Here is a 65,697-nt window from a genome sequence, read left to right as displayed (position 1 = left end):
CTGTGTGAAGGCAAAGGACATTAAGAAGTAACCACTGCTATCTGGGTGAAAAAAGAGAAACAAGGAAAAGAAGCAGGAACAGCACCCTGGCATGTCTGTGCCTTATGACAAGCACAAATTTTGTCCAGAAGATGTTTTAAATCCAAATCTTAATCCTTAATTTTCCAGTGGGAGATCAGTAAAAACTTATGTTTATTCTGCACGTTCTGTGAATGTAAAAATCAGACCAGACATATAAAATTAAGAGGAAAAAAACAAAACAAAACAAAAATTCAGCATTTTCCCCACAATGCTCAACTGGCCTGTTATTTCTATCAATTTACTAATGGAAATTGAAATATTTTACTGCAGATATATTTACTGCCAATGGTGTTTGACAACCTGAGAGTAATAAAATATAAGTACAGAAATGGCAAAGAATATATGTTTAAATTGGGATGCTCTCCTTTGAGTAGAAAATCAAAACTAGTCAATTCAAATGTAATGCTCTTTTGAAATCCTCTTTTAAGTGACTGATTTCTCTGACTTTCATTCCCACTACAGGGGATGAGGAGAGTAAACTCACTACATGTATAGCTTTAGTTTGGTGCAGTGTCACAAGAATTCCCATTGATTACAATAAAACAGTTACTCCAAGTTCACTCCTTGTGTAATCTGCCCCACCTCTTTTTTGCATGGTTGATTGGAATGAGGTGGTCAACGAGCTCAAGAGCAACTCATCCATAGGTAGAACTTGGAAATCAGGCTTTATCTGTCAAGAAGAAACTCAAATTCTATACCAGATGTTAACAGCCCAACCTTAAAAAGAAGGTCTTATACAAGAACACCTGTAGTTGAGGTTCTATAAATTGATCTCTGCCTTTGCTAAGTGCTGATGTATGTCACCAGAGTGACTGTGATCAGTGCTGCATAAAATCTTCTTTTTCCTCGAAATAGTTTATTTTGCTTAATTCTTAATACATGCTTATATTCTTATAACAAGATTTTTCAAAATCTTTAGTGCGAACCCAAGGATTTTTAAAGATAAAGTATCTTCCTAATTTATTGTATTAAGATATCATAAAATAAAAATTTCTTTTTTTTAAGTTTTTTTAATTCTTTTAGTCACATGTGCATACATTGTGTCATTTCTCCCCCCTGCCCCTCTCCCCCACCCTGTCTCCCCTTCCCCCTCAGTTCCAGGCAGGTCCTGTTCTACCTTTATCACTAGTTTTGTTGAAGAAAAGAGACAAGCCTAATAAGGAAGACAAAGCATTTTTGCTAGTTGAGTTAAGGATAGCTATACAGAAATGTTCCTAGCATTGCTTTTGTGTACATGTGTTATGACCCATGTTGATTTATCTCTAACTGATCTTTACCCTGGTTACTGATCCCCTTCTCATGATAACCTCTGTTGCTTTAAGGTTTCTGTATTAGTTCCTCTGGAGTGGTACATCAAATGCTATAATGTTTTGGGTTTTCTACCTATTCTATATCACCCAAATGTGCTCTCCCCTTGTCATGTGATCCAAGTCCAACCTCATTGCTGCATTTACCTTAGATCTAAAGTCTGCATATGAGGGAGAACATATGATTTTTGGTCTTTTGAGCTTGGCTGACCTAAAATTTTCTTTAAGTTACATATTAAGATATTGAGTTGACTATTTAAAGTAAAAATGTGATATCAAGTTGAAAGTTAATATCCTGACTCTAGAATTATGTTAGATTTTTGTCTCTAGAATTATGTCTTTTCCTATAATACATTTCCTGTAATACATTTCAAATAAAGTGTTTGTATAAATAAATACTAATTTCTGTATTCCTTGTATTTATTTTATGTTTAATATATTATTTTTAAGTAGAAACTATCACCAGTCTCTTCCACAATTTCTTCATGGCATTTTTCATGTCCTTATTCCTGAAAGTGTAAATCATAGGATTAAGCAAAGGAGTTAGGATGGTGTAAAGTATTGCCACTATTTTGTCAAAAGAGAAAGCAGATGGAGGTCTTGCATATATAAATATGCATGGGACAAAAAAACAAAACCACAACAGCAATGTGTGATCCACAGGTGGAGAGAGCTTTCCTTTGCCCTTCAGAACTGTGGGTTCTAAGAGAGAACAAGATGACAGCATAGGAGACAAGCAATAAGGAAAATATTATAATGCAAATAGATCCACTGTTAGCAACAATCAAAAGGCCAAAGATGTGAGTGTCTGTGCAAGCAAGCTTCAGTAATGGATACAAGTCACATATAAAATGATCAATGATATTGGGGCCACAAAAGGGCAGCTGGAAGGTGAAAAGAATTTGTATGATGGAATGCAAGAAACCTCCTGTGCAGGCTACCCCCATCAGAGTGCCACACAGTCTCCAAGGCATGATGGAAGAGTAGTGCAAGGGCTTGCAAATGGCCACATAACGGTCATAGGCCATGGCTGTGAGGATAATCAACTCCATACCAGCAAGGAAGTGTTCGGCAAAGGGCTGCATCATGCAGCCTTCAAAGGAAATGGTCTTCCTCTCATAGAGTGAGTCCACAATCATCTTTGGTGAGATGACAGAGGAGAAGCATGCATCCAGGAAGGACAGGAATGCCAAGAAAAAGTACATGGGGGAACCCAGCAGTGAAGGACTGTAGACGATGGTCAGCACAATTAACATGTTGCCCCCAACAGTTGCAATGTAGACAATAAAAAATAAAACAAATACTATTTTTTGAACTTTTGGATTTTGTGAAAGTCCCAGGAGAATAAACTCAGTAACAAAACTCTGATTTTGCATGATTCCCAAGGAATAGTTGAAGATAAATCACTGCTCATTTAAATCTGTAATTACAAAAAAACTTCTTTGATTCAGACTACTTAATAATGTCATTTTCATCAAAAATTGCTGCATCATCATGCAATCTTTTTGAGTTATGTTATTATCATTGAGAATACAAAATTAGGAATATGTTCAAGGCAATAGATGGAGAACAGGCAAAAACGAGAGGAAGATAAATTATTGACAATATCAAAAAGCCAGAGTTTTAATATGGGGAAAGGACTGAATCTTTAAGTAGTAGAGAAAATAAATAGTATTTATTTGAAAAGCAGCTTTTTATCATTTTGTAGTGGTTCCTAAAGTGAATTATCCAAAAGCATTCTGAAACCAAAACCAAGTTATGAAGAAAAGGATATTTTTCATTGATCATGCCTGACTCAAACTCATATACAAACAGAAGAATAACGTGCTCTTTGTTTGAAAATCACAACTCCTCATTGAATATTTCTTTTAAACTTTGAAATTAAGTACTGAAATGAAATAATTCATTCTCTATAAGAAAGAAAGATCTATGGAAAAGTGCCTAACTCTATACTAGGTGCATAAGCAAATATAAAATATTGAGGTTTTGCTTTTAATTCATCATTTAAAATGTGACATAACTTAATAAATAATACCTGTAGTCACAATGACTAAATGCAATAATGTAAAGAATGCAATTCTTAGGACCCACTGCCTAGAATATTATTGATTATTGATGCCCTCAGACCCACCTGCTTCCACTCCTGTTTCAGGTAGACTCATTGTACACAGAACACCAAGTTGAGAGGGAGGTTAAAAGGAAGACAAAGACATATTAGTCTAACAAACTCTTCTTTTCTCACCATTTTATCACAGCCAGTGTAAGAGGAATACCATTTGTTGATTTAAATTCTCATTAGCATCAAACAAATCATTAACTTCTCTTTTCAAATAAAGGAACTTTCAAAATTCATGTGAAACATCAATATTTAAGTAATAAACCATGTGCTCATGTTTTACAATTATTTGGATTGTGATTTTAAATCTTCTAAAAGGTGGTTTTAATAAAGCACTGTGTTATTCTAGATTGACTCCTACTACACTAAAATATAATATTGGAAAATTTACTTCAATGGAAATAAAATCAATTGGTTAGTTAATAGCAAAATCTATGTGTTTGCTTCATCATCTTGACAAATGAACCCACGCCAGTATAATGCAATATTAAGGAAAACAAGGTGAGAAATATATTGTAGCACTCTATAATCTTATTTCTGATAATGTATAGTTAGTTCAAATCAAACATTAGTTAGAAAGAATGAATCTGTTCGGTTTCTGCTATCTAAAATCTAGCAATTCATACTACATTGCTTCATAACTACGTGCCTGTGAAAAAAACACTACCCATATTTCAAGCTTCCTTAGACATGAGCAACAAATTGGTAATTATTGACATATTCCAAGATATAAATCAAAAGGAAGATGTTAATACTGAGGTAATTATTACTTTAAGCAGTTTGTATATGCAAAAAAGTCAGGAAAAATTGATCAGTTATAAGATTAAAATGTCATTTTAAAATTATGCTGAAAGTGCAAGAAATTGGTCCATTCTTATAATACTTTTGGAAAATATATTAGTAAAAATACCAGAATCAGAAACATGCTTATATATTTTTTTATACTATTAAATCCAACCCTAATAATGATTTATAAAATATTGACAAATGTTAAAATTTCACATTGGGATATGATGCCATATGAATAACACTAAAACTTTCTAGACATTTAAAATATTTGTTAATGGCGATCTCTACATAAATAAGAATATCATAACTTACTATGGCATGATTTGTTAAACAAAACACTAATATGTAATAATACATAAGGTATTAATACATGCCTTTGATTAGTGTGATGGTGGGGAAATAGGAAATACCATATTTTATATCAATACATTTGTAAGTGGTTCTGCAAGACTTATGTTTATTGTGTTCATACATCAGAGCTCTTGATACAACCTCATGAGTGAAACCCTTACCCCTGGATTAACAACTTCTAATGCACACTAATGCAACAAACCATGAAAATAATTAATTCTACATCTAAAAAAATCTAGTAGAGATCATTTCAAATATTCCCAACTCAAAGAAATGATAACCATGTGAGATAATAATCTTGATCTGTTCATCATTATACAGTGTATGCACTTCTTAAACTATCATATCGTAGCATGCAATAAGTTCAATTACTATTTATCAACCAAAATTGACAATGAGGAAAGGGTGTAGGAGGATGCATGTAGTGGGAATTTTGAGTATTCCTTAATGGAAATGGAAAAATGAGACATGTTGAAACTATACTAGGAATGGGGGAAGAGGGTGTAAAGGACAATGATGGAGAGGTTCAATTAAAAAATGATATGCTGTAAGAACTTCAGTAAATGTCACAATGCAATCCCAGCAAACAGTAATATGATAACAATTAAATAATAAATACATGAATAAAACAGACAATGATAAAGTTGATTATCCTCAATGAAAAAGTTGTAGATGTTTTTAGGAATATTTTGTATTCATTGGTTGAAAGCCTGAATAAATTATAAAATTTATTCCTCAACACGCATGAAAAGATGAACTGGCTTAATTTTGTTGAATATAAAAAGCAGAAATTAGGTATTATTTAATTAGGCTTTAAGTAATAAGTGATCCATACCACTCACAAAAATAAAATAACTAGCATTATTTTATAACAATCACTACTGACTCCAAACTTAATTATAACTTGCTGAATCATTTCAGATATAGTATTTTATTCACTTTCACATCACCTGACCATAGTAATATGATAATTCTTATTAAATATTATGAATCTCAGAGCAAAAATTTTTTATAAATAGCCCAGGTGCACACAGTTATACTTAGACCCATATCTTGCATTAAACTTCATAGCATTGCCAAAACACACACACAACATCACAATTTAAAATCCTCTCTAAAATGCATGAAAAATGTGTTAGTGAATTACAACTCTCACCACATACCAGTTCCTTGAACAATATGGTCCTGGCTGTCTTGTATTATCTGTGGAGAAAAGTCATTCAGTGTTTTGCAAAATGTGAAGGTTATTTCTAACTCTTCCATCTACATCTAAGAGAGATAGGAACAGATTCTCTGGCAATAAAGGTGGAGAAGGTTCCCATTGTTTTCAAACACTGTGTTTAACATGAGCTCATGAATAAGTGACAAATTAAGAAGAAAGACTTTCTCACATGATTTCAAACTAGAATTTAAAGATATTTCATTTACAGTTCATGAACCTGAAAAATTGATTTTTACTTCTCCTGAGGTTTTGTAAAATATATGTCCATGTGATTTTCCAAGACAATTTTTCTTGGTTTCATTTGCTCAAGTGTTTCCAAAACTTCTGTGTCCCCAGACAATTAGAAGTTTCCTTTTTCTATTTGTCTTTTAATGTCACTTGGGTTAATTAAAGATGCTTTCTCTTCTCAGCATTTTCAGCAATCAAGTGTTCTGTATAAGGAATGTGATGCAGAATTCCAGCAAAATACATGAGCACTTACTAAATATAAGACTTGCATTTTATAACAAATAATGCATTCATCAATCCTTATTGAAAATATGTATTTTATGTAATTAGGGTAGCAAGGACTGCTAATTAAAGAACATTATCTAATATAAAATATACAAGGAGGTATATATTAACTCAAACATTATGTTGTTTCCTCAGAAGTTGATCTTGAGAATCCATAACTTTAACACTAAAAACAACCTTTATAGAAAGTAAAAGAAATTTTCTCTTAACACATTTTTTTGTAAAATATAATATAGCACATCTGTTTTTATAAAGAGAACGTACCATTAAGACTGTTGCTTCAGGGAAAAATTGGAAGTTGCTGGCCAGGCCCTTTCAGACAAGGCCCATACCAAACAATTTGTTCCTTTATATAGTTTTTAAACATTTCATCCTACCTGTTTTTATGCCTACCCCATGGTAGTACATAATTTTAGTGATACATGAGAAAGTTAAGCCCCCAAAAGACTATTGTTCTTATAGTCTATAAAAATGAGTCAGAGTCAATGTGTCATTCTAGAATATAACCAATATTTCATAATTTCCCACTGACTTAAAATGCAGTTACCTCATTTGTAAAATAACAAAGCTTATTATAAGTGTCTGGAGGGGGATGCCTCCATTTCTGGGCAATTTCTTCTCTTCTGTAGAATTTGTTTTTACTCAGCATACAGCAAAATTTAAATGAATCACTGTTTTAAGAGATGTCCTGTTATCAATAAGTCTAGTCCTCCATCTTTGTTGTTACATTATTTTTATTACCAAAGCTGGTATTGATATACAGGCAAAAATCTGTAACCTTTTTAGAATTGGCTTGTCGATTTCTGGGAAAATTGTTTTGTTTTTTGCTATGGTGGGAAGGGAGAGAAATTAATAATGCATAAAAAAATTATTGCCTATGAAAATAAAAAATCAGTACCTCCCCTTGGGTATAAAGAACCAGGAAAATTTTTATGGGAGTCCATTTATACAATCAGGTGTGTATGTGCATGTGTATGTCTGTATATGCCATTTGACTAGTGTGTTACAAAATTCTTGAGCCAGTAGCAAGTGTACGGATTTACTGAGGAATATTTAGAACTGTGTACAGAGAGGACATAATGATTACTAATTTACTGTCCAATCAGAGTACCTGAAGGGTTTTTCTTACTATCCAGGCATTCCTCCACTCTATCAGGCCTGGGAATTATACCTTATTGTTCTTTGTATAGACTGCTCATGTTGAAATTTTCCCTCTGCAGTTCCCTAGTACCACTTCATTACTACATTTTACATAATTTTTCATGATGCTGCATAATTGATGAAATTATTCATGTATAGTAGCTTCCTATGAATCTCCCTTTAACAATGATCAAAGACATAAATCTGATGACTGGAATATGTAGAAGTGCAAAAACTATTTCTTTTGTAGTCATGTCAAAATGATTATATCAAATGTTTTAACATATATATAGAACTGTACATCTTCTGACTATGTCTTCCCTTGAATTTGTTAGGCCATAATCACTGCACCGCTGAAATGTGTAGTTCTGGCAATTTCCACATCCCTGCCCTCCACCTACTCCTACAAGTAATAGACAGTTAGGAGTGTACAATGAAGAATATAAAATTGTGTAATGCAATGAACTATAAATTTAATTAAAGGACAATAAGTTCCCATCCATGTTCTTAGAGATGCACAGAAAATAAGGATTTGATCATCCTAAGAAAGCAGTGAATAATTTAAAACCATACTGCCAAGTTTCAAAACTCTCCCTACTACAAAATCTGTTGAAATTAATATGTAAAATATGAATAATTAAAAACAACTTTGTAGGGTTTCTGTGAAGACTCAACAATTCAAAATGTATAAAGTACATAGAAGATGGGCTATGCATTATGTCCAATTGCTGTGTTTACTTTCATTATGATTATAAAGACAAGTTTTCCAAGTTCTGCTATGATTCAAAAATAGTAATTCCCACTGTTTCTCAGTCCCAGTATAGCTGTATAACTGTGTTAAAATATGAAGTTCTTTTTGTAAGTGGTTGAAATTATGTAGGCACTGAGGCTCCTACTAATTTTCCATGGAGATCAGAATCTCAGCATGACATTTCCAAATCCTTAAAGAATTTAATAAATGAAATAAATAAAACTTGAAAATATGGAGCCAATGATGAAAAGAGAAATAAGATAACTCTTTTGTTGTGAGTAAATTTGAGGTCATTTTGGAAGAGAGAAATAAAAATCACTTTTAGTGGAAATGAGAAGGAAGATGCTTTCACTGGCAAATAAGAAAATCAATAATGAAAAGACAAGTTAACCAGAATTGAAAGTCTTAGTAGAAAAGCTTAGAAAAGTAAGTTATCATCCTAGCTACATGTTATGAAAGCCAGGTTATAAAGCTTTTACTGGCAAAGATCCCTCTCCTTTCACCTTTTGTATTCTCTCTCTCTTTTTTGTCTCTTATCTGTAACTTTAAAGGAAACTGGACACCTTATATACTCATTTATAAATACAAAGAAATAACACCCCAGTGGAAAACACAATAGTTAGGACCCTAACCATAGCCATCCAAGCCTCTACACTGTGCCAACATTTTGCTTCATAAATGCACCTAGAAAGTCTCATTCCCTGAGTGCTCTGTATCTCCCAATGGCTGATAACTTTTCCTTTGCTATTACCTTTTGCTGTTTCTCCACTGACCATTTTATCTGAGACTTAGCAACAAGTATAACTATCATCTCTTCAGCAAAAGCTTTCATAGATTATCCAGATAATATTCCTACTAAAAACACCTCCCACTCTGACAATGTGTCCATGTGGTTTTATTTACTAAAATATGTATCTCTTAATTCATATTCATCATCATATTTCATTCATTTGATTTCATCATTCCTTTGAAGGCAATTTTTTTTCTTCTGGTACACTTTAAGATAAACTAGGAAATAGGAAATAGCAAAGGGAAGGAAGAACAAATTTAATATAATTTAACCTGTCATACTCCATAGAAAACCCTCTTTATCATTAGACACCACTGTGACATTTGAAGCATCATAATCCACCTGTTGGGCTGGAACCAGCATAAACCATAAAAGCATAGGCAGGTAATGAAGTAACGAACTAGCATGCTTAAATCAAACCCTGATCATCAAATGGATGAAATATTCAGGGTGTATTAGAGTGAGTAGCATTTTATGTGCATATCTGAACAACTATTAGTGAGGAAGATATAGAAATTTCAGAGAATTCCATTTTGACCAACACAAAATTAAGGAAGGATAATAAGGAGATGTAATAAAAAAAATTCCACAGAACGAGGATGAGCAAAAATCCACAGTATGCATAATGAGTTTACTTGGAAAGAGATAACACCCAGAGATTTTGAGGAAAAAAAATGTGATTTTGTCAGACTTCTGATGTAATAAAATGTAGTTCCTGAATTGTTTAAGTTGGAAACCAGCTCTGTATTGTATTCTTTCAGATAAAAAGCGAAATATTTTAATTCCCTCTTCTTACATTGACAATAAGTTTCTGAAAATTCTTTGAACATTTATTGCAATTACTACAGGCCAAATAGTATTATGACAACAGTTACACTGCCTGAAAACTGAATACATTGGGATTCGCTTCACTTTATCTGGTCAAAATCAACATAGAACACAAACTGGAAAGTTAAGCAATAGTTGTTGGGAGAATTCTGCAAGATTCTATTCATTAAACTAGTAGGAATGAAAATGGTAGATGACTTTTTGTGTGTATTTTTTCTACCGCTGTGTATTATGATTTCTTTCAACTTGTATGCCAATACTAGATTCTACAATGAAACATTTGAAATGAAAATCATTGAAATGTGTTTGAATTAAAGTGTATGATGGGATAGATACATTCAGTGTGGGTTACTACAATGTGGTCAGAATAGCTTTATTATCAATATTGGATTCACAACTTCTTGAAGTGATTAAGTCAGCAATACCAGATCCTCATTTCTTATGCTGTATCTTAGGGATAAAGGAACTATTTGACAATTAGAACCTCTGTTTGATGGGAAAGGATAGTAAGAATCAATCTCTGCTATGTTAATTTGGACAGCTAATGGTGAAGCAAGGAAAAGGAACAGGAAAAGCACCTGAGTGTTTCTATGCCTTTTTTAGACACCCAGTCCTAGGAAATGCATACATTTTGTCTTTATAACACTTATGCCCAATATTAATACCTAATGTATGAATGCCTTCTGCATGTTCTTCTACTTTGGGGCTGGCAAAATTAAAGAGAGACAGAAAAGAACACTTAGTGCTTTTATGCATAATGTTCAATTGGCATTTCGGTAATGTTGGTTACCAACATTTTAGTAGTCCTAGGTTACTAGGAGAAATTGAAATATTTTACAATTAATAAATTTGCTACAGATGTCACTTGACAACATAAGCATGATAAAACATGACTATACAAATGACAAAATATATGTCCAAATTTGAATTATATCTTTATTAATAATTATATGAACATAATTATTTGCAATAAGATATAAAGTCAAGAAAATTTTTAAAAAACAAGTAAATAGAAATGTAACACTCTTTGGAAGACTACCTTTAACTAGCTTGTAAATCAGGGTATTGTTCCCTCTAGGAAATGGGGAAGTAAGTTCAATAGATCTGCATCTTTGGATTGGTATTGCTAGTACTATGATGTCTGAGAGTACATTTTGATTGAGCAGAAAAGAAGACATGCCCATTGGTGACTCTCTATGGAATTACCCTCACTCTTATGCCCTATCTGTTTGTCATACTTTGTCAAGAAACCTCAAGAAGTAACTCCTAATTCTATATCAGATATAAATAAACTATCTCAGACTTTATAAACATGATTAAGTCTTCCTGTCTTATTAGAGTCACTGAGATGAGTGTCAAATAGAAAATTTTCACTGTAATACTTTGAAAAAGCTTCTCTTGCTAATTTTTATGCATATTTATATTTAAGAAAATGATTTTAAAAAGCATAGTGTAAGTGTCAAGCTTTATAAAAGCTAAAATATCTTTCCATATTGTATCAGAATTATGACAAGACATGAATTCATCTTGTTTTAATTTACAAATGAAAAAACTGAATCATCAAAGCAGAGGGAATGTGTGATCTCAAATTGAAGCAAAACTTCCAAAATCTCCACATTCATATTTTATCTACAAAATTATTTCATATCTTACATTCATCAATATCCCACAAATGTTTGCCTTACAAAATTGACTTCTTTCTTCTTATAACTACATTTCTGTAAGTGTGAAGTTTTACTTTATATCAGAAACCACTACCAATCTCTTCAATATTTTCCTCAGGGCATTTTTCATGTTTTTTTTCCAGAAAGTATAAACAAAAGGATTGAGCAAGGGAGCGAGGATGGTATAAAATATTGCCACCATTTTGTCAAAGGAGAAGGCTAAAGAAGACCATGCATATATAAAAATGCATGGGACAAACAACAAAACCACAACAGTAATGTGGGGTCCACATGTGGAGAGAGGTTTTAGCTGCCCTTCAGAACTGTGGTTTCTCAAAGAGAAAAGGATGACACCATAGGAGACAAGCAAAAAGGGAAAGGTTATAATGCAGATAAACCCACTATTAGTGAACACCAATAAGCCAAAGATGTGAGTGTCAGTGCACACGAACTTCAGTAATGGGTACAAATCACACATGAAATGATCAATGGCATTTGGGCCACAAAACAGCAGCTGGAAAGTGAAGAGAATTTGTATAATGGAATGCAAGAAGCCCAATATTCAGGCTACCCCAATCAGAGTGCCACACAGCCTCCAATTCATGATGGAAGAATAGTGCAAAGGCCTGCAAATGGCCACATAATTGTTATAAGCCATGGCCATGAGAACAATCATTTCTACCCCACCAAAGACGTGTTCTGCAAAACTTTACATCATGCATCCTTCAAAGGAGATGGTCTTCTCAGAGAGGGAGTTCAAAATCATCTTTGTTATGATGACAGAAGAGAAGCAGGCATCAAGAAAGGACAGAAAAACCAAGAAGAAACACATGGGGGAACCCAACAGTGTAGGACTGCATATCATGGTCACTATGATGAGTATGTTTCCTCTGATTGTGGCAATGTAGACAAACAAAAATAAAACAAATACTATTTTCTCAACTTTTGTATTCTGTGAAAATCCCACTAGGATGAACTAAGTAACAAAGCTCTGGTTTTTCATGATTTCCTAGGAATTGATGAAAATAAAACAGTGATGATACAAGTTGGCAATTATAAAAAAATTGCATTGATTCAGATCAGTTTATAACATCATAGTCTTCAATTATTTGGTGCATATTTCTACAATGATATCTCAGTTATTTCATTACCACTAAGAACACAATTTGAGAAATTTATTGAATGCAGCAGTTGAAAATCTGGCAGAAATAAGGGAGTATATTATTAGTGAATAACTATATGAATCATCTAGTCAGATTTTCAAGTTGGGGAAAGGAGAGCATCCACATGTGAAGGAGAGGAAACACAGCTCTTAATCCAGTGGTCAACTTCATTCATTGCCTAGAGGCTTCCAATTGAATTATTGTGAAGCATTTTCAAACCAAAAATAACTTAAAGGAAAAGGACTATAATTTATTAATAATGCCTTGCATATAATAGAGGGGCTAGGAGACAACCTTTATTCAGAGACAATCTCATCTGCAAACAGAAAAGAAAAACATGCATTTAAAGATGTGAGAAATCATGGTAAGTCTTCAAATATTTCTTTAAAATTTTGAAATGTCTTAACACTGTTAATGGATTAACTCATTCTTTGTAAAAAAGAAAAATCTGAAGAAAGTCGCCTAACTTTATACCAATGCCTAAGTGTGTTGGAGGTGTTGGCATTTCACTTTTAGCTCATCATTTTAAAATGTGATCAGAACTTCAGAGACAATGCACATTCTCATGATAACAAAGTACAATAATGCAAATAATGAAATGCCATGGATCCACTGCCTAGGATTCAGTCTGTGTTGGGTGTTATTATCAAGACCTGGTGGAAAGTTAACAAAGAACAGTGTTAATTTCAAGGAAACAAATGATGCTCCATGGGAGTTTACCACAGAAGCTCTGACTTCCATATCCATCTTCTCTCACTAGATCCACAGGGAAAGGAGTAGAGATTTTTATTTCACCACAATAAATTCAGAATATATGGTGTCTTCCTATAATCTCCATCCATCTAAAAATGGCAGTTCCACCTTATTCCTTTTATCATGTGTGAATGAGACATCTTGATAAGACAGAACAAATTTTGTTCAGTCACAGACCCAATTGCCCATGTATGCAAATTGTCAACAATGCATAAGTAAGGAAGAGAAACAGAGGTTGAATATAATACAGTCTTGAGATGTTATTATTTGCCAATTATTTATATAATGTGAACTTGTTTAAGCAAATAAAATTCTTAAACATATATAGATTTAAAATGCATGACATTGTAAAAGAGATGTTCATAAATAACTTACCTGGTCATCTTCAAGGATTGCTATGAGGGTCAAATTTGAAAATGTAAAACTGTTACTCATAGGCCTGACGTGGAAGTGCCTTCCTATAATTCTAGTTTCTCAGGAAGCAGAGATCAAGAGGATTAGAGTTCAAAACTAACCCAGCCTAATGTTATAGAGACACCCCATCTCAACAAACAAGCCAGCATGGCAGCTCATATCTGTGCTGTATGAGAGGCATACGTCAGAGCTTTTCAGAAAAATATGGAAGAATAATTGAATAAAAATAAGCTGATTTCAAGATTCCCTCTTAGAGGTAACCAACACAATTTTAAATGTTGAAAATAATAACATATCATTATGCATTTTAATATCTGTCCTTCTGCTCACTTTAAAACAGCCATTTCCATTGTGCTCTCAGGTTCCTTCCTAACACTTGTCAGTGCTGTGAACCCCATATCTACTCACATGTTACTCCAAGGAAAAAAGAAAATCAGAAGAAACAAACCTTAGGAGGTCATTGGATCAGATAGCAATCTTATTCTATAAAGAAGATCAGTGTACAGATTAGCAGTGATAAATTTAGAGTAGAGCCAAAGCAGGAAGGACAAAATACTTATATGCACAAGGACAAGTGCGCTAGACTCATGCAGACCTGGACTCAAATCCAGGCTCTTCTACTCATTCTATGGAACAGATCAGGTTATTTAACGTTCTTTAAATGTTATGGAAGTTTCACTCGTATATATGGGTATAATAGGAAGATTTTTGGTGAGAATCTTTTTGATGCAGTCAGGCCATACATGTAAAAGCACAAGTGCAGTCGGAAGCCCAGGAGAGATGAGTGGTGAGCACAAGCACTACATGCTTGGCCAGACCAGAAATGACATTTATACTACTAATTTCTGCATTACAAGGTCTAAGGCTGGTAAGTCCTTTCCTTTCTTCCCTTATTGGCAAATGGAAACAATTTTATTGGATTAGTTGCAGTATAGAAATGGCGTTTATGTCGCATAACACTTTTAAGTTTTCTTAGTAATCCAAGGATACATCATTGCTGCACTTGGACCTGCCTTGAGGCCATTACTGTTTCAGACAGTCTCATTGTACAAAGAAAACCAAATTGAATTGTGGGTTAAAAATAAGATAAATCACTTAGTCTAATAATTAAGTTACTGATAACTTCCCACTTTCTTTATCCAAGGTGCTCTATAATTTTTTAACTAAAAAACTCATTCTATAAAAACAAATCAATACCTTTTCAAATAACATAATTCCCATAATTACAGGCAAAATATCAAGAAAGGCAAGTATTAATGTACTCATGTTTTATGATTATACAGTTTATGATTTTAAATCATCTAAAAGGTAATTTTCCTGAAGGCATTTTGCTGTTCTGTATTGACAGCAAACAGTATATAAAACAGTAATGCAAAAATTACTTAAATATAAAAATACTTAAATAACAATAAATTCTGGTGTTTAGTTAATAGTACTGTACTTGTGTTTGTGGGTACCTGAGAAAGGTACCCATGGTAATTTAAGACAAAATATTAAGGACACAGTAGATGATTAATATACTGGATCACTCTAAACTATACTATTTCTGGTAGTCTATAATTAGCACATAGGAAACGTTAATTACAAACAATAAAATTGCTCACTTTCAGTTAACTGAAAACTAGCAATCTCTACATTTCAGAGTACTTCCTATGTATCTTTGAGCAAGCCACCATATTTCAAGTTTTCTTACCTATGAGAAATAAATAGGTAGTTATTATCAACAAGTCTAACAAAGTGCAACTCAAAATGATGATGTAAATACTGATCTGAGCATTATTTAAGCTCTGTCTACATGCAAAAATTCATGTAAAGAATGGAATCAGTTAACAAAATATGTACTTTTAAAAGTATGCTTAAAATCTCATACCCATTCTAAAATTTCAGTGCAATTGGTTCAGTCATACAATATTCTTTATAACAGCTACTACTTACTTCAAGCTTACCTATACCTTGTCAAATATGCATTCACACTTATAACTTATTCATTTCTATATCACCTGACCTTGGTAATATGATAAATCTTATTAAAGGTAAGGAATCTCTCGGCTAGAAATGTTATAAAATTAGCCTAAGCACACACAGTTTTTCTTAGACCACATCTTGCATTAAACTTGGTAGTATCACCACAACACCCACATTTACAAGAACTCCATCACAATTTGAGATCCTCTCTGAAAGGCAAAAGAATATGAGTTTGTGAGTTATAATTCTCATCACATACTGGTTCCTTGAATAATATTATAATGGCCATCTTATATTATCTGTGGAGAAAAGTCAAGTCAGTGTTATGCAAAATGTGAAAGCTATTTCCAACTCTTTCATTTACATCTAAGAGAGACAGAATAGATTCTCTGGCAATAAAGGTGGAGAGGGTTCCCACTGTTTCCAAATATTGTCTTGAAGATGAGATCAAGAATACAAGAAAAGTTAAGAAGGAAGAGTTTCCCACTTGATTTCCAACTGAAATTTAAAGACATTTCTTTGGGAGGTCATGAACTTGTAAAAGTGATTTTCACTTCTCCTGAGGGTGTGGAAAAACTCTGTTAGCATAATTTTCCAAGACAATTTTGTGTGGTTTCACTTGTTCAAGTGTTTCAAAACTTTTGTGTCCCCAAATGGAAGTTTCTTTTTCTTTTTGTCTCTTTAAAAAGAAATCACTTACATTAATTAAAGGTGCTTTTATTTCTCATCACGGTCATGAATAGAATATTGTGTATAAGGGATGGGATAAAGAACTGTGTACTTACTAAACATAAGAGCTGAATTTTATGACAAGTAATTCATTCATCAATTCATAATGAAATTATGTATTTTAGGTAACTAGGGTAGCAAGGAGACTGCTTATTAAAGAAAAGCATTTAATATAAAAATATAACTAGAGATACATGTTAACCCATAACTTTTTTTATTATTGTTGTGCTGGGAAGGGTACATTGTAGCATTTACAAAGGTTCTCAGAACATATCTTATGTTGTTCCTTCAGATGGTGATCTTGAAAATACATAACTTTGAAACTATAAACAAGCTTTCTAGTAATAAAAGAATTTTTCTTAGCACTTTTGTCTGAAAGATGGGGCCCATAACAAACTGTTGCTTTATATAGTGTTAAGACATTATATCCTACATATTTTTATGTCTAAACATATCCCATTGAAACATGCAGAGTTTAAGTCATTCATGAGAAAAGTTAAGATCCTGAAGGACTGTTGCATGTATAGTTCATGAAAATACATCCACTCAGTATGCTGTTCTACAGTTTAACCAGTCTTTCATCATTTCCCACTGATTAAAAATGCAGGCACCTTATTTGTCAAATTACAAAGGTTATAGTAAGTTCATGGGGGGAGAAGCCTTAATTTCTGGGCAATTTACAGCTTTCTTTAGAATTTGTTTTTACTCAACATATACCAAAATTTAAACAAACCACAACTTTCATATATGTTCTGATGTGAATAGATGGATTCTTCCATGTTTATTGTCACATTGTTTTCATTACCAAAACTGCTATTGAAACACAGGAATAAATCTGTTACATTTTTAGAATTGGCTTGTCAATTTTTGTGAAAATGTTTCATTTTCCTTGTGGAGGCAAGGGAAAGAAAGTATGAATGCATGAAATAATTATTGTCTATAAAGTCAAAAATCAATGCCTCTCCTACGGTATGCAGAACCAGGTAAATTTCAGTGGGACTGTTTATGAAATTGGTTGCATATGTGTGTGTGTTTATGAATGCAATTTGACTAAATACTGTGTTATGAATTTCCCTATCTGGTATCAAATGTAGTGATTTAGTGATGAATATTTAGAATTGCATGCAGGGGAAGTACTTAATTATTTAGTTACTGTTCAAGCAGAGTAACTGAAGAATTTTTCTTACTATCCAGGCATCCCTCTCCTCTATCAGGCCCAAGAATTATTTCTTAATGTTCTTTGCAGAGACTATTCATGTTGAAATTATGCCTCTGAGTTTCCTTGTAACTTATTTTACATAATTTTTCATGATGATGTATAATTGATCAAGCTGCCCATGTGTAATGGCTTCCTATGAATCTCTCAAAGATACTTTCTTGATAATGATCACAGACATAAATCTGATGACCAGAATATACAGAAGTGTAAAAAATTATTTCAATTCTGGTCATGTCAAAATGATTATTTTAAAGTTTTTAACATATGTACAGAACTATATATCTTGTGACTCTTTCTTCCCTTGAATTTGTTAGGCCATAATCATTGCACTGCCGAAATGTATAGCTCTTGCAATTATCTACATCCCTTCTCTCCACTTACTACTACAAGTAATAGACAGTTAAAAGTGTAGAATGAAGAATATAAAATTATATAATGCAATGAACTATTAATTTAATTAAAGGAAGACAAGTTCCTATCCATGTTCTTAGAGATGCAAACAAAATAAGAATTAGGTTATCCTGTGAAAGCAGTGAATAATTTAAAGCCATATTGTCAAGCCTCAAAACTCTCCCCACTACAAAATCTATTGATACTGATGTGTAAAATATAATAACAAAAATCAACTTTTTAGGGTTTCTGTGAAGATTCACCAATTCAAAATGTATAAAGTACATAGAAGATGGGCTATGCACTATGTGTAATTAGAGTGTTTATTTTCATCATGATTACAAATACCAGCTTTATAAGAAGTTATCTTCTTATTCAAAAATATAAATTTCCATTGGCTACCTGTATAATTGTATTAAATTATGAAATTCTTTTGGTAAGTGGTTGAGACTATATTAGCACTGTGGCTCCTACTAGTTTACTATGGTGATCAGAATCTAGGTATGACATTTCCAAATCCTTAAGAAATATTACAAAGAAGATAAATAAAAATATCACAGCATCTTGAACATATTGGGCCAGAAAGGAGAGCATAATTCTTTGGTTGTGAGCACATTTGGATTCATCTATATTAAAATCAGAGCAGTGAAGTGACTTGGGATGAGAGAATTAAAAGCAAGTTGCAATGGCAATGAAGTGGAAAATGCTTTCACTGGCAAATAGAAGATCACTTTTGAAAACTCAAGTTAGTCAGAATCCAAATTCACAGTGTAACAGCTTAGAAAAGTGAGTTATCATCCTGCTTTGCATCATGAAAGACATATTATGAAGCTTTTTTTTTCTTTTTTGGCAAAGCTCCCTCTACTATTCACTTTTTCTATCCTCACCCTCTTTTTTTTGCCTGTTTTCTACAACTGAAAAGGAATATGAGCACTTTTTACATATAACCACTTATAAATACAATGTGATATTTGCACTAGTGAACAACTCACATGGTCTTCAAAACTCCTTTCCTTGCGCCACCATGTTGCTTTCCACTTCTCCTCCCAGAGCATATGCCCACTCTTCTTCCAGTCACACTAGACACATTCGGCCCAGCATAAATACACCGTGAAAGACTTATTGCCTGTGTGCTCCATATCTCACAGTGTCTGATAACTTTCAGTTTGTTATAACCCTTTGGTATTACCTCCACTCTCCATTTTTACTTGAGACTTAACAAGTATAACTGCCATCTCCTCATCAAAACTCTCCCAGATTACCCCAGTCAAATAGCATTCACACTCAAATCTCCCACTCTTACAATATACATACATGTGAGTTCATTTAATGAAATATGTATTTCTTTATGTATTTTCTTCTTTGACATATTTCATTCATTTAATTTCTAATCTCTTTGAAGACAATTTTTTTTATCTTCTGCATTTTAGAATAAACTGGGAAATAGAGATTAAGAGAGGGAAGGAAAACCAAATTTCAGGACCAGAACTAACCTGTTATGCTTCATAGAAATCTCTTTTTTAACACTAAACCCCACCATGCCACACAAAGCATTACACTCCACCCATCCAGATGGTGTCAGCATAAACCCAACAAAACATGGACAGGTAATGAAGTCACCAACTGACATGCTCTGACCATCAAATGGATGCAATATTCAGAATGTAACAAAGTGAAGATCATTTTATGGGCATTTTTGAAAAAATACTAGGAAGGATGATATAGAAATGTTAGCGAATGCCATTTTAACATACATAAAAATAAAGAAGATAATCTGTAGATGTAGTAAGGAAAATTCCACAGAGCAAGGATGAATAAGATTCATAGTACAATTAAAGACTGTACTTGGAAAGGGGAAACATTCAGAGATTTTAAGAATGAAAAGTGATTTATCTGGTTTCTGATATAACAAAGTGTAATTCTGAGTTATTTAAGTTAGAAATTGCTCAGTATTATATTCTTTCAGATATCCAGAGTCTGATTTCTAGGAGTACTGCAATTTGAACTCCAAGCCTCAGAATTGCTAGGCATGCACTCTACCACTTGAGCCACTCTGCCAGCCCTTTTTTGTGTTGGATATTCTCAAGTTAGGGTCTTGTGCACTGTTTTTCTGGGTTGTCTTTGAATCGGTTTCCTCTGATCTCTGCCTCCTGAGTAGGTAGGATGACAAGAGTGAGCCACCAGCCTCCAGCTACAGAAACCTTTTTTAATTCCCTCTTTTTAACATTGGCAATATGTCTCTCAAAATTCTTTGAATATGTATTGCAATTAGAGTAAGCAAACTTAATATTAAGACAAAAGTTAAATTGCCTGATAACTGAAAACATTAGAATGAGTTTCACTTTAGCTAGGCAAAATAAACATAGAGTACAATATGGAAAGCTAGAGAAACAATTATTATATAATTTTGCAAAATTCTATTCTTTAAACTCCTAGGAATGAAAACCTTTAGATGCCTTTCAGTGTTTTTTTACTCCAGTGCTGGATATTATGATTTTCTTCATCATACATACTACTATTTAATTCCACAGTGAAACATTAGAAATGAACATCATTAAAATGTGCTTGAATTTCAGTGTGTGATGGAAAAAGCACGAATCTGTGTGGGTTACTGCAATGTGGTCAGAATAGCTTTATTACCAATATTGGATTCAAAGATTCATGAGGTGATTGAGTCAACAATACCAGATCCCCATTTCTTATGGTATTTCTTAGTGATAAATGAGCTGCTGGACAATAAGAACCTCTATGTGAAGAGAAAGGACATTAAAAAACAATCTCTGCCATGACAGAGATTCATGGACACATGATGGTGAAGCAAAAAGAAGCAGGAAAAGCACCTTAACATGGTTATATCTTTGTTAGACATGCAGTACTATGAAATGCACATATTTTGTCCACATAATAGTATAGGCTCAAATCTTAGTGCCTAATGCATTTTCCAATGGAATATCAATGAAATTTTATGTGCCTTCTGCAGCTCTTCTACATTGGGGCCAGCATGTAAAATTGAAGAGAGACAGGAAAGAATATTTAGTGCTTTTGCCTACAGAACTCAATTGGAATATTAGTAGGGTTTATTTACAAAGGGAAATTGAAATATTCTACTGCCGAAATAAAATTTACTGCAGATGGTATTCAGCAACCTGAGTCTAAAGTTGAGTAATATCTTTACTAATGATTATGTGAACAGATTAATTTTCATTTGGATACATAAAGTGAGGAAAATAAACATCACTAAGTAAATATAAACGTAATACTCTTCAGAGCCTACTTTATTTTATTAACATTTATAATAAGAGTAAATAATAAGTTTACCCAAATAGAACTATGTTTTATTTGTTATCATTAAAAAAATTATTTTGCATATAATAGTTCTACAGGGCTATACACTATGATATTTGCATATGTGTGGAAACCTACTTTTATCTCTCAATCCTCAGGGTACTACCCTCTGTAGGGAATGGAGAAGTGAGCTGAATAGATCTACAATTTTGGCCAGGTATTGCTAGCAATATAATGTCTTGAGAGTTCACTGTGATTTTATAAGAAGATAGGTCCATTGGTGATTCTTTTATAGAATTTGCCCCAACTCCTGTCACATAGCTGATTTGTATAAGGTGGTAGCTCTAACTCAAGAAAAACTCACCCATAGCAGTACTGGGACAATTATACTATATTTCTCCTATAGTATATGAGATGTATTAGATGTAAATGGACCAACCTCAAGTTCTATAAACACTCTTATCTCTTCCTTTTTAAGTTCTCCTTTTTTTACTCTCCAGATTACAGGCCCTATCTTTTTATAAATTTTATTAGAATATGTTCATTATGCAGCTAAGAAGATTTCATTTAGAATTATATTGCACATCAGTTACACAGTCTCCATCATCTCTCCTCTTCAACTCCCTCCCTGCCCCACTTAAAGCAATTACAGTTGGTTTCTTTATTCTGTTTCATCTAAGTATATGAAGTCCATCAACCACATGCCTTCACCTTAATCTCCTCTATTCACCTTCTCCCTCCCACTTGAACCCTCCTATAAAATAGAAACTCCTTTATACTTAGAGTAATTTGAATAAGTTTCTTTTACAAATTTCAAATAAATATTTATATTTTTGTAAAAAATTTTATAAGCATAGTGTGAGTATCTAACATTATAATAGGCAAAATCTCTGCATATGCTATCATATTTGTGGCAACATATAGTTGATCTTGTTTTAATTTACATATAAAAAATGAGTTAGCAAATCAGAGGGAAAGTGTTATCTCAAATTAAAACATAATTCTAAGAAATGGCACATTAATATTTTATTTATAAAATTATTTCATATGTTTACCAACAATGAACCTGCCTTAAATATTGTGTTTGCCTAAAAATTGACAGTTTTCTTCTTACATTTTTAGTTCTGTAACTGTAAAATTTTACTTTATATCAGAAACCACCACCAATCTTTTCCATACTTTGCCCAGGGCATTTTTCATGTCCTAACTCCTGAAAGTATAAATGAATGGATGGAGTAAAGGAGTCAGAATGAGTAAAATATTGCCGTAATTTTGTTAAAGGAGAAGGCAGTTGGAGGTCATGTATATATAAAAATACATGGGACAAACAACAAAACCACAACAGCAATGTCTTACCCACATGTGGAGAGAGCTTTCCTTCGCTCTTCAGTACTGTGGATTCTCAGAGAGATCAGTATGACACCATAGGAGATAAGCAGCAAGAAGTTTATGATACAAATAGAATCACTACTAGCAATAACCAAAATTCCAAATATATAAGTGTCAGTACAAGCCAATTTCAGAAATGGATACAAGTCACATATGAAATGATCAATGACATTGGGACCACAAAATGGCAACTGGAATATGAAGAAAATTTGTACAATGGAATGCAAGAAGCCCTTTGTCCAGGCTACTCCAATCAGAGTGCTACACAACCTCCAGTTCATGATAGAAGAGTAGTTCAAGGGCTTGCAAATGGCCACTTTATAGTCATAAGCCATGACTGTGGGGAAAACCATCTCTACCCCAGCAAAAATGTGTTCAGCAAAGAGCTTAATCATACATCCTTTAAAGAAGATGGTCTTCCTCTCAGTGAGGGAGTCCACAATCATATTTGGTGTGATAACAGAAGAGAAGCGGGCATCAAGAAAGGACAGGAAAGCCAAGAAGTAGTACATGGGGGAATGCAACAGTGCAGGGCTGTAGACAATGGTCAAAGTAATTAACAGGTTTCTCCCAATAGTTGCAATATAGACAAATAAAAATACAACAAGAACTATGTTCTGAACTTCTGGATTCTGTGAAACTCCTACTAGGATGAACTCAGTAACAAAAGCATTCTTTTGCATGATTCCCAAAGAAAAGATGAAGGTAAACCAATGAAGATACAAATTAACAATTACGAAAAAATCACTTTGCTTCAAAAAAGTTTATAATATCTTGGTTTTCAACTAGTTGGTTCATACTTATGCAAATCTTTCTAAATGATTTCATAATCATTACTTAAGGAAAATAAGAAATTTGTTGAAAGGAGTAGTTGAGGATCAGGCAGAATTACGGTAGAGAAAATTAGTTAATGGATACATACATCACAATAGTAAGGTTTTCAATTTAGGAAAAGGAGGGCATCCACATGTGAAAGAGAAGAAATATAGCTATGATTCAATGGCCAGGTTCAGTCATTGCCTAGTAACTCCAGACGTGAAGTATTGAGAATCATTCTGAAACCAAAACCAACTTATGGAAAAGGACTTTATTATCCATGCCTAACATGGAATAGAGGGGCTACCAGATCTCCTTTATCTAGACATAGTCTTATCCACAAAAAGAAGAAAAACTGCATTTTAAGATGTGAAAAGCATGGTTAGTATTCAAATATTTAAAACTTTGAACTCTCTTAACTCTTTAAATAGGTTGATCCATTCTTTATAAAACAGAAAAATCTGTAAAAAAATTGCCTGACTGCATACCAATGGCTAAGTGTGTACAAAGTGTTGGCATTTCACTTTTAACTTATCATTTTAAAATGTGACCAGGACTTTAAAGAGATAACGCACATTCTCATGGTAACTAGGTGCAATATGCAAATAATGCAATGCCATGGAACCACTGCCTAGTATTTAGTCTATGTTAGGTCTTATTATCAAGACCTGGTGGGAAATTAACAAGAGCAATGTTAATTTCAAGCAAACAATAATGTTTTGGGGGATTTACCATAGACTCTCTGGCTCCCACATCCATGTCCTTTCTGCTGATCTATAGAGAAAGGAATCAAGATTTTTATTTCACCACAGTAACTTCAGAATATATGGCACCTTCCTATGGTCTCCATCCATTTAAAAGAGACAGACACTTTTTATTCCTTTGGTCATGTGTGAATCAGACATCTTGATAAAACAAACAGAGCAAATGATGTAGAATCAGAGTCCATGGCCCAGATGCCTGTGTATGCAAATTGACAACAACTACATAGATAAGGAAGAGAAACAAGGGGTTGAATATAATACAGAGTCTCAATACTGTATTATTTGAAAATTATTTATACAATATGACTCTGAGCAAATATAAACATGTATCTTGAAGATATATGATTTCAAATATATGACAATGTAAAACAGATATTTATAAACAGCTTACTTGCTCAATTTGAGGATTATTATAAGTGTCAAACTTAAAGGCATGGAAGCACCTGACTGTAATTCCAGCTTCTTAGGAGGCAGAGATCAGGAGGATTGTGGCTCAAAGCTAGCCCAGGAAAAAGTGAGTGAGACCACATCTCAACAACCAAGTCGTCATGATGGTACATGTCTGCGCTACACAAGAATAGGTAGGAGAGTTGTGATCTGTGTTCTTGGGGAAAAAACACAGGACCCTATCTGAAAAACAACTAAAACAAAAATGTGCTGGGCCATTATTTAAGTGATAGAGCACCTGTGTGGCAAGTGCAGGACCCTGAATAGAAAGCTCAGGATCTGCCCGCCAAGAATACTCCAAAACTACGAGTACCATTGCTGTGCACGTGCACTGCTTCCACCAATTCTAGTTACAATTCACTATCTTTAAAATCAAGCTGCCTTAAGCAGAAAAGGCTTTGCCATGAATCCTCCAAATAAACACTTCAGCTCAAATTCATTTTCCACAAGTACACACAGATTCAAAGTGTGATTGTATCTTTCCCTGTACATATAAGAAATTTGTCAGTACAATCGCATTTTTATGTGTGAACAGCTCTACACTTGCATGTGCATGACCACACATACACATATGATGTCAAAAGTAGGTGAACAAAAGTATAATTGAAAGAAAAATAAGCTGATTTTTTGCTTGCCTCTTATACTTAACAAACACAGTTTTAATGTTAAAAATATTAACAAATAAATTTTGTATGTTAGCATCTGTTCTTCTCACTTATAAAACAGCCATTTCTATTGTGTTCTTGGGTTCCTTCCTAACAGTTGGCAGAATTGTGAACTCTGTATCTACTCATATGCTATCTCCAAAGAAATAAGAGCATCAGAAGAAAACAAATTCTAGGAGGTCATTGGACCAGATAATAGCCTTCTTCTGCACAATAAAAAGGCTAGTGTACAACTTAGCAGTGGTAAGTTTAGACTAGGGCCAAAGCAGGTAGAATAAAATATTTATATGCACAGGACAAGTGCTCTAGCCTCTTGCAGATCTGGGCTCAAATCCAGGTTCTTCTTGTTCTATGACACTGATCAGGTCACTTAACGTTCTGTAAATTTTATAAGCCCCAAGTTCCACTTCTCTATATGGGTATAACAAGAAGGACCACATATAAGAATTTTCATGAGAATTAGGTTAGGCCATTGATTCAATCAGAAACCCAGGAGCAAAAGTATGGGAACCACAAGCCTGTACAACCATTGACCAGAGCGTGAATGAGATTTATAATCCTATTCCTGCTTTACCAGGACAAAGGCTGACAAGTACTTTCCTTTACTCTCTTATTTGCAAATGAAAGTTATTTGATTGGATTGGTTGCACTGCAGAAATGACATTGTTAAGATGCATACACTTTCAAATTTTCTTAGTAATCCTAGGATACCTCATTATTGCACTTGGACCTACCATGCATCCATTCCTAGTTCAGATAGTCTCATTATACAAAGAAAATCAAATTGATTTGTAGATTGAAAGGAAGACATAACACTATATTAGTGTAATAATTATTAAATAACTGATCACTCTGCACTTTTTTATTCAGGGTGTTCTAAGAGTAATAGCATTTTTAATTAAAATACTGATTCTATACAAACAAATCAACACTTCTTTGAATAAAAGAAATTTCCACAATTACTGGGAAAACATCAAGAAAGTACAGTGTAATCATGGTTTATGATCACACAGTTCTTGATTTTAAATCATCTGAAAGATAATTTTCCTAAAGGCATTTTGTTGTTCTATTTTGAATTCTACTATTTAACACATATAGTGTGGAAAAAATAAAATTTAAAAATACTTAAATGAAAATTGAATCTGATGTTTTTTAATACTAACATACTTATGTTTGTTTCATGATCTTGACAAATGCACTCAAGTATTGTAAGACAAGAATATTAAGGACAAACTAGATGAGTAATACACTAGATCACTCTAAGCTATCTTATTTCTGGTAGTCTATATTTAGCCCAAAGAAAACATTAATTTCAAAGAATAAAATAGTTCAATTTCAGTTAACTGAAAACTAGCAATTCTACTTCACAGACTACTAGCTATGTTCCTTTGAACAAACTATTATTTCAAGTTTTCTTACCCATGAGAGATGAATAGGTAGTTATTATCAGCATGTCTAAAAAATGAAGATGTAAATATTGATATAAGCTTTACTTTAAACCATGTCTATATATAAAAAGCCAGGTAAAAATGGAAACAGTTAAGAGAATAAAACATGTACTTGTTTCAAAATTATACCATTCTTCAATTTCAGTGAAATTGATTCACTCATGCAATAATTTTCTACAACATATTAGCAAAGTATACCAGAATCAGAAACATGTTTGTATTCTTTATCAACCCAATCATAGCACTTTACTCTAAAAAATTAAATAAGATGGGGATATTTCACATTGGAAGAATGTCAATTATATCGACAAAAACTTATTCTTTTTCTGTCTTGCTAATGCAATTTCCTTCTAGAAAAAATCATGGAAATACACTCTCTTCAAAATACTTTAATTCTTCATTGTTGCTCTGATGATTTCCCTAAATATCTCCATATATAAACATGAATATGTATATATTTATATACATATATATATAATTGGAACTTGAAAAATTAAACCTCTTCAGTGTTTACACTGGTCTCCTTCCTCGTGGATGCCTAAACCTTTTTTCCTATGTCCTCCAGCTCTGTTTGAAATCCTTTCTGAAAATGCAAAAATGTGAGTTTGTGAAATATAACTCTTACCATATATAATTTCCTTGAGCAATTAGGTCATGGCCACTTTCTATTCTCTATAAAGAGTCACTTCAATGTTGGACCAAAGTGTGAAGATTGTTTTCCCCTTTTCCCTCTACACCAAAGAGAGAGAGGAAGAGAAACTCTGGCACTGGGGGTAAAGAATTTTCCCACTGTTTATCAAGTGCTGCCTGAAACATGGTCTCAGAAAAATAGAAAAATGAAGAAGCAAGAGCTTCCCACTTGATTTCCAAGTAGAATTTAAGTAAGTTTCCCTGAGAGGTCATGAATCTGTAGAACCAGTTCACATTTCTCCTGAAATTTTTGGTCAATATGATTTTCCAAGACAATTTGTGTAGATTCACTTGCTCAAATCTGTTTACAAAACTTCCATGTCCCCAAATAATTAGCTGTTTCATTCTTGCTTTCTGATTTGTTCTTTTTTAGTTTTAATCTCTTTTTTATTATTATTCATTTGTTCACATGTGTATACATTGTTTAGGTCATTTCTCCCCCCTGCTCCCTGCCTCCACCCTCTCCCCCACCCTCTCAGTTCCAGGCAGAACCTGTTATGTACTTTTCTCCATTTCCATTGAAGAGTAGAGATAAGCAATAATAAAAAAGACATAGAATTTTGGTAGTTGAGATAAGGACAACTATACAGAGAGATTAGTAGCATTGCTTTCATGTATAAATGTGTTACAACCCAGGTTGATTCATCTCTAACTGATCTTTACACTGGTTCCTGATCCCCTTCTTGTGTTGACCTCTGTCGTTTTAAGATTTCTGTATTAATTCATCTGGAGTGGGGACATCAAATGTTTTCATGTTTTGGATTTTTTATCTAACCCCATATCTCCCATATATGTTCTCCCCTTTTCATGTAACCCAAATCCTACAACATTGCTGTATTTGCCCTAGATCTAAAGACCACATATGAGGGAGAACATATGATTTTTTGGTCTTCTGAGTCTGACTAACCTCGCTCAGAATGATATTCTCCAGTTCCATCTGTTTACTTGCATCTCTTGTGTTAATTAAAGAAGCTTCATTACTAATTGTATTCAAGAATGAATGCTGTATATTTACTAAATATGAGATCTGAGCTCAAATCTTACAATGCCTAAGGAAATATTTATATGGGGGACACAGGTTTGCAAAGACTGCTTATTAAAGAAAAAAGTTTTATTCAAAAATATAAAGAAAAGTATATATTAAAAACTGTTTTGGTTTTCTCCCAGAAATTGATCTTGAGAGTCTATTTCTTAAAATGAAAACACACTTTCTAGAAATTAAAGGAATTTTTCTCTTTTTGTATTATTTGTAAAATGATATGACACATTTGTTTAGTATTAGGGAATACTAAGATGAATACCTGAGGGAAAACTTAAAAGTCTCTCTTCAGACCCCTTCAAAGAATGCTCACACTAAATTATTTATTGATTTGCATGGTTTTTATACATTGCATCCTACCTGTTTTATATCTATTCACACCCCATAGAGAAATGCAAAATTTAAGTTATTTGTGAGAAAAGTTAAGACACCAGGGAACAATCACTTCTATAGTCTATGGAATTAAGAGATGTGTTATTTTCTTTTAATTAAAATTTTATTTTTTTGTATTTTAAAACTCTTTCTTGTCACATATCATGATGTACATAACAAAGGTTTCCTCATGGCATTTCCCTACATGTACACAATATACTTTTGTCATATTGACCACCTCTGTTACTTTTCCTAATTCCAAACCTCTCCTTTCCCCTTTTTTCTTCCCTTCTATCTCTCTAGAAGTCCACCTTCTACTTTCACTTTTGTTTTATCAAGTTAGTACTTTATAATATTAATATTTTATCAAGTTTTTGTTTTATCAAGTTTTGTTTTCCCTTAGATTCAATAAAGAAGAGAAAACAGGTATATAAGGTGATACTTCTCTTCATGCAACTGCTTTATTCACTTAACCCAATAATCTTCAGTTCCATCCATTTTCTTACAAACTATATAGTGTATTCCTCTTCTTAATGGCTGAGAAGAGCTCCATTGTACATGTAGACACTTTCCTATCCATTCATCCACTGAGGGACACCTAGGCTGATTCCATAATTTGGCTACTGTGAATAGTGCCACAATAAACATGATATTACAAGTATCACTATACTGAGGTAATTTTCATTCTTTGGGTACATACCCAGAAGGGATATGGCTGGATGATATGGGACCTGTACTCTTTTTTTCTTGTTAATTCTTTTTTTCTTTTATTTTATCATTTTTTTAAAATTATTCATTTATTGACATGTGCATACATTGTTTAGGTCATTTTTCCCCCCTTACCCCCCTTCCCCACCCCCCTCACTTCCAGGCAGAACCTGTTCTGCCCTTATCTCTAACTTTGTTGAAGAAAAGACTTAAGCATAATAAGGAAGAAAAAGCATTTTTGCTAGTTGAGTTAAGGATAGCTATACAGAGAGATTCCTAGCATTGCTTTTGTGTATACATGTGTTACAACCCATGTTGATTCATAGCTAACTGATTTTTACACTGGTTACTGATCCCCTTCTCTTGTTACTCTGTCGTTTGGGGACATCAAATGCTTTCATGTTTTGGGGTTTCTACCTATTCCTATATCTCCCCTATGTGCTCTCTCCTTGTCTTGTGATCCAAGTCCAACCACATTGCTGCATTTGCTCTAGATCTAAAGTCCACATATGAGGGAGAACACGATTTTTGGTCTTCTGAGCCTGGCTGATCTCACTCAGAATGATGTTCTCCAGTTTCATCCATTTACCTGCAAATGATAAGATATCATTTTTCTTCATGGCTGAGTAAAATTCCATTGTGTACAAGTACAACATTTTCTTGATCCATTCATAAGTAGTGGGGCATCTTGGTTGTTTCCATAACTTGGCTATTGTGAATAGTGCTGCAATAAACATAGGTGTGCAGTTGCCTCTGGAGTAACCTGTGTTGCATTCCTTTGGGTGTATCCCCAGCAGTGGGATTGCTGGATCATATGACAGGTCTATGTTTAGATTTTTAAGAAGCCTCCAAATTTTTTTCCAGAGTGGATGCACCAGCTTGCATTTCCACCAGCAGTGAATTAGGGTTTCTTTATCCGCACATCCTCACCAACACCTGTTGTTGGTGGTGTTTTTGATGATGGCTATTCTAACAGGAGTGAGGTGGAATCTTAGTGTGGTTTTGATTTGCATTTCCTTTATGGCCAGAGATGGTGAGCATTTTTTTGTTTTTTGGCCATTTGAATTTCTTCTTTTGAAAAGTTCTGTTTAATTCAGTTGCCCATTTCTTAATTGGCTCATTGATTTTTAGGAGAGTTTAGTTTCTTAAGTTCCCTGTATATTCTGGTTATCAGTCCTTCGTTTGATGTATAGCTGGCAAATATCTTCTTCCACTCTTCGTATGTTTTTGTACTTTGTGAGATACCTGTATGAGGATTGCCATAGTGGTGGAAGTAACTTGGATTCCTATTGGAAGTAACTGTGTTCCTTTGTCACTACAGTCCACAAGCATTTGTTGCTATTTTGTTGACGATAGCCATTCTGACTAAGGTGAGGTGGAATCTCAGTGTGGTTTAGATTGTATTTCCCTGATGGCTGAGGGTGTTGAGTATTTTTTCATGTATTTATTATGGGCCATATGTACTTTATTTGAAAAGTGTCTGTCAGTTCCTTTGCCCATTCATTGATTGGATTACATGCTCCTTTGGTGTTTAATTTTTTGAGTTCTTTACATGTTCTACATTTAATCCCCTTATCAGATAAATAGCTAGCAAACACATTCTCCCATTTTTTTAATCTGTCTCTTGACTCTTTTACCTGTTTCTTTTGCTGTATGGAAGGTTTTTCATTTGATAAAATCCCATTTGTAGATTATTGCTCTTATTTCCTCAGCTTTTCAAGTCCTAGTCAGACAGACATTATCAATGCCTACATCTTAAAGTGTTTAGTTTATGATTTCCTCTATTATTGTTAAAGTTTCAGTTCTTATATTAATAGGTCTTTGATCCATTTTGAATAGGTTTTTGTAGAGAGTGAGAGGTAGGGGTCTGGTTTTAGTCTTCTACATGTAGATATTCTGGTGTCCCAGCACCATGTGTTAAAGAGGCTGTCTTTCTTCCAGTGTATGTTTTCTGTGCTGTTGAGAAACATGGCAGTAACTTCTTGGGCTTGTTTCTGGGTCTTCTGTTCTATTCCATTGGACCATGTTTCAGATTCTCATTTTTCAAACCATTTCTTAGTGATAAATTAAGTACCTGATAATGAGATCTATGTGAAGAGATAGTATATTATGAAACAAGCCTGCTATGAAGTAGACAGATGGTGAAAAAGGAAGAGAAAGATGACAGAAAAGTAACTAGCATGTCTATGCTTTTGACATAGATTTGTTTGCTGCAATGCACACATTTTGTCCAGATGATATTTTACAACCATAACTATATTTCTTCATAAAATCCATTTAGAAGTATCAATTAATTCTTGTCTATATTCTATTGTATCTATTCTTAGGAAGCAATCTAATACATATACTCTTCTATTTTAGTCCTGTCATGGAAGATTAAGGAAAAAAATTAAAGTATTTAATATTATTTTAACAATATTAATAGTTATTTTAATGCTGATTCATTTGGGAATATTTACATATTTTACTGCAAATAAATTTATGGCATAAGGTAAATGACAATCTGAGATTAAGAAATTGTATGAGAATGAAATATAAGGCATATCTAAATTTGAATAATCTCTTTACTGATAATTGTTGAAAGAGAATTATTGTCACTTGGGTACACAAAGTCACAAAAGTTAAAATCTCTATTAAATTAAAATATAGTCATCTTTTGAAACCTGCTCTCTTTCCCTCTGGTGTCACTGCATTTTATCCTACCTTTTGGGCTAAAAGAAATCAGCTTACTACATCTGCAATTATCTTGGTTATCTTGATAATGTATTTCAAGAATTTCTCAGATTGTACATGAATAAGAAAAAGTTATTGTTCCCTTATAGAATGTTCCACCACTTCCTCTCCCATAACTGATTGGAATGTAGTGGTCACTTGATCCAAAACAAACTTCTCTATAGTCAGCAATGACTGGACCAAATGCACCCACTTTAAATAACACAAGATCATCTATAGTTCAGTTTCTAGAAAGATTTTTCTATCTGTCCTTCCTATATTTTTATGTTTTTTTCAGAATCATTGATATCACTAATACAACTCAAAATTTATTTCTTTTTGAAATAGTTTAGGCTTCTGTCCCAATACCTAAAATATTTTGTCTTTCCTTGATGTTTTTCCAAAACATCAAGTTGATAGTCAAGGGTCCAAAATGTAATTTTTCCATTCTGTTGTTTATTAGACTCTTAGTAAGCATAAATTCAACTCTCCTTAATTTAAATGAAGATACTGAGTTAGCAACATGGGTCAGACACTTATTATAAAAGTGAAGAAAGACATCATTTTCTAACTCCCAAAATAATACTACTGCTGTAGAATTGCATTGCCTCTTTGTAGATAATGAGCATTTCAAAAAGTTTTTGTCTAAGACTTTTGACTTTTTTACACTTTACATTAATTTTTAAAAATTTATTGATTTTATTTTTTGTCAGAGACTACCAATATTCTTCCACACTTTCCTCATGCCTTTTTTTACTTCCTTATTTCTGAAAGTATAAATGATAGGATTGAGCAAGGGAGCATGGAGTAGAATATTGCTACCATTATGTCAAAGGAGAAGGCAGTTGGAGGTCTTGCATATGTAAATATACATGGGACAAAAAGCAAAACCACAACAGCAATGTGGAACTCAAAGTACAGAGAGCTTTCCTTCGTGCTTCAGAACTGTGTGTTCTCAGGGAAAGTAAGATGAAACCATAGGAGACAAGCAGCAAAAACAAGATTAAAATGCAGATAAACCCACTGTTTGCAACCAACAAAAGGCTAGAGATGCGTCAGTGAGGCAAGCTTCGGTAATGGGTACAAGTCACATATGAAATTATCAATGGCATTAGGAACAAAAAAAGGCACCTGGAAGGTGAAGAGAATTTGAACAACAGAATGCAAAAGGGTCCTGTCCAGGCTACTACCATCATAATGCTGTAGAGCCTAGAGTTCATGATGAAAGACTAGTACACAGGTTTGCAAATGGCCACATAATGATCATAGGCTATGGCTGTAAGAACAATCACCTCTGCACCACCAAATAAGTGTTCAGCAAAAAATTGCATCATGCACCCTTCAAAGGAGATGGTTTTTCTCTCATAGAGGGAGTCATGAGTCTCATCTTTGGGATCATGGTAGAGAAGAATGCATCCAGCAAGGACAAGAAAGCCAAGAAGAAGAACATTGGGGAGCCCAGCAATTCAGGGCTACAAATAGTAGTTACTACAATTATCATGTTTTCCCTGATTCTTGTGAATGTAGACAATCAAAAATATCACAAATAGTATTTTTTGAACATTTGAATTCTGTGAAAGCCCTAGGAAGACAAGGTCAATTGCATAGCTTTGATTTTGCATGATTTCCCATGAAAGGATTTATGTAAAAGAATGATCGTATATATTTCCAAGTGTGAAAATTTCCTTCAAGCCAGTTTGAAATAATATAGTCAATAGCTCAGTGCACCCAGAAGTAAAATTATCTTGAGAGTTTTTATTGTCATTGAGAATACAAAATTAGAAATTCATTAAGGTGAGTACTTGGAGGTTTAGGCAGAGTTAAGGTAAATTATTGAATATTTAAATTAGCTAGAGTTTTCACATAGGGAAATGGAAGAATCCACACTTGGTAATAGGTTAATTGTTTTGTCTCAACTGCCAGCTTTGATAATTTACTTTTGATTTCCTGAAACAAACTGTTGAGAAAAATTCTGAAGCATCATTCATGTTATGAGGAAATAAGGACTAAAAATAAATGTGTTAGTGATGCCTCCAGTTGTCAAGGAATGGGACCAGGGGTGACTAGCAAATCATCTTTAATCATTGGTCTTTTAAGCTACAAACAGAAGAAGAAATCACATATTTTTATGAGGCAATTGCAAATTATGGCTATTCCCAAAGTTTTGTTAAAAGTCCAAACCTGGCCTTTTCACAAATTAATTGATCTTTATAAGAGATAAAGATCTATGTAAAAGTTCCTGGCTACACAAGTACACATCATATGCATGCACAAATATTTAGGTTATTTTTTAATTCATCATTTCAAAATTAGAATAGATATAAAAATAATAATGTCTACTTCTAAGTTTTGTCTTAATGACTAACTGAAATAATGCAAGGAAAGAAATCACACAGGACTTACTGACTAGATATAGTCTTGGTCCTATTATCCCTGTTTTATTGGTTGGAAACTCATTCTTCAAGAGATTAAGTTCAGGCAAACAACATATGCTTAAACTGGGATGTTAAAGAACCTCTGTCCTCATACTCAAGTCCTTTCTACTTTATCAACAGGGAAAGGAGTAAGGAATTTTTTTTTTAACCATCAAGAACTTCAAAGCTGGATGGTCATTCTAGAGTTTCCACCTATCTATAAATATTGAAGCCTCTGTTTGTTTGGTCATATTTGAATAAGACATCTTGATAAAAGAATCAGAGCAAATGATGAAGAATAATTGTGATTACTGTGAGAATTAAAAATAAACTCATTTTATAATTTCCCTTTACATTTACCAGGAAAAGATTTAAATATTTTTTTAAAATGCACTTTATACAGTTTGTTTTTTGTTTTCCTTTTGTGCTAGGAATGGAACCCAGAACCTGACACATAATAGACAAGCACTTTACCACTCAGCTACATCTGTAGCCCTTTGTCCTGCTTACTTTAAAATAACCACTTGCACAATGTTCTCAGATTCATTCTTGCCCAGTATCTACACTTTAAACTCCATATCCATACATGAACTATCACCATGGCAGCAAGAGTATAAGACACATTCTAGCTTCCATGGGAAAACAAACACAATAAAAATTTAAGGTCACAAAACTAAAAGGGGGTCTACTGGAAAGGTGAAAGGGAAAAGTGGGTAAAAAAGGGATGAGAAAGATTAATAGCATGGAGAATATGAATGTTCATGCATACATGGAAATGGAAATGTCATGATAAAACCCTTTGCTATGAATAAGTTAATATACGCCATTAAAATATGAGTAAAAGAAATTTTAAAAAATTCTAAAGAATCATTGTGTCCATATGTAATTACTAATTATAGATGATAACGTGTCAATATATGACCCAGCTCTGGCCAGCATAGCCTGAGACTAAAGCAGGAAAGAGAATGAAGTAAAATGAATTAGACCCATGCTCAAATCTAAGCTCTTCTACTTGTTCTGTGATATGGTACAGGTTACTAAAGTCTCAGTTTACTCTTTTGTAAGTGCATTTAATAAGTATATCTAATAAGTATTTACCAAGCCAATGGTCCCTGAAAAAAGGCAGGAGTAGCAATATTTATCTCAGAAATAGTACATTGCAAACTTATGTTGATCAATAAAAGGGGAAATATACCAAAAGGAAATAACAATTATCAACCTTTATGCATCCAATCTAAGTACACCCAATTTCATGAAACACACCTTAAAAGACATAAAAGCACATATAGACTCCAATACTGTGGTGGTGGGAGACTTTAATACCCTCTATCACCAAGAGATTGGTCACCCAAACAAAAAATCAGTAAAGAAATTCTAGAACTAAATCAAACCATAGATCAATGTACCTAGCTGATGTGTACAGAATATTTCATCCAACATCTGCACAATATATATTCTTTTCAGCAACCCATGGACCTTTCTTCAAAATTGATCATATCTTAGGGCACAAAGCAAGCCTCAGCAAATATAAGACAATAGAAATAATCCCCTGCATTCTATCTGATCATAATGCATTAAAACTAGAACTCAACAACAAAAACAACAGCAGAAAATATGCAAACAATTGAAAGCTGAACAACACATTCCTCAATGATCAGTGGGTCTTTGATTTAAAAGAGGAAATTAAAACATTCCTGGAAGTTAATAAAAATGAAAAATGGCCTACATGAACCTATGGAACAGAACAAAGGCAGTCCTAAGAGGAAAGTTTACAGCCATGAGTGCATATATAAAAAGGACAGAAAGATCTCAAATACATGACTTGTTGCTACATCTCAAACTCCTAGAAAAACAAGAACAAGCAAAACCCGAAACAAACAGAAGAGAAATAATAAAAATAAGGGACAAAATTAATGAAAAAGAGACAAAAAAAAATTACAAAGCATCAATGAAACAAAAAGCTGGTTCATTGCAAAAATGAACAAGGTTGACAGATCCCTGGCAAATCTGACTAAAATGAGGGAGGAAAAAACCCAAATCAGTAAAATCAGAAACCCAAAAAGGGAGATAACAACAAACACTATGGAAATCCAGGGAATCAACAGAGAACCTATATTCCAGTAAATTTAAAAATTTTGAAGAAATGGACAAATTTCTGAATACTTATGACCATCCAAAATTGAACCAAGAGGATATTAACCATCTAAATATATCTATAACATGAAATGAAACTGAAGCAGCAATAGTTTCCCCCAAAAAAGGAAAGTCCAGGACCTGATGGATTCTCTGCTGACTTCTATCAGATCTGTAAAGAGCTAATACCAACTCTCCTCAAACTTTTCTATGAAATAGGAAGGAAAGGAATACTGCCTAACTCATTCTATGAAGCCAGTATTACACTTATCCCAAACCAAAGACACATCCAAAAAGGAGAACTTTAAGTTAATCTCCCTAATGAATATCTATGCAAAAATGATCAATAAAATGATGGTAAACCAAATCTAAGAACATATAAGATCATTCACCATGACCAAGTTGGCTTCATCCCAGGTATGCAGGGTGGTTCAACATATGCAAATGTATAAATGTAATACAGCACATCAATAGAAGAAAAGGCAAAAAATACTTGATCATCTCAATAGATGCAGAGAGAGCCTTTGATAAGATTTAAGACCTCTATATGATAAAAGCTCTAAGAAAAGTAGGAATAGAAGGAATGTACCTCAACACTGTAAAGGCTATATATGACAAACCAATAGTCAACGTTACGCTTAATGGAGAAAGACTGAAACCATTTCCCCTAAAATCAGGAATAAGACAAGGGTGTCCACTCTCCATACTCCTATTCAACATAGTCCTGGAATTCCTAGCCAGAGCAATAAGGCAAGAAGTAGATAAAATGATTACAAATTAGTAAAGGGAAAGTCAAAATATCCCTATTTGCAGATGACATGATCCTATATATCACAAAACCAAAAAACTCTACCCCAAAACTCCTAGACACCATAAAGCACTTCAATAATGTGGCAGGATACAAAATAAACTTTCAAAGAACTAGAGAAAAGGTGAGATCAAAAAGAGTTAACCTAGAAGGTAACACACATGCCCAGGAAATTAATGTGAGTCAACTCCCTGTATAGCTTTCCTTATCTCAACCAGCAAAAACACTTGTTCCTTCCTATTATTGCTTATACTCTCTCTTCAACAAAATTAAGATAAGGGCAAAATAGTTTCTGCTGGGTATTGAGGGGGTTGTGGGGAGAGGGAGGGGATGGAGTGGGTGATAAGGGACGGGGTGGGGACAGGGGGGAGAAATGACCCAAGCCTTATATGCACATATGAATAATAAAACAATAAAAAAAATTAGCTTTTCTATACACCAACAATGAACAAATTAAGAAAGAACATATGAAAACAATTCCATTTACAATAGCCTCAAAAAAAATCAAATACCTATGAGTAAACTTAACAAAAGATGTGAATGACCTCTACAAGGAGACTGAGGAAGACTACAGAAGGTGAAAAGATTTCTTGTGCTCATGGATTGGTAGAATCAACATAGTAAAAATGGCTATACTAACAAAAGCAATCTACATGTTCAATGCAATTTCCATCAAATCCCAATGACATTCATCACAGAGATTGAAAAAACCCACCCTACAGTTCATTTGTAAACACAAGAGACTGCAACTAGCCAAGGCAATACTCAGCAAAAAGAGCAATGCTGGAGGCATCACAATACCTGACTTCAAACTGTATTAAAAAGCAATAGCAATAAAAACAGGATGGTACTGGCACAAAAACAGACATGAAGACCAGTGGAACAGAATAGAGGACCCAGATATGAATCCACACAACTATGCCCACCTTATTTTTGATAAAGGTGTCAAAAAATGTGATTGAATAAAGACAGCCTCTTCAACAAATGTTTCTGGTAAATTGATTATCTGCCTGCAGAAAACTGAAAATAGATCCATGTTCATCACCCTGTACAAGTATCAACTCAAATTACATCAAGGACCTTACTATCAGACCTGAAACCCTGAAGCTAGTATAGAAAAGAGCAGGGAATACTCTGGTAGCAATAGGTATAGACAAGGACTTCCTCAATAGAATCCTAGCACCTCAGCAACTAAAAGAAAGAATGGACAAATGGGACCGCATGAAATTAAAAAGCTTCTGCAAAAAAAAAAAAAAAAAGAAAAGAAATATTCAGCACTGTAAACCCACTTGCCAAAAGGATATATGAAATTTCATAAAGACTCAGCAAATCCTTTTCAATGATGAATGAACCATGTAGTCATTACACATATTTGGTGATTCTTGGAGGTAGATACCTTCTAAACATATGCATGCTATTTAAAAATAAAAGCCATGAATTTAATCCTGTGAATAATCCCACAACTATTGTCACCATATATCCTATATACTTATTTTAATAAAGACACAAAATGCTCAGCTTTAGTCTTCCCTTAGACCTTATTAAAGGTGGAAATCTAGGATACCATGACTGTCTTTTCAGTTTTGTTAAAAGTAGAATTTTGGAGAAGAAATATCCTTTGTATTTGGAAACCCAAATATTGAACATAAAAGAAAATTTATTCCCCAACAGTTAGAAAAATTTGTTCTAGAACCATGGGGAAAATAAAATTTTAAAACATAGACAATTTTTTGTTTTGTGATGCAGGGGATTGGACCTAGGATCTCCCACACACTAGGCAAATGGTCTGCCACCTCAGCCATATCCCGGCCTTTTTGTTTTTATTTTGTTTATGAGAAAGAGTCTCACTAACTTTTCTATAAACTGTTCATAAACTCACAATCCTGTGGTCAATGCCTCCTGAGCAGCTGGAATTATAGAATGTACATCCAGTGAGAGCTAATACACACTCTCCATGCTAAAATATCCTGATTAAACCACAAGTGTTCCTTTCTTTTATTTCATACAGTTGATGTTGATGATAAATGTTGGCAATAATGGCGCTGATAGGTTTCAGTTCTTACTGCACCCTTAAACTTCTGTTTTCCAGAGTCACGGTCCTGCCTCCTAGGGTCACAGTCCTGCCTCAAGTCTAGTTTGAATCCTCCTTCTGCCCCAACCTCCAATCATCATGAGCCATAAGATCCTAACCAATCAGATCATGCTGAGTCCCACTGAGGGGTATTTAAGCCCCTGCCCCACTCTCCCTCTTTCTCTTGGTTCTCTCTGCTCTCTCCCTCTCCCACCAGGCAATAAAGAATCTCTTGGCCAGATCACTCCTCTCCACGTGGTCACTTTTGGGGCCTATATTTCCTTACAATAAATATGTTATACTGCAGAATCTCTTATCCTCTATTTAAAGTTGCCCTCTGAATCAAATAAACAATTATTTGGATTAGAATTATTTAAAATAAGTCCATTTAATTTATTTCAGATACAATCAGAAGTTGAAGAAGATTTTGATGCAAGAGAACATCATACATTAATTAATCATCTTCAATGTGAAATTAAAAGTATGGAATCTGAACATGCTAAAGTAAAAACTCAACAAGATTCAAAAACAAAAGAACTAGAAATATGCCATTAGCAATGCCTAGAGGAAATGAGACTTAGAAAAATGCTACAACATGAACTATGCATGTAAGTTTAAAAAGGACCATGATAATAATTTAGTGTCAGTAACCTGTAAAGCATATCTTTTAGTGAAACAGGATCATGAGATTAATAGGGTGGGGGTTGGGGTTAGGGTGGAGAAAAGGCCCAAACAATATATGCACATGTGAATAAATGGTAAAAAAAAATATATAATCCTTGCCTTGACAAAGATGATTACATAGAGTAGGGGATGAATATAAAAGTCAAGGAATATTTCTAAAGGTTAATTTATAATTGGAAATTTTAAAGATTGACCTAAATGTATAAGTAGAGGATACTTGAAGGTACATACTTGAAGTTATCAGGTAATACTTATCTTTTCAAGTAAGATTTCAGTTAGACATGGAACAAAATGACTGAGAGTCAGTCAAGAAAATCTTCTGGAGAAGATAATTCCAGCAGAGAGAAGAGAAAAAGAATTAGAAAAACTGAGCTGAGAAAGGTACAGACTGTTCAAATAAGGTTTTTTTTTTTCCTTTTTTTAAAGTTTATCTGGAGCTTTGTGAGAAAAGGTATACAGTACAAAACATATTGTTGTGATGTCCTGGAGGCAAAAGCAGTAACCTAGGTAAGACACTGACTTCTGTGTGCCCAATGGATTGTGGTCAATGGGAAGGATAAGACTTCACTGGTTTTGTAAGAAAGAGTGGTTCATTGGCATGTAAATTAGTGACCACCCAGAGTCCCTTGATTAATCCATGGTTTCCTCAGGGCATTTTTCACCTCTGCATTCCTCAAGGCTTAGATCAAAGGATTTAACACTGGTTCAACAATAGTGAATGACACAGCCATTGCCTTGGCTCTGGGGTAAGTGACCACAGGCCTCAGGTACAAGAAAATACATGGCACAAAGAACAATACTACCACTGTAAAGTGGGAACTACCTGTAGAGAGAGCTTTGCACTGCCTGTCAGAGCTAGAAGTCTTTAGAGAGCACAGAATAACAAGTAGGAAGCAATGAGAGTAAGGACGATGGTCACACACCTCACCCCACTATTGAGGATGGCTAAGAGCCCCAGGATGTGGGAGCCCTTGCAGGCCAATTTCAATAAAGCAAATTGGTCACACATAAAGTGACCAATGATATTAGGACCACAGAAAGGTATTGGATACATGAAAAGAAGCTGAATTGTTGTATGCAAGGATCCTCCTACCAAAGTCCCTCCTACCATCAGGCAGCACACTTGAGGACTCATGATGGTCATGTAGTGAAGGGGCTTACATATGTCCACATAGCAGTCATAGGCCATCACAATGAGAAGGATGAGCCCCACAAACAAATACTCTGCAAAGAGCTGGGTCATGCATCAATCAAAGGAGATGGTAGCATTCTCAGAAAGGGAGTCCACAATCAGTTTGGAGACTATGACAGAAGAGTAGGTAACAATGAAATAAGGAAAAAATACATGGGTGATCTCAGACTCTGATTTACAGATATAGTAACCACAATGAGTAGGTTTCCAAATACTGTGACTATGTACATTATTAGAAACAGAGCAGTGAATATTATCCTCAGCTCTGGATTCTTTATTATACCCAAAAGAATGAATTCAGTCACATTATTTGATTTCTCCATGTAACCTGGAGTTTGTGAAAGCACACCTCTCTGTGCTGGAAAATCTGAAAAAGGAATACAATTTTCAGTTAGTAATCATTGGGTGTGGTAAACATTTTTTGCATTGTTGCACCACCTAATAGCCCCCTTAAACTACATTTTTACCAGCTTTTAGTACAGAAATTAGCTTCTAACAATAAAAACTTGACAGAAATTTCAATTCTACTAACAGTAAACACATCTCAAAACAATAGTACTTTGCCCTAGTGCAATTCTTTCTTTCTTTTTTTTTAACTTGTTTGTTTTCATTTATTCACATGTACATACATTGTTTGGGTCATTTCTCCACCCTTCCACCCCTTACCCTCTCAGTTCCAGGCAGGTCCTGTTCTGCCCTTATCACTAATTTTGTTGAAGAAATGACATAAGCATAATAATGAAGACAAAGCATTTTTACTAGTTGAGTTAAGGATAGCTATACAGAGATTCCTACTATTGCTTTCGTGTACCCATGTGTTATGACCCTTGTTCATTCAACTCTAATGGATTTTTCCATTGGTTCCTGATCCCCTGCTCCTGATAACCTGTCATTTTAAGGTTTCTGTATTAGTTCCTCTGGAATGGGGACATCAAACATTTTCATGTTTTGGGGTTTCTACCTATTCCTATATCTCCCCTATGTGCTCTCTCCTTGTCTTGTGATCTAAGTCCAACCACATTGCTGCATTTGCTCTAGATCTAAAGTCCACATATGAGGCAGAACACAATTTTTGGTCTTCTGGGTCTGGCTGACCTCACTCAGAATGATGTTCTCCAGTTCCATCCATTTACCTGCAAATAATAAGATATCATTTTTCTTCATGGCTGAGTAAAATTCCATTGTGTACAAGTACAACATTTTCTTGATCCATTCATAAGTAGTGGGGCATCTTGGTTGTTCCCATAACTTAGCTATTGTGAATAGTGCTGCAATAAACATAGGTGTGCAGGTGCCTCTGGAGTAACCTGTGTTGCATTCCTTTGGGTATATCCCCAGGAGTGGGATTGCTGGATCAAATGGCAGGTCTATGTTTAGATTTTTAAGAAGCCTCCAAAATTTTTTCCAGAGTGGATGCACCAGCTTGCATTCCCACCAGCAGTGAATTAGGGTTCCTTTTTCCCCACATCCTCACCAACACATGTTGTTGGTGGTGTTTTTGATGATGGCTATTCTAACAGGAGTGAGGTGGAAGCTTAGTGTGGTTTTGATTTGCATTTCCTTTATGGCCAGAGATGGTGAGCATTTTTTGTTTTTTGGCCATTTGAATTTCTTCTTTTGAAAAGTTCTGTTTAATTCAGTTGCCCATTTCATTGATTTTAGGAGAGTTTTAGTTTCTTAAGTTCCCTGTATATTCTGGTTATCAGTCCCTTTTCTGATGTACAACTGGCAAATATTTTCTCCCACTCTGTGGGTAATCTTTTCAGTTTAGAGACCATTTCTTTTGTTTTGCAGAAGCTTTTTAATTTTATGAAGTCCCATTTATTCACCCTTTCTCTTAGTTGTTGGGCTACTGGTGTTCTGTTGAGGAGTCTTTGCCTACCACCTATTTTCCAGAGTGTTTCCTGCTCCTTCCTTTAGTAACTTCAGAGTTTCTGGTCTGATATTTACGTGCCTGATCCATTTTGAGTTGATACTAGTAAAGGGTGATAGACATGGATCTAGTTTCAGTTTCTTGCAGACAGGTAACCACTTTTCTCAGCAACATTTGTTGAAGAGTCTGTCTTTTCTCCATTGTATTTTTTTTTGGCAATTTTGTAAAAAATGAGGTGGGCATAGTTTTGTGGATTAATATCTGGATCCTCTATTCTGTTACACTGGTCTTAATGTCTGCTTTTGTGCCAGTACCATGCTGTAGATTTGTTATATATAACTTTTACAATGTTGAGGTATATTCATTCCTTCTTGTCCTTGTTTTCTTAGAGCTTTTTACATGAAGTGGTGTTGGATCTTGTTGAAGGCTTTTTCTGCATCTATTGAGATGATCAAGTGGTTTTTGTTTTGGTTCTATTAGTATGCTTTATTACATTTATAGATTTGCATATGTTGAACCACCCCTGCATCCTTGGGATGAAGCCGACTTAGTCATGCTGTATGATCTTTCTGATGTGTTGTTGGATTTGGTTTGCCATTGTTTTATTGAGGATTTTTGCATTGATATTCATTAAGGAAATTGGTCTATAGTTCCCCTTTTTGGAGGTGTCTTTGTCTGGTTTTGGGATTAGAGTAATATTGGCTTCATAAAACAAGTCAGGCAGTGTTCCTTCCCTTTCTATTGCATGGAACAGTTTTAGTGGGGGTTGGTATTAGTTCTTCTTTAAACATTGATATAATTCAGCAGAGAATCCATCAGGTCCTGCACTTTTCTTTTTTGGGAGACTCTCGATTGCTGCTTCAATTTCATTTTGTGTTTTAGATCTATTCAGGTGATTAATATCCTCTTGGTTCAGTTTTGGATGGTCATAGGTATCTAGAAATCTGTCTACTTCTTCCAAATTTTCAAATTTATTACAGTATAGGCTTTCAAAGTAGTCTCTGATGATTTCAGATATTTCCATGGTGTTTGTTGTTATCTCTCCTTTTGCATTTCTGATTTTACTAATTTGAGTTTTTTCTTTCCTCATTTTAGAAAGGTTTGCCTGAGATCTGTCAATTTTATTTATTTTTTCAAAGAACCAGCTTTTTGTTTCATTTATTCTTTGTATTTTTGTTTGTTTGTTTGTTTCTCTTTTGTTGATTTCAGCCCTTATTTTAATTATTTCTCTCCTTCTGCTTGTTTTGGGGTTTGCTTGTTTTTGTTTTTCCAGGAGTTTGAGCTGTAGCATTAGTTCATTCATTTGAGATGTTTCTGTCCTTTTAATATAGGTACTCATGGCTATAAACTTTCCTCTTAGGTCTGCCTTTGCTGTGTCCCATAGGTTCTTGTAGGTCATGTTTTCATTTTCTTTTTTTATTACTATTATTCATTTATTCACATGTGCATACATTTTTGGGTCATTTCTCCCCCCTGCCTCATACCTCCACCCTCTCCCCCTCTTGCTTCCAGGCAGAAACTGTTCTGTGCTTTTTTTTTTTTACTTCCCAAATATCCACCTTCTATTGACTCATCTCATAATTCATTGGTTCTTTTTAAAATAGTGTGTATTAATTATACAAAATAATGGGATTTAATGTAAGACTGTCATGCATGCAAACAAATTACTTTGATTGTAGTTATGCCCCATATTATCCTCATTTGTATGCCTCACTCTTGTTCTTTTCCCAAGAAGTTCCCTTCTATCTGCATATCTTTTCTTAAAAACTCACATTCCACATTTTACAGACAACATGTGATATTTGTCCTTATGAGTCATGATGTTCCCCAGTTTCTCCAATCTTACAGCAAATGACATGGTTTCACTCTTCCTTATGAATGAACAACACTCCATTGTTTATATGTACCATGTTTTCTTCATCAATTCTTCCCTTGATGGGCACCTAGACTGAGTTCATTACTTTTTTAGTCTCTTTTTTTCACTTTAACACAGGCCAATGAAATTTTTTTTTAAATTTTCTGCTATCAGGTACTATGGAAAAGACAAATAACATATTTATGAATAATTTAGTAAAGTAGCATTGTGACTGTGGAGAAAAAAATCTCTACAATCATAAAACTAGGGACTGATAGATCTTTCAATTATAAATCCAGGATCTATGCATATTAACATTGGAGGCCTGCTAAAATACATAAAAAGCTTTCAAGTACACCTAGCAATTAGACACAATTAGATGCCCAATAAATGTAGTTAATGGGGCTTTATATCAAAATTCCAATGACATTCTTCAGAGAAATAGAAAAGTCACTCCCAAAATACACATGGTAAAACAAAAAACTTCAATGAGCCAAAGCAATTCTGAGCAAAATATCCAATGCTGGAAGTATCACAATACCTGACTTCAAACTATACTATAGAGCCATAACAATAAAACAGCATAGTGTTTACACAAAAGCAGACAAGAAAAGCAATGGATTCAAAAAGAAAACCCAGATATAAACCCATGAATCTACACCAACTGATCATCAACAAAAGAGTCCAAAACACGTGTTGGAGAAAAGACAGTCTCTTCAATAAATGTTGCTGGAAAAACAGATATCTACATGCAAAAGACTGAAAGTAGATCCTTGTCTTTCACCCTCCACCAAAGTCAACTTAAGGTGGAACAAAGACCTTAATATATGGTCTGAAACTTTAAAATAACTCCAGGAAGTAGTAGTAAATACAATGGAACATATAGATATAAGGAATTATTTTCTAAGTAGAACTCAAAAAGTTCAGAATCTAAGAAAAACTATGAAGGCAAGTACTGGTGGTTCATGCCTACAATACTAGCTACTCAGAAGGCAGAGATCAGGAGGATAATTTTTCAAAGCCAGACTAGGCAAACAGTTCATGAGACCCTATCTCAAAATAACCCATCACAAAAAGGTCTGATGGACTAGTTCAATGTGTAGGCTCTGAGTTCAAGCCCCAGTATTTCAAAAAAGATAAAAGAAATAATAAACAAATGGGACTGTACCAAACCAAAGAGCTTCTGCTTAGCAAAATGAATAGTTAGTAGACTCCAGAAGCAACCCAATGAATGAGAGAAAATCTTTGCCAGCTATTCATCCCATTTAGGTTAACACCCAGAATCTAGAGGAAACCCAAAATTCTCAGCCCCCAAAGAATCAACACGTCAATGAAGATATGGGCATCTGAATTAAACAGGGAATTCTCAAAGGAAGTGGTACAAATGTCTACTAAGTACATGAAGAAGTATTCAACTTCCTGATTATAAATGAGATGCAAATCAAAACTACACTTAGATTTCATCTTACCCCAGTTAGAATAACTATATTCAAGAGCAATAACAACAACAGCTGGTGACGATGTGGTAAAACAGGAACGCTTATACACTGTTGGCAGGAATTTAAATTAGTACAAGCACTGTGGAAAGCAGTATAGAGATGCCACAAAAAAAAAAAAAAAAAAACTAAAGACAGAATTGCCATATGACCCAGGGATATTGCTCCTGGGCATATACCCAATGGAACGTAAGTCAGGATGTAACAGAGACACCTGTACACTGATGTTCATCACAGCATTATTCACAATAACCAAGCCATGGAAACAACCCAGATGCCCTATAACAGAAGAATAGATCAAGAAATTGTGGAGTTTACTCAGCCATAGGAATAATGACATGTGGTTTGAAGGTAAATGGATGCAATTGGAAGACATCGTGTTAAGTGAAATAAGCTAGGCTCAGAAAGACAAAGCCCACATTTTCTCTTATATGTGGAAAATACATCCAAAACATAAATATGCACAAAAATAAACATGATCATATACAAATTCATATGCAGAACATGTTAGTAATAGTAGAAATACTTTATGTAACTCTGGGAAATAAAGAAAGGGAGAATGACAAAACATCAGTATCATAAAACACAACATCTGAAGGCAGATACATATAAGAATGTGTACTGAAAGCTGTTGAAAAGGGGGGTGAAAGGTAAAGAGATAAGGAAAATTAATGGAAGGGGTTCAACAGACCAAACTAAACTATACCCACAGCAGGTATACATAGAGAAACCCCTGTGAACATCAACTTAAATATTAATAATGAAAGACAGGACTATAAAATAGATACAGTACTATATAGGTACAGGACTATAAAGTAGTACGTGGAGGTACTAGTAGGAAGAGGGGGTGAATGAAGGAGATTAAGATGAGAGTATATAGTGGATGGAATTTATATACTTATATGAAATATAACAACATAACTTCTTGCAATTGCTTTTAGCTGTGGGATATGGGGTTGAGGGGAAGAGAAGATGGTGGTGATCTGACCAATTTACAATATAAGCCTAATCACAATTGTCACTGTGAATCACCCTTGTATAATGAATATATCCTAGTAAAAATTTTAGAATAAAAAATTTTGTGGGGATTTGGTTTTGCTTTGTTGTCAACATTTTATAAGGTTTGTTAATTTCTGTGCACAGTTTAACACAGATATAGTCATATTTAGTATACCACCATCTCCTTAGCATTATGAAAAAAACTATATTATTCTCATCAGCAAATTCTTAATGGCATTTTTCACCTCTGTGTTTCTCACTGTGTAAATTATCAGATTAAACATGGGAGTGAGGATTGCAAAGATCACAGTCACCAATTTATCCACAGGTTAGGTAGCCACAGGCCACAAATAGGTGAATATACAGGAAACAAAAAAGAGAACAACAGCAGTAAAATGGAAGCCACATGTGGAGAGGACTTTGCGCCATCCTTTAGATCCATGAGATTTCAGGGAATTCAGGACGAATGCATAGGAGACAAGTAACATGGGAAAATGGGCAAAGAAAGAATTTGCACAGTAGCATGCAGGATCCCTCCACTCCAGGCTACCACCACCAGGAGACGCCAGAGCCCCTACCACATAATTGTCATGTAGTGCAGGGGCTTGCAAATGGCCACATAGCCGTCATTGGCCATGACAATGAGGAGGAGGATTTCTGAACCTCCCAGGAGGTGCTCCACGAAGAGCTGAGTCAGAAACCACCCAAAGAGAAAGTCCTCCTCTGGTAGAGCAGGTCAATGATCATTTTAAGGGTGGTGACACAAGTGTAGCAGCCATCTATGAATGACAAGTAAGAAAGAAGTACATGGGAGCTGACAACACAGGGCTAAGGGAGATGGTGATGACAATGAGCAGACTGGCCAGCACAGTAAATAGGAAAATGAATAAGAAGACAAAGAAGAGTATTTTCTGCAAGTGTGGATTCTGTGTGAGTCCCAAGAGAATAAATTCAGTCACATTGTTGGGAGGCATGTGGTGATCCATTCAGAAATTAACACTTTACTGAGGCCTGAAATTCCTACAAAAATGGTAAAGAGATAATTAATCATGAATGGATTATACTCTGAATTTTCAGTATAGAAGTATAATATAGTCACTTTAAATGTGGAGCATAATCTTGGCACTCACAATTTCTTCTATGATGCTCTCTGTCCCATCAGATACCTGGTACTAGCTGTCACCTGTACACAGCCATTAGTATAATCATTATTGTGTAACTACAGAGAAAATACTGAGATATCTCCATGACATACATATTCTCCTTCTATTTCCAAGTCCTTTACTTTGCTGAGTCATTTCAATGATCCATGCCTCTGAACTCTCCCTCTGTATCTGTGTTCCTGCAAATCATAGCTAGGAGACATATTTTGTAAACTGTAAAGTGCTGTACAAAAGTTAAGGTTATTCTTTCTTATGTTTAAACTCACAACTTTAAGCTGTGAAAGAAAAACTTATCTATTGTATGCAAGCAGATCAGAAAAATGTCTAAATCTTTAGAGACACACCTCACCCTCCCTAGCATCTACCATAACACATAGGCTATTCATGTCTGTTTCATCTCTGTGCTGAGTACAGAGTCTGGCACAATGTCTTCAGTGTCTGTCATCTTTTAGGTTATGAACAAATGTGTGATGAATTCCCATACTTCCTACATGGCCATGTGAAAAATACTCCTGCTTCCCCAGTCAATGCACCAAGGAGTTCAAGTGCTCTTTTCCTCCCACTCATTGTCAATACTATCTACTATATGAGAAATGCAAACAGATTTTTGAAAGAGAATATGCATTCCAATTTAATAGTTTTTGTCATATTTTGTAGGATATAAGAATATTAATTGCCTCTAATCATTGAGTAGTTTGGCTTTCAAGATACTTGAATATTGACTAGTTAATGTTTATTCTTCAAAATTATCTTCCATATATCAATTTAACATAATCTCATTCTTAAAATTTGCCCTTTCAATACACTGGGATGCAAAAATACTCTTAGATAGGTAAGATCTAAAGAACATGAAGATCTAAACAACAAAGGCACCTTTGTTTTTAAGTGTTCAAAAATAGCAATTTAATGTGGAGAATAGAAAGAGACTGCTAAATAAAATAAAGTACTGTACTTTCATACACATACATACAAGCATGTAGATAGATAAATAGATAAGTAACTATATATAAGTCTCTATTACATGTTTGTTGGACACCTAGCTTGTACATTAATGGATATTTTTCCATATAAAGTCCATAAAAATATGTCTGTAAAAAGCCTTTAGTAATTCATCTCCTGACTTTTGATTTCCACACAGCAGGGAGATGAATGATCACCTTTACCTTTACATATTCTCAAGTCTTCTCCCATATCATGCATCATACATCACTCTTCATTAGAGGACATTACATTATTAATAGAATGGGGAAAACTTACCTTAAATTTGAAGTCATAAATTTTACAAAATTGAAGAGAAAAATATAAAGTAAAAATTATTTTCCTTTCAATGCAAAATGGATTAGAAATAACTATGAAGAAATGCAATACCTTTTTTCTTTTTTCTTAGCCTATACAATCCTCGTCCAAGAAGTCCTAAGAGAAAGTATTTTACAGGAAGAATATTATATAAAAATATTTTCAACATAATTATTAAAGGATGAGAAAAGTAGAGACTGTGTGGGATGACCACATGAGAGAAATGGGTAAGAAAAATAGAGAACATCCCATAGGATGATATGTAATTATAAACCAAGATTTAAAAAATTTATGTAATATAGGAAATTCTTAAGTTGTAATATTAAATTGGAAGTCTGGAATGCAAATTTAGATATATTATATGAAGACCCCAAGATAGATTTACTTCTAATTGGTAGAATTATAATGGATTCTATGTTTCCTAGTGTTTCACAGACTGAAAAAGAGACTTAAACCTAGATTGGTGGGGATAAGGGACGAGTCTGTCATTTGTATTGGTTTATATTAATTATACATTTTATAGGGTTTCACAATGACATTTCATATATGCATATAATGTATTCTTATCATAGTCAACCCTTCATTGCTCCCTCTTATCCCTTTACCACTTTTCCCTTTCCCTTACACCTCCTTCGAATATGATTGTATGATTTTAAGGTATGTTTAATCTTGAAAACATATCATTATATGATTTCATTTTTTGAAAAAAATCTCAACTATACAATTGTCTGACATAACTTCATGTCCACAGTCCAAATAGTTGCTCATAAAGAAAGAAATAAAACTTGTGAGCTTAAAAATGTTTACTAGCTCAGCCACAATAAGTCTCTGTTGATTTATTAACACTGCCTTTGGAAAATGCCTTTCTCTGGAGCTCTACCAAGAGCTACCACACACCTAGTGAAGGAGAACTTTCCTGACTGTGTCTAATTAGACCTCAAGGGAATTTCAATACTGTTAGCAGACCTTGCTTACAACCCAATTACTTCACTGTACTTAATATGAGAGGAAAAGCTTCACAGCATTCATCTTTAATTATGAACTTTTTTCTTGAGTACACACAAAGACAAATTTACTGTGCCCAGAGAAACTAAAAGAAAACTGTTGACTTCTAATGAATTTGGATATTTGAAGGCAAAATGAATTTAGTATGTTTGTATAGAGTCTGGACATTTGATATTGCATAAATCAACATTTCAGTGGGTAACTATCAGTCCTTTAAACTTTTTATTAAAATATTTTATCTTGTGCCAACTCAACCTTCATTATTACCACGATTTAAAAATATTGTTTTGGGGTATACATTAAGTGACAGTTACAGCCCATCATATTACAGCAGCAGTTCACAGTAGGTTTACAATACCTCTCCAAAGGAGTTGTTACTCATGCCAATGGATTAACATGAAAATGATGAAAATAATTGCATTCTTGAATTATATTCAGAGCAGTAAAATGCATTTTTATTCATAAGTTTAATATAACAGTATCCCTATTGAATAGGAAAAAAACATCAATATCCCCACTTTACAACATAGAAAACTAAATCAGGAAATCAGAATATAATCTACCAAGTGAATATAAGAGCCAAACTTTCTGAATCTTGGCCAAGGGTCCTTATTTTCAAATTATTTTTTTGAAACTAATATGTCCTAACACTTTTATGCTGTCACCAATTGTGAGATGTATTGGAATTATCTATTAAAAGAAGCACATGTCAATATTTAAAATAATTTTCTTTAAATGTGCTATCAATCCTATATCAAACTTCATTCATCCAGGTTCAAATACGTTTTCTAAAATATGAGAAAAGACAAATTGTACTTAAATAAGAATTGGCTTGAGAGAATGAAGCTGCTGTGAGTAGCATGTGCCATGTTAAAAAATTGATGAATATTATAAAATCGTATTATGTATGTGTACAAAAATAGCACAAGGAAATCCATCAAAAATGATTTATAAGGAGGAGGGAGAAGGAAGGGTCGTTAAGAAAGAGTAATATACACTGGGAGAATTTGATAAAGTAAATTATATATATGATATAAATATCACAATGAAACCTTTGTATAATTAATCTAAAATTTGAAAATATAGAAAAAAAGAAGAAAGAAAACTGAGACCATCTGACTAAAGTAAATTTGACTATACACTTGAATATTGTAGTGTCATGATAGTATTTGTGATGGCAAGAGATAAAGTTTGAATGAGGATTTATAGCTATCTTTCTTAACTCTCAAATGTGAAATTGTTGTAAATGTGTCTTTCAGCATGGGGTGATGGCATGAAGTCAGATAAGATAAAGAGCATTATGATATCTGTTAACTGTTCATCAAGCCTCTACTTAGCTAGAGTGAAGATGGAGAGAGATTTTTGAAATTCTCACACCTTTCTAGTTGAGTTCTCCTGAGGCTGAAGTAGCATGAATTGGAAAAAGGACAAAGTTTGTTGAGTCGGTGATGACTGTCCATGAAGTGCCAGAAATTTTCAAATGAAGAGTTTCTGGGACTAAAGGCAAAGTCTGTTTCCAGTATAGGAGAACAAGGAGTGAGTGGACAAAAACACTGAGAAACACAGCAACACAGATAGGTCAAACTGAAGTGTAAGCCAGATTTTTAAAAAGAGAAATGAAATGTGAATTAGATCACAGTTGGTAAGAAACCAGCTAAGTGATTCATATGATGTTTGACAACTTGGTGATCTAGTAAAACAAAATCCAAACACTTGCCTAAATGGTCTTATAGACAGTATTATGCACAATCAAAGAAAATAGTTCTTAAAAGCAAGTCTTTGTTGTGAATAACTTTTGGATCTTTTAAACTATCTTTACTGTTTTTACAGTAAAAAAATATGAACATCATGTTTATAGATTCGTATTTTGACATAAAGATCAACCCTCATAGCTCATAGGTAATATATGTTTTATTGACAAAATTGGTGGAGTTCTTCAGTGTCCAAAGGAACACTCCTCAAGGCAACCAAACACTCAAATGCAGGGCTGATACGCTACTGTAATCCAGTCCTTTCATCTCAAGTTTCATCTAAACAGTTCACAAAAAATGAACAAGTTTAGAGATGCAGTAAATTGCTCACCTGTTATGTATAACCTCTCAAAACCTTTCTAATTTGATTTCTACATGGAGTGGAAGCAAATAAAACAACACTTAAGTTAATAAGTATACTAATATGAACCGAATCACAGAACATATGCTTCTAAATGTACCAAGTAAATTGCTTATCGAAACAGAAGAGTTTGTTAAGATCCTGGAGTTAGATGGATCTAGTTGAGGAGAACTCAACTAGACAGGTGTGAGAATTTCAAAAATCTCTCTCCATTTTCACTCTAGCTAAGTCTCCCAATCCTGGGGCTGGGATTCTTGTTCTTCATCGTGTTTCTGCTATCACATTGTGTTTGCTAAATATTGTTACATCAAATTAGATATTGATTTTAAATTAGAGATATTGAGAGCATGCAAAGAGATTACTGACAAGTATCTTTCTTCTTATTTTCATTCCACTGTCTTAGACATCAGTAGGCATTACAGTAACAACAGCTGATATATTCAGGCACATTGTGCAACTCTGCAATGAGAAAAGAAACATTTTCATTTTTTAGTGGTTTTTCTCTCTGATACTTTTTGAAATGTTTGAAAGGACATAAAATTTGGATACAAAAGAATGCAAATTAATCATTAGTTTTATTATATGCCTTTTAACTTCATTTTTCCTTTACTTACAAGATATTAAAAAATCATAATACCCTCCTTGAAAAGTGCTTTACGATGAGAGAGAAGTGAGAAAGGAGTTAAATACAGAAATATACACTTATCTATGAGTCTCTGATTAACCATGAATCAAAAATATTAAATGGAAACTTCCAATGTTAACCAGTCATAAGTTTTTAAACTGAATGTCATTTTTGTAGTATGAAGAAATTTGACATCATTCCATTCCATCCAGCTTGAGACAAGAATCATCCATTTGTCCAATATACCCACATTGTATAAACTACTTGCCCATTAGTCAGTTAGTACCTCTCTGGGTTATCCATCATGGTATCATAGTGCTTGTGTTCAAGTAACCCTTATTTTAGTTAATAATGTTCCCAAAGAGCAAACTTTTATTACAATATATTTTTGTAATTGTATATTTGTTGCTGTTAATTTCTTATTATGATTAGTTTACAAAATGAATTATATCCTAGAAATATATGAATAGAAAAAAACACTTTATATATATATAGATAGATAGATATACATATATATTTTCACTTTCATCATATCCTTATATGTGATTTAGTAATATCCATGGTTCCAGGTATCACTGTAGGTGTCTTAGAATTTATCCACAATTGAGTAGGGAGGTTTACTCTGTTAAAATATAAAATTGCAAGGGTATTTTAGAAATAAAACATGGTAAATGATATTATACCATTTATTATTTTGAAGTACATTCCTGTTTAATAATATTCTAATGGCATTTTTTACTTCTGCATTCCTTAGAGTGTAGATACTTGTGTTTAACATGGGAGTGACAACAGTATAAAATACGGCTACGGCTTTATCCATGGGAAATGTGGCTACTAGCCATAGATACATAAAAACACAAGGTACAAGGAGAAAAAGAACAATGTGATATGGGAGTCACAAGTAGAAAGGGCCTTTTCCCTCCCCACAGAGCTCTGAATCTTCAAGGAGCACAGAATGACCCCATAAAATATCAACAACATTACAAAGGTTATCACAGGGATAACCCTGCCATTGGCAGCACCAAGAGACCAAGAAGGACACTATCAGTGCAAACAAGTCGTATGAGAGGAAAAATGTCATGTATGAAGTGATCTAGGTTGTTGGGACCACAGAATGGGAGCCAGTAAGCAGCTAGAATCTGCCCAAAAGAGTGGAGAAAATCCACTGCCCAACACAGCCACATTAGTAGGTAACACATGTGATGATTCATCATGGTTACATAATGCAGAGGTCTACAGATGTCCACGCAATGGTCATAGGCCATGACCACAAGTAAAACAACTTCTGAATCACTTAAAAATATTTAACAAAAAGGTGTATCATGCAGCCAGTAAATGAGATAGTTGTTGTTTCAGAAAGCAAATCAGCCAGCATTTTAGGGATTATGGAAGAGGAATAGCATGCATCTATCAAAGATAAAAAGGCCAAAAAGAAATACACCAGGGAATTCAAGGTCTGTCTGCCCCATTATGGTAACCACAATGAGTAGGTTTCCCATGATGGTGATAACGTAGGTGATAAGTAACAGCAAAAATAGAATTTTCTGCATCTGAAGATTCTGTCAGTCCCATTAGAATGAATTTGGTCACATTCATTTTGTTGATTCAATGTTGATGTTGAATTCAGAAGTGGTAGATTAACCTGTAAAAGCAATATCGTTAACAGCAAACGTTGAGATGAGCCAAATAAATTTTAGTAATACAAGCTATTTTGTTTCATGCAAAGTCAGAAGAGAAGAAACATGCTATTTTTCCATTTCATAAAAAGATATTTGAATAAATGTCCAGTTTTTTACTTCGACTTCTTATAAGGATGCTGAAGCCTGCCTTTACAGTATCTTGTATCAAATGGTCACTACGTCTGTGTTGAAAGAATCATAAAAACCTACCAGGCATTGTGGTTCCCTCCTGTAATCCCCAGCTACACAAGATGCATAGGAGGGAGGATCCCAGTCTGAGGTGAGCCATGGGCAAAAATATGTGTGATTCAATCTGGAAAATAAAGACAAAAGAGTTGGAGTCAGGGCTTAAGTCATAGAGTGCCTGCTTAGGAAGTAGGTGGTCTTGAGTTCAAACCACTGTGTTATAAAAAAAGAATCACAAAAATACACATATTCTTATTCTACATGTTACTTTATCATGGACTTTTCCTATTTACTATATTTGGTATTTGTATCTATTTTAAGTAAATGGAAGTAAAGTATGCTATTAAAGAAGATTTTTACGAACCTCCCATCTCCACTCCCTCCTAGACTTAGCCAATATGAGCTAAATAAATCAAATAAAACTGAACTCTTGAACAAATTGACTCTTGTCAATTTGGCCATAGTGTGTGTGTGTGTGTGTGTGTGTGTCTGCACAGGGGAAGAGCTACCTAAATGGAACATACTTTTAAATTTTGTTTAATACTCTGTTTATAAGGTCATTTCAAAATATTTGCTGATCATCTACCATGTGCCTGCCAGGCTAGGAAGTAGAGATATAGTACAAACTATACAGATAGTGATTTTCATTCTTTCTCTCTAGAAATGACCTGCTTTCAGTCTATTGAAAGTGCGTTCTCTTCCTAACAAACTTTACTATCACTTTCACTTCCAAAAAATATAGTCAATTTTTGTGTCGTAGCAGAGGGAGACCATGGCAAATATGAAAAGAATATATATAGAGAGATAGATATACAAAAAATATATAATAAATATACAATATATAATAAAAGAATATATGTACATTTATATACATATATACATATATATGTATATAAAATGCCAGATTATAGTACCTGTTATGGGAGAATTAAAGCAGGGTAAACAAAGCATGAAGTCTGAGGAGTGGGATCATTCATTTTTTTTAAGGTAGCCCCAAAGACTTCATTGAGAAGAAACACCTAATAACCAAACTGGAAAGTAGTAAATAAGGAGCCAAGAAGATATCTAAAAGAAAGCTCCAAATAGAAATATCAGCAAAGGGATATCTGGGAAGAGGCACCAGCTTAGTATGCATGATCTAAGGGATCTGATAGCTGAGGTGAAAAATTGTGGTAGATGGCAGATCTTCTTTCAGAGCTTTGTAGACCATTGTAAGGGGTGTGAATTTATTCTAAATGAATCCTAAATGCACTGGAAGGTTTTCCACAACCCAATGGCTTGATCTGACTTAATTGTCAGACGAATCATTCTGGCGACTATATTGAGAATAAGTTATAGAAGAGCAGGAGAAGGAAAGAGACTAATTCAGATTTTATTGTTACAATTCAGCTGAAAGTTGATTGTGATTTAGACCAAGGTGTCAGAAGTGGAAATAGATCTATTGTAGAGGTAAATCTAATAGAATTTGATTGACATAGAATATAAAAAGTGATGACAAAAATTACTTCCTTTTTGTCCATATCACCTGAAGAAAGCATTTCTACTTACTGAGACAAATTTATGTGTAAAAGACACAAGCACACTCGACATTCGCCTGAGTCCTTATCAAGTGCCAGACACATTTAACCCTTATATCAACATTGAGTCTGACATTATTCTTACTCTTCTTTAACAATTGAAATAAGTAAGGCTTACAGTCTGTAATGAAGCTGTTCAGTGCTACTTAGTAGTTTACAATCTTAGCTTTATGATAAAATAAATAGCAAAAATAATTATTATAGAAAGTGCAATTATCCTGTGAAACTCTTGAATATTTTTGGTAATTTGAAGATAGTTTGCCGAGGTTTAACTGTAAGAATGAAGGACAGATTTGCTCACTAACTTTAAGTGTGCCAGGTAAGCAGATGCAAATATCGACTATCTAATTTTATTGAAAAATTTAGAAGAGAGGGATATCATTACTTACTAGGAAAATGGATGACAGGTAAACATGACTATTAAAATCATAGTGTCCTTTCTACTAGGCTGCATCTATGTATGTTACCTAGAAGCAAGAAATTATTTAAAAGAAAAACATGCTTGTCTATCATTTATCTGCATGTTTTAGTCACCAAAATGATTTTTTCTTCTATACAAATAGACTGAACTATTTAACACACAAATACACACACAGATAAGATATATTGGATAATTTTGACATGAGGCAGAATCAGACAGTAGTCATCAAACATCATTACATTTCTAACATGAATGTCGAATATAATTTTCTGATATGAAGAAACATATTTACTTAGAAAGGTTGTTATTCATGAATACCCTTTCCCATTAAACATTTCTTTTGACTTTACTATTCAGTCACTTTCCTATACTACAAAAGAAAGTGAGGTCTACTTGTTTACTGCCTTCTATGCTCTTATAATTCTTCTATATTTTCATATTATTCCCATGAAGATGGGGAATAGTATTTTAGCTGCTTAATCTTGAAAGATCCACCTGAATTTCCCATCACTTTAAAATATAGACAACTTACTTCTTGTGAAAAGAGATTTTGAACTGTGGATAATGAGGGTTCAATTATTTACTTTTTTTTTTTCAAATAAGATTATTTCAACTCTTGGAGAGAAAGGAGTCCTTAGATTTGACTGCTTTCAAGTATGATACCAGAAGCCACAACTCCCACTAATAACAATGGCGTTTTCACTATCCTCTTGTCCTATAGGAACCATACTGAACAACAAAGTGCACCTATCCAAACAGTGCTCTCTCATTAAGAAACAAAGTACATGGATGTGGAGAAGAAACAGTGCTACTAAACACCCAATTTGTAAAAAAGCTATATGTAATTTCATTGTGTTTTTGAAAGACAGTCCTTTTTGTATTCAGTAATTAATCATTTCTTCAAAATCTTTTCCTTGATAGAAATGTTATTTGGCAAATTATTAAACATACTAAATCATTAAATTATTATTATTTTGGGAGAAAATATGCTTAACTAGATAATGTTTTGCATAGAAAAGTATAGAATATAGATATAGTAATTCAGCATTATAATGTTATAAAATAACTTTTATTTACTTGTACTTAATATTTTTAGTACTGCATTATTCTCATTTTAGAAGACACTCAAAGACATTTTAAAACCCTATCAAATATTCCAATAATTATTTCTTATATCTCTTTTCCCTCTTCTACCACCTCAGAAATATTTACAAGTTTTGAGAATTTTAAGAACTAGGGAAATTCAGTCTACTTCCCTCATAATCATATGAATATCTTGATGAATTATAAATTTCTGTCCAAATGTTAACCATTAAAAATAATGAAAAAGATAATAGCAATACTTTGCTTAATATATGCAAAGCACTTGATATAAATTATTTTTAAATTTATTTTTAAAAGAAGCATATGTGTCACAGAGGTTACTCCTATTTTAAAATGAGATTTGGACAGGTTAAATTTGTACTCCAAGGAATACAGTTACTGAAGAGCAGAATAAAGATATAACTTAAGTTTATCTTCCCTTAAGTCTTGTTCTTTACTATGCAGCACCTCCCATGTAAAAACTTACCTAAATAGGTAACATTATCCTTCTTTAACATGGCCTTTCAATTAAGACTTTAAAAAGATTGTTTCTCATCTTAACTCATGGAGGCATAAAAAACTGATTTGATAAACACTTAGGAATATGAAATATGTCAACTTCTCAGATTCTTTTGCGAATTTCTCATCTCCTCTGGAAATTTAGAATTAACAACTTGTTTATTATTAATTTTGCTAAGTCAGTTAATAGCTCAATATTATCCCATTCCTAATAGCCCTTCCAATCTACCTAATTTCACAATTAAGAAAATATACATCGAACATTCATTATTTTAAAACCATTTAATATTAATTACAAAATAAATTATTTCCAATTCATAAATAGAAAACTTAGGTTCAGAATGTTTTATTTCACTAACCCAAGATGGCAAGACTAGTAAGTCATAGATCACAATTTCATTTGAACTATATTATCTGCCTATTTTAAGATATATCAAAAATACAATATCTCTGGAAATTATTGGGCCATATGGATCCTTTTGATTTTGTTTTTGCTTGCTTTTTTTCTTTTTTTGGAGGTGGAGATCTATGTCTCAGGTTACCTCTAACTCATGATCTCATGATTCTCACTCTATCCTACATGGAGAACAGAATTTGATCTGCAAAGAAATAGACAAATAATAAAATATTAGAGACCAAGTATTGAGTGGGGTTTTAAGGTTATCTAATTAATTTTTACATTTTAGTCACAAAAGCCTATGAGACTTAGAGAAGAAAGAACATTCCCTGAATTGAACAATAAGATAGTGACAGATAAGCACTCCAATCCAGGTGTCATGGCACCCAAGATTGGTGACCCCTGGAACCCAGTAGATGACTCCAGGGTCTGAGGACTTACCCACCCCATAGCCTATGACCTTGCTGATATCACCCCACCAATGGCACACACTAAAACTCGTTATGTTCCCCATGGTCAATATCATTGACAAAATAGATGAAAAATCTTACACAAAATGCTATCAAGCTGAATCCACAAATACTTTGAAAACTGTATATACCTTGATAAAAATAAGATTTATCCTAAGATACAAGATGGTTCAATATATAAAAATCTAACGTGGTACATCACATCAATGGAATGAAGGAGAAAAACATACAATCATCTCAAGAAATGGAGATAAAGCATTCAATAAAATTCATCATTCTTTCATGATAAAACAATCTCAAGAAATTAAGTATAAAAGGAATTCAACAAAACACAAAAAGGCCATGTAAGTCAAACATAGTTCTGAAAAATGATAAGAATTCTCATGTATATCATTGCTATTGAATGTACTTCAGGAGGTACTAGCTGAAGCAGTTAGACAAGCAAAAGAAATAAAAGACTTTCAAAGTGGAAAAGAAGTCAAATCATGCCTGGTTACTGATGACAAAAAGCAAAAGGCTCTCCATCAAAAATTTATTAGAATTGATAAGTGAATTTACTAAATTAGCATGATACAAAAACGACATACAAAAATCAACAGCATTTCCATGCATGTTAACTTTAGAATATGGAAATCTTTCGATTTTTAGTAACATGGATGACACTAGAGGACATTATGTAAATTCAGATAAGCCTGGCTCAGAAAGACAAATACTATACATCAAGCCACATCTGTGTAAGCTAAATGAGTTGAGCTCATAAAAATAAGGAACTGGCTGAAAAAGATATCAAAAATGCAATCCCATTTACAATAACTACAAAATATGGAAAGTCTATAAATGAGAAATACAAGTGTTTGATAAAAGAAATTGAAAAATACATAACAATGAAGGGCATCCTACATTCATGGATTGCAAGAATATTGTTAAAATATCCATATTACTCAAAGGAATCTATAGACTTAATGGAATTTCTGTGAAAATACTAACAGAATTCTTCACAAAAATGAAAAAAATCCTAAAGTTCACATGGAATCACAATACCCTTCAAATAATCAAGGCAACAGTGAGCATAATGAGCAAAGTTGTGACCATCACTACACTTGACTTCATAACATACTACAAAGTTATCACAACCAAAACAGCAGAGTAGTAGATTTAAAAAAAGAACAATAGTTCAAAGAAATAGAATTAGAACCCAGAAATATATCTAAAAATTATATCCCACTGATTTTCAACAAAAGCAGCAGAACATACGTTAGAAGAAGTTCAATCTCTTCATTATGTCATACTGGGAAAAATGAATATCCACTTGCAAGGAAAAAAACCATATCCCTATCACTTACTGTACACTATGAAACCTACTGAAAAGTATTGAACAATGCAGGATAGGAGGTAAAGGATAAGGAAGAGCAATAGAGGGTTAGAGTGATTAAAGTACAATATATTTACAGGTAAACTACCAAGGCAAAACCCCACAGAAAAATGAATAAACACTAAAATAATGAAGGAAAGGAAGCATGGCATTAGGTCATGTTAAGGTAAGGGTACCAGTGGAAGGAAGGAGGAGAGTAAATGAAGAAGGCAAATGAGGGTGTAAATGGTCACTGTATTTTCTTTAAATTTATCAACATGGAATATTGAAACCTGTCAAAGTCATTTAAGAAGAGGAAAGAGGAAGAGGAGAATAATGGAGAAGAGGAACCAAACCAGGATACATTGTATCCATATATGGAAATGTCACAATGACACCTCCTGTACAGCTGTCATATACTAATAAAAACATTGAAAAACAAAAAGTACCCTAAAATTTTGCAATGAATACAATAGTAAATAGTAGAAGTACAGCAACTGAAGCAGACATGGACAAATAGATTGCATATAACTGAAAGTTTTCTGCACAGGAATAGAAAAAATCAAGAGTAAAGAGGTAGCCTAAGGAATGGGGGAAAGTATTTTGAAACTATTCATCCAGCAAAGATCAACATCCAGACTATAGGAGGATCTGAAAAATTTGACAATGCATAATCTGATTTTAAAATGGACAAGTGATAAGAAAATGTTACAGAATGAAAAATACTGCAACTATCTATATATGAATATAATATAATGTGATTCATCGTAAGCTGTTGAATATTAGGGGAACTGGTTTATAAAGAGTAAGTGATGAGGGGGATTAAATTGATTAAAGCACAATTTATACATGTCAGAAATGCCAAGGCAAAATTTCTTTGAACTATCAATATACACTTTTATAAAAGTGAAGGACAGAAGGGCAAAATAGGTCTTTTCCATGACTGGGTACCAGTGGGAGGAGGTGGGCATAGGAAAGGGTGAATGAAGGTGAATATGATGGATGTATTTTGTATTCATATATGAAAATAGAAGAATGAAACCTTTTGAAATTGTTCTAAGAAGGAGGATGGGGGAGGAAGGAGAATGATGGAGGGGTAAATCTAATTAAGATATATTTTAATTACATATGTAAATATCACAATGTAGTCCACTGAACAACTATTACATGATAATAAAAATATTTGTTTTCTTTAAAAAAAAACAAAATAGATTAACTCCAACAGCTACAAAATTAATATCTTACTCCTTGTGAGATAAACATTATGCTTCCTTAATTAGTGAAGTAGTAAAATACATATAAGCACACATTTAATTCTGAAAAACTATCTGATATGATCTAAGTTACTGTGGAAGAAAAACAGGAACTAAAATGTGCATGAGTCACAATTCCCTATGCTCCTTCTGGCTGAATTTAATTAACTACTTATTCTTGCAGTTTATCTGAATGAAATTAAAGCATTTGTTATATCAGAGGGTGTCTTCAACAGCTCATATTAATATTTATTAAATGATTTATATACTGTACTACACAGAGATGTTCTGTAGCCAGTATCTACCGCCACACTAGAACATTAACAATGGAATATGTATTCATTGTCTCTAAAATTAAAAAAAATCACTTGTTCCAAATAAGACTAACCAGAAGATTTGGAAAAAATGTAAAATATTTGTGTTTGAGAATATTAAAACCATCAAGAATGAAGAGCTATGGATTTAATATTTTGTAGGAAAATCAGAAAATCAAACCCTGAATTCAGGTCTCTTTTCTCAAAGATGTGAAATAGTTCTAAAAGCCACAAATGAAAGTGTAAAAATCAGAATGGAACTTTCTATAGATGCTTTATGTTGAGGGACAACAAATGAAATTCATGGACTGCCAATAAGAAGTATTGGCAACTAAGCTTATGCTTGAGAACCACAAAAGGCTTTTCTCCTGAAGTAGCAATATTAGAAAGTATAATACTAGCTTGACTGTTGGAGGAGACTAGGGGAGGAGAGGAAGGACAGGATGATAGAGAGTGAATAATATTGGAATACATCACGTCTGTCTAGGAACAAAATACAGCAAAATTCAAAAAACTATTGAACAGTACAGGTTAGAGGAAACGTGTAAGGAAAAGTAATAGAGGGAGTTAGATTGATTAAATCACAATACATTTACAGATGAAATACCAAAGCAAAACCCCAGTGAACAATGAACAGACACTTAAACAACGAAGGACAGGAATGTAAAACAAGTCATAATAAATAGAGGGCACTATTGGAAGGGGGAGAGTAAAGGAGGGTAAATATGGCTGATGTATTTTCTACACATGCATGATTATGGAGCATTGAAACATCTGGAAATCATTTTAAGAAAGGGAAGTAAGAAAAGGGAGAATGGAGGAGATGAATCAAACTGGGGTATATTGTTCTCATATACAGAAATGTCAAAAACGAAACCTCCTATACACCTACTAAATGCTAATAAAAATGTTTTTCAAAAAGTTTTGAAAGGAACTCAACCCCATTTTGAATTGTCCAAATTCTTGAATAATTTGAAATTATCTTCTGGAGACCTAGCTTACAGCTAGAAACACAGGAAAAGTTCTCTTTAAAAGAAAAAGAAACACTTAAAAAAGTCTTGAATTGTCATTCAAATTTTTTCATACACAAACACTGACACTCAAGAAAATATTTTAAAAGTATAAAGCCAGAAAATGTTGGCTCACGCCTATAATCCTAGCTACGCAGGAGGCAGAGATCAGGAGGGTCACTGTTCAAAGCTAGCCTGGGCAAATACTTTGCAAGACCCTATTTCAGCAAAAACCCTTCACAAAAAGGGCTGGTAGAGTGGCTCAAGGTGTAGGCCCTGAGTTAAAACCCAAGCACTGCAAAATAAGTAAATAAAAAGTACAGAAGACAAAGCAAGATTCAAAGGTAACAGCAATAAAAACAAATATTGCCGATATAGATAAAGGGAGCTGTAGAGTAGATATACTGAAATCACAATATGGTAATATATTCAATTTTGAAGATTAAAACATTAAAATATACAGTAACTGAAATGTATTAAATGTATTTAATAGTAGATTAACAACAGATAAATGAAGATTTGGTGAATTGGAAGAAATATTACAAAAAACAGGCATACAAAGAAGAAAGAAAGAAAATAAATTCAGGGCATAGTACTAAGGAAGTAAAACTTTTTTAAAAAAGGCTAGAGACATAGCACAGTGGTAAAGCAGTACTTTTCTAGCACACAAAGTTCAAAAATTTTATTTCCAACAACCACAATAAGTAATTAAGCACAATCAATTAATTTATTAATAAAAATCACCTGATTATATTTAATTTAATTATAATTTCAGAAAAAGAATAGACAAAATATTTGAAGATATGATTAATTTTTCTCTAGCAGTTGAAAGATAACCTGTGAATTCATGAGATGTTAAATTTTCAAGAATAAAATGTTAAAATAAGTTTTGCAAAAATATAAGTAAGCCCAACAAAACCAAACAAAAAAGGAAATGTAATATTAAGAGTATATTGCATTCAGGAAAACAATGCTAAGAATGACAATCTACTTCTGAAAAGCAAGTGGTAAAAACCAAAGATAAAGATTTAGTCAGTACTAAATGAAAATAAGTATCAATATAGAATTAAATACCAATTTAACACCTTACAGAAATGAGACAAAATGTACTCAACCAAGCCATGCTTTCTAGAAATCTACAAAATGATATTCAGGAAGAGGAAAAAAATTTGAAATGTAAAAGTGCAAAGC

The 65,697-nt window shown here is 33.7% G+C and overlaps 1 protein-coding gene and 5 pseudogenes across 1 annotated transcript; all 6 read right to left on the bottom strand.

Annotated features, from left to right (window-relative positions):
* Window positions 1–1,833: 1,833 nt before the first annotated feature.
* LOC109676216 (olfactory receptor 4C15-like) lies at window positions 1,834–2,764 on the bottom strand. Its single transcript, XM_020152700.2, is given in 2 exon segments — window positions 1,834–2,019; window positions 2,021–2,764. Coding segments are annotated over 2 exon segments (930 nt in total).
* Window positions 2,765–11,622: 8,858 nt separating this feature from the next.
* Window positions 11,623–12,555, bottom strand: LOC109683710 (olfactory receptor 4C15-like; annotated as a pseudogene).
* A 10,055-nt stretch (window positions 12,556–22,610) lies between these two features.
* Window positions 22,611–23,542, bottom strand: LOC109683711 (olfactory receptor 4C15-like; annotated as a pseudogene).
* Window positions 23,543–41,235: 17,693 nt separating this feature from the next.
* On the bottom strand, window positions 41,236–42,145 carry LOC109683712 (olfactory receptor 4C6-like; annotated as a pseudogene).
* Window positions 42,146–48,248: 6,103 nt separating this feature from the next.
* LOC109683713 (olfactory receptor 4C3D-like) lies at window positions 48,249–49,031 on the bottom strand (annotated as a pseudogene).
* A 3,239-nt stretch (window positions 49,032–52,270) lies between these two features.
* LOC141413689 (olfactory receptor 4A47-like) lies at window positions 52,271–59,058 on the bottom strand (annotated as a pseudogene).
* Between the last annotated feature and the right edge of the window lie 6,639 nt (window positions 59,059–65,697).

This window comes from Castor canadensis, chromosome 1, assembly GCF_047511655.1.
Source record: "Castor canadensis chromosome 1, mCasCan1.hap1v2, whole genome shotgun sequence".
NCBI lineage: Eukaryota > Metazoa > Chordata > Mammalia > Rodentia > Castoridae > Castor > Castor canadensis.
The sequence above is the reverse complement of the archived record's forward strand: the minus strand, read 5'-3'. Positions and strand labels throughout refer to the sequence as shown.